Source organism: Leiobunum rupestre, chromosome 1 (genome assembly GCF_980474605.1).
Source record: "Leiobunum rupestre chromosome 1, qqLeiRupe1.1.hap1, whole genome shotgun sequence".
NCBI lineage: Eukaryota > Metazoa > Arthropoda > Arachnida > Opiliones > Sclerosomatidae > Leiobunum > Leiobunum rupestre.
Window position 1 is genome coordinate 84,043,169 of NC_143384.1, and position 72,089 is coordinate 84,115,257.

The 72,089-nt window shown below is 35.9% G+C and overlaps 4 protein-coding genes across 6 annotated transcripts in view; 2 read left to right on the forward strand and 2 right to left on the reverse strand.

Moving 5' to 3' along the window:
• The first annotated feature begins 33,570 nt into the window (after window positions 1-33,570).
• Window positions 33,571-37,928, forward strand: LOC149968611 (uncharacterized). Its single transcript, XM_090167959.1, has 6 exons — window positions 33,571-33,600; window positions 34,933-35,095; window positions 35,598-35,818; window positions 36,229-36,548; window positions 37,319-37,505; window positions 37,851-37,928. The coding sequence occupies exons 1-6, from the start codon at window positions 33,571-33,573 to the stop codon at window positions 37,881-37,883; spliced, it is 954 nt and encodes a 317-aa protein (XP_090024085.1). The 3' UTR covers window positions 37,884-37,928.
• A 15,221-nt stretch (window positions 37,929-53,149) lies between these two features.
• Window positions 53,150-67,725, forward strand: LOC149968612 (steroid 17-alpha-hydroxylase/17,20 lyase-like). 2 transcript variants are annotated; one of them, XM_090154757.1, is made up of 8 exons: window positions 53,150-53,460; window positions 54,349-54,531; window positions 58,001-58,094; window positions 59,408-59,560; window positions 60,003-60,211; window positions 63,562-63,687; window positions 66,385-66,489; window positions 66,562-67,725. In XM_090154757.1, exons 1-8 carry the CDS (start codon window positions 53,277-53,279, stop codon window positions 67,053-67,055), a joined length of 1,548 nt encoding a protein of 515 aa, XP_090010883.1. In that variant the 5' UTR covers window positions 53,150-53,276; the 3' UTR covers window positions 67,056-67,725. The 2 variants fall into 2 exon arrangements, with proteins under 2 accessions (XP_090010883.1, XP_090010892.1); XM_090154766.1 differs by lacking the exon at window positions 53,150-53,460 and adding an exon at window positions 55,513-55,579 and having other exon boundaries at window positions 54,443-54,531.
• Window positions 67,726-68,607: 882 nt separating this feature from the next.
• On the reverse strand, window positions 68,608-70,388 carry LOC149968613 (E3 ubiquitin-protein ligase RNF14-like). Its single transcript, XM_090167971.1, has 3 exons — window positions 70,247-70,388; window positions 69,669-69,841; window positions 68,608-68,757 (listed from the first exon to the last, which is right to left on the reverse strand). The coding sequence occupies exons 1-3, from the start codon at window positions 70,386-70,388 to the stop codon at window positions 68,608-68,610; spliced, it is 465 nt and encodes a 154-aa protein (XP_090024097.1).
• Window positions 70,189-72,089, reverse strand: part of LOC149968614 (E3 ubiquitin-protein ligase RNF14-like) — an 8,106-nt gene continuing 6,205 nt past the window's right edge. For both annotated transcript variants that reach the window (XM_090154792.1, XM_090154800.1), the window contains exons 5-6: window positions 70,450-70,676; window positions 70,189-70,382 (exon numbers count right to left, since the gene is read on the reverse strand). In XM_090154792.1, the coding sequence (XP_090010918.1) occupies window positions 70,549-70,676 (128 nt within the window). In that variant the 3' untranslated portion in view covers window positions 70,189-70,382; window positions 70,450-70,548. The remainder of the gene's footprint in view (window positions 70,383-70,449; window positions 70,677-72,089) is intronic.

A 72,089-nucleotide genomic window follows, 5' to 3' on the forward strand; every position in this document is an offset into this window, starting at 1 on the left:
CGCTCACCGTCGTGACGGTTTGGTGTATTACGTTTTTGTAATGTTTATGCGTGGGTTGTGAGTGTTGAATTTGTTGTGTTTGTGTTCTGATGGTTGTGCTTGTTGAGTCTGTTGTGTTTATATGGGCGTTTTCTCTCCAACTTCTTCTTAATGACTTTGGGACGGACCGAGTGCTGAGTGTAATGCTACCTCTCAACGTCCAATGGCAGGGTTTCCACCAGTTGTACACGGTATTCGTCTTAGTATCAATTTGCGATCGCATCGGGCGGGATTTGAACCCGAGACCTCCTGATTGACAGGCGGACGTTCTACCACAGAACCACCGACACTTGTTACGCCTTTTTGAAAATTAGACCTTCAGCTTTATCGGAAGCGTATTTAATAGAGTAGGAAATTTTGGTTTAATTGAAATAGAATTGAAATTGAAATTATTGGATCAAAGAAATTCTAATTTAGCGTTTCTCTATTGATTAAAAACAAATGCGCCACCCAGGTTTCGAACCCAGACCATTCGGCTTGGCAGTCGAGCGCTCTACCACAGAACCACCGATAGCTGCTTAGATTCACTGAAATTAAGACAGGCATCGTAAGCATAATAGGTAATAAAGTCTTTTTTTATTAATGAATTTATGAAGGCCTAATCTGGTATTTTTTAAAGGTTAAATCTTGTTTCAGCGCAGTCAGCCGAGATTAGAGGGTTAAAGGGTAGACCCTGTGGGTGGTCCACTTTCTTAACGACCTATATATAGTTCTGTTAATTCAAAGGAGATAATTTAACGTTAATTGCTTTAAGAGCTGGCGGTTAGTCAAGTGGCTCTCTGTGCTTTGTTGATGGTAAGGTTTTTGCTTCTTGTAAATACATTTGGTGTGGATATTTGGATATCTACGATTTCTAACGCAGTCAATGATTTCTTGGGTGTGCGAGTCATTATATGGTATTGGAAATTGGACGGCATTGGTCTTTTTCATGTGGTATGCGTCACAACGTCAACAGGAAGTGAACGAGTCGTCCACTACCAGATATCTACGGTATCTTCATCAAGGGCGAGTGTTGAAATAAAAAAAAATGAGCGTTAAAGATGCGGCAAGTATTTCGTAAGCGAGTAATTCCAAAAAGCCTCTGTAGATATTTCTTTCATTAAAATTTGCTTCGTATTATATTTAACTGATAAACTTGTTCTGTAAAAGGGTTTAATTCAATTGTGCATTGTTATAGTACGTCTAACTTACTGTTGTAACTACTTAACTTATGATATTCTGAATAAATTAAAATTGGTCGTTTCGTCTCAATTATTTTAATTATAATTAAAATTTTATACCGGGCGGGATAGAAATGGGTTAATATTTTTAACAAATAACTCTAAATTGCGGAGATATATCTTTAAGGGTTATCTCGAGAAATTAATACCACTAGGGACAATTCTTCCGAGGAGAGGTATATTTTGGCTTGCCAACTTGTTAATTTTTTTACTCAAAACAATCAAAATATTCCTTCTAGTGTAGAAACGCTCATTTGAAAATCCGTCGGACCCCTTCAAACGAAGGCAAATTTACTCTGAAGATCCCCAAGAGGTTTTCGCGGGTGAAGACGGAGCTTCCTTCACTGCCTGTTACATTTCCTTCGCACAGGGAAGGTTTTGGCAGATGGGGTTCTAGTCTTCTCTTCGGGTATGAAGGTTCGAAAGGGAGGTTTCTAAACTTCACAATGCGAAGGAAATTTTCGGATAGTAAAATAAAGGTCAAATGCCCATCTTTGTCCATAGGGCTTCTCGTCCGAGTGTCTTCTTTTGTGATTGAGCAAATTCTGCTTTCGTATAAAGGCGGGAGTGCACTTGTCACATGAATTATTTTTAGGCTGGATTGAGATCTTTCATGGCGAATCAAATTACCTTTACTTGCAGAAGCTTAGTTACAATGCTCACAGTGAAATAGTTTCTCGCCCGAGTGAGTTTTTCTATGACCAATCAAAGCAACCTTACGCACAGAAGCGTAGCTACAGTGGTCACACTGGTCACACTGAAAGGGTTTCTCACTCGAGTGAGTTCTTCTATGACTAATCAAATCACCCTTACGTGCAGTATTGTAGTTACACTGGTCACATCGAAAGGGTTTCTCACTCGAGTAAGTTCTTTGGTGGACGCACTTTGGACAGTTGAACTTCTTTTCTTCTCGGTTTGGTTCGATGTCTCTTGGCAAATGTGAAATTCGATCAGGAAGTCTTGTATTGTTCGTCATCGATAAAACCACTTCTAGAAAGGCCTGAAATACAGCAAGATGTAAACGTAAGGTAAAAAACATATTTCATTCAAAACCGATTCTGGCCGAGTGAAATATTACTTCTGGCCATACATGGCTTCTATAATTAAGGACCACACCTATTTATTACTTCTGGCCATACACGGCCTCGATAAGTAAGTGTTACACTTATAAATTACTTCTGGCCATACACGGCTTTGATAAGTAATTATCACACTTATTTACTAGTTCTGGCCATACACGGCTTCAACAGGTAAATTCCACACTTATTTATGACTTCTGGCAACACTAGGCTTCGATAAGTAAGTGTAACACTTATTTATTACTTCTAGCCATACATGGACGTTAATTTAGCTCTCAAACACTCCAAACACATTTCCGAACTACACAAGTTACCTTACGTGCTTTTAGTTCTCAAACCGCGAAATAATTTGAAGGACCCCGCACACTGAAAATTGGGAAACGGGCCCAAAATCGAGGCCAAACAAAAATTGTTCTGTCTTCGAAGACTTCGATACAGTCCAATTCCAGCCCAACGAAATCGCTGTTACCTGATGATTAAAGCAATATAGTAAGAAGGCACTTTAGCTTTTGGTAGTGATGTCAGGGAAGGTAAATAGCCTAATGAACGATAATTCGAAAAAAAGTGAAGAGCGTATTATGAAGCATTAAAAGTTTCCTGTTCATCGTCTCCGCAATAGCGTTCCCAAATAGCCCAATTTTGGCGGAAAACCGTAAATCTTGCAACGGCAACCCAACCCCACTTTCGATATTTCCTGCTCCCCCGCCAAAAGCTCTTGGTTATCAGATATGAGCAACGCACTTCTGCATTGCACTTCCTAAATGCGAACATGACGAACGTTAAATTTTTGTTTCACATAATACATTTAGAGCTATACAACGCAGAAAAAAGTTTAGACTTGGCCCTGCTATAGGTCGCAAAGCACTTCTATCATACGCGCAATCTCAAATTTAATGTTGTACCTGAAACGCGCCAGAGACACCGATTTCATTTTGGTCAACAAAGGCTCACAATGAAAGCGCATTCCAGGCCTAATTTTTACCTCTCCGAGGGGACAATCACCGTGTCTGTCTGTCTATCTGTGTGTGTGTCCGTTCAAAGGTTCATCATTGCGTACGCAGTTTCTCGCAATTTCTGCATTCGTAGTTTCTCGAAGGGTTGGCAAAACCACCGTGTGACGGTGAGCGTTAACGGATTGATTTGTGGTTGGGTTTGGTTTCGTTGGTCTTTTTTTCGTCAACGCTCAACGTCGCGACAGTTTTAATTCAGTTTGGATATTTCGTTATTGTAATGTTTATGTGTAGGTTGTGAATGTTGAGTTCGTGTAATGACGGTGGTGGGTGTTGAGTTTGTTGTGCTTGTGTTATGATGATTGTGGATGTTGAGTTCGTTTTATGACGGTTGTGGGTGTTGAGTTTGTTGTGTTTTTGTACGGGCGCTTTCTCTCCAACTTCTTCTTAATGACTTTGAGTGTTAAGCAACCTCACAACGTCCAATGGCAGGGTTTCTACCAATTGTACACGGTATTCGTCTTAGTATCAATTTTTGCGATTTATTGGCGCCGACCGGGAAGCGAACCCGGGTCTGCCTCGTGCAAGATATTTATTCTAACCACTCAGCCACGGTGTTTTTCTAAAAAACAGCTTTGGCGAATGTCCTTTACAAAGTTATAACGTTAGGTACTATAATTTATTCAACATCATTTTAAATATTTATAAATTATATTAATCTTATATATAATAAAATATTCATAAATTATATTAATCTTATATATAATAAAATATTCATAAATTATATTAATCTTATATTTAATGAAATATTTATAAATTATATTAATCTTATATTTAATGAAATATTTATAAATAATATTAATCTTATATTTAATAAAATATGTATAAACTATATTGATCTTATATTTAATTAAATAGTTATAGAGTATATTAATCTTATATTTAATTAAATATTTATTGATTATATTAATCTTATATTTAAATAAATATTTCAGTATCTTAATGTAAAATTTCATAGTGATCAGGAATTGAACTCGGGTCGCATTGTTAGTTCGCCGCCAAGCCATTGACTTCCTTAGGGAAAAAATTAAAGTAAAGGAGCCATTATGATAAGGCAGGTTTTTTTACTAAACGGATTAATACAATATCTGTATATATTGTTTATTGAACTTTGTTTTTTAATTTTTGTGAACCTGTTAAAGTCTAAATATTTTACGTATGAAAATCTAAAGGTCAAATCTAGTTTGAGGTTATTTTTTTCCACGAAAACGTCCAGTTTTGGAGGAACCTTTACAGTGTGTACGTCGTGTTATTTAGCTTATCCGGTTTCATAATAATAACGTCGAAAATTCCTGTTTGTTAATGGTAAGGTGTCGAACTTATTAAATTATCTATTGTTGGGTTTCTAAATTTTTGAAGGAATTTGTTGCTTGATTGCGTTATATTTTTCTTCCGGTTATTTTTCCTTTGAAGCCTGATCGATGGAGTTAATATTATATATTTTCTATTAAGTATTTTTGTTTTGAAGGCTGATCGATTGGGTTAATATTAAATATTTTTATGGGTTATTTTTGCACTGAAGACTGATCGATTGATTTATTTTCTATTTTTCTATTTGTTATTTTTGCTCTGAAGCTTGATTGATTGGGTTATTATTATACATTTTTCTATGAATTATTTTTGTTCTGAAGTCTGATTGGGTTATTATTATTTATTTTTCTATTAATTATTTTTGCTGTGAAGCCTGTTTGATTGGGTTGTTATTATATATTTTTCTATCGGTAATTTTGGCTCCGAAATTTGGTCGATTGGGCTTTTGTATTTTAATTTGTTGATTGTGTTGAGCTTTTGGGCGGTATTGTTAGCATTAAATTATGGTTCTTTGTGTGAAATGGTTTAAGTTTTTAATCTTCTTAATAACATTTTATTATTTTATAATTATAATTAAAAAATTAAATTAAAAACATTTTCGGTTGCCAATGAAAATCGAATGGGTAGTGCCACGTCTTCTTTTGGTAAATTTCATATCTCATATACGTCTACCTTAAGCCCGACTGGGAACAAAATCGGAAATAAACACCTCGGGTACTCTACTTGTTATTGGCACTCTTTGTTTTATAATAGCACATCGTCTATAGAAGACGAAAATCCAAAAGAAAGCTTAGATAGCGTTACTTTTCGAGATTTATATAAAGAGATGAATACTTATCGCTATTTTATATTATTTTTGTGTTATCCATCTGTATGTATAGCTATGATATTGTGAAGTGCGAGTTTACCTTAATAAGGCGAGGGAGCCTCTCAACCGATTTGATTAGTCATGAGATAATGTTTGATCGGCAATCATCTTATTTCTCATCGTTGCGCGCACTGACGACGGAGTCGGTCATTTTTAATGGCATAGTTTTCTTTTAGGTAAGAATATGTAAATCGAATTCGTATTAAGTCGTCTCTAAGCAGTGCCTGTACGTTACTCTTACAAAGAAGCATAATTTCTTGTAGTTGTTTATAATATTCGGTAAAACGTTGATAGAACGCTCAATATTTATTATAAGTAGTCCTTGGTTTAATAATTCCAGAAATAGACAGGGAAATACGATTTATTTGGCAGTCCTGGTACAAGAATGGTAACTAGGGCTCCTAATGTTTAGTTGGACTGAAATAAAGTGTTGTGCTAAATTATAAAACAAATCTAAGAAGAAAGAGCATTCACGGTTCCATGAGGTTCCTAAGGGTCCCGGGCCCTGGTCCGGTTGTACCATCTTCAGTGGCGTAAGTAATGCCCACGCCGACTCCGGCCTCAGGGGATGGGATTAAGTTACTTAGTTACGCCTCTGACCGCCCTAGGCCACAGTTCAAACCCTACTGCCAGGGCGCAGGTCTGAGGTCAATACAACCGCGTGCGAACACCCACCCGCAATATAGAAAACCAGAAAATATGTTTGGGGAGAGTTCATATTAAAAATGGGCCAATTAAAACGAGAGATGACTCTCGATTCGTTTTGTAGCTACAGAGCGCAATGCCGATCTAGTAGACGCGCCTAGTGGTCAAAATAATAAAATCGTCGGTTACAAGCCACTTGACGCAATATTTTGGAAACGCTTTCTGAGGACGTCTGACCAAGACTTAGAACCGAATTTTGTTTCGTAAAATTGTAATTGCCATCATTTCGATTCAACATTAATATTTTAAAATAATATAAAATACCTTAGTTGATGGAAATAAAGTGAAATTGTTTTTTTAAATACTTTTACTGGCCAATGTATAAATGAAGATAAAATAAAAACCAAATGTGCAAAACAAACCTCTGTTTTTGACAAGTAACCACAGTTTCTACCAACCTTGTACAAATTGGCATATAATAAAAAATACCAACACCACACATTCAGCGATTTGAAACTCAATACAAGATATAAGATAACAGATAATATAGTAAAAGAATCAATGATATCTAAAAATAGGAATCGAAAGGTACAGTCCCGACCAATAGTTTATGGCTATTTTCTCTTGGCAGCCATTTGGTTTCATTTTATGTAGATAACCGATTGGGGACTTTTAGCGAAGAAAACCTTCACGAAAATTACATGCAGGGAGAAATAACGCGCTAGCATCAATTGGGCGGCAGCAAAGCCGGAAATAGAAAACCCACTGCAAATGACTTCACGAAAAATGAATAAACTAAAATGAATAAACCCTAATTAAAATTTTAAGTGAAACAAGAGCAATTAAATGAATTTCATTTCCCTAATCCGTATAAAAATATCTAAACCGTCTTTATAATTTATCTGTCAATAAATATTTATATTTGTATTCGGAAATCAGGTACTATGTTGTTTACCTTCAACAAAAGTCACCTTTAAGAATGTACTCAGTTCATTTAAAGGGGAAAATATTCATAACTAGGTACGGATAAAGTGTAGATTATGATTCTGACACTGCATTAGAGCGTTATACCACCCGTTAAAGCTTTATTTCATATTATCAGAATGGAATAGCTCGTCATGCCTGTCGTGTGTGTACCGGAAGACAAACGCCAAAATATTTTAGATACTTAACAAAAAGACAAAAATAATTTAATTGGATCAGTCGTTCATATTAAACCCCTTCGAGAGAAGTATTCCACTTCGGTTTATTCATGACAGAGCCAGTGTTCCGAAGTGGTAAATGTCAGGTGTCAAATAATGTGGCAAAAAGTGGTAAATAATAAATTTTAATAAAAATAAAAAAACATACGAAAGGAAAAATATATTTGTGCTATTTTAGACAAATATACTGTATTAGTTGTCAGGTTTTGGGCTAGATACTCAATTATAGCCCAATCTAGTAATTTCTTTTGGCTATTTTTCAACGATTTTTCCTGAGTTTGAATTCGTCTGCTATATATCTTTAAGGTGTTTTTAATGGTTCTTTTGTGAAAAACTGAAACATTATCTCCCATGTAAGTGATGCTACATCTCTGAAAGATATTATTTACATAATTTAAATGCATTTATTGATTATTAGTCACTATTTGTCACTTTTGGCCATATTTGCCACTTTATGCCACTGACATGGACTTTATTCTAAAAATGTGACATTTAGGTAACACTGGACAGAGCATTCCGCGGCACTCACGGGCTCTTCCTAAACCGTTGCCTACGTTATTATAATAACGTAGGCAACGCTTAAACGCGTCCTACTCGCGGACGGTGATAATCCTACACCATACGCTTGTTCGCCTCCGTCGTCTGCGGTCGGCACACGTAATGATCTTTAAAATAGCGCGTTTAACATTGCCGATAAAATTATGATAGGTATAATAATTTCCAATATTTTAGGAAATTAAATATTCAAGATCTTTTAAAATAGGAAAGACTAAATTCAAACGCTGTTGTTGTCCTTTAACTTCATGTGGCACCATTACTTTTGGGATAGGAAACGTGAATTAACAAAAAAACAGTTACTTTAAATAAGGTTACGAAATGTCTAGAGCTGGTTTACTACCCGAAGTACACTCACCATTTAAAAAAAAAAACACCTGGCCCCTCTTTTAGTTTTTACTTAAATTAAGGTATTTCTTTCATGTGACCCGCATTTTAGTTTCCATCTAAATCAAGGGTGTTTTCTCGTTTCATTTATTTTCTACTTAGAAATTTGGGCTACCTAATATGGAATTTTATGGCAACTGAAAAAATTGGTGAAAACCAAGAAATTATTTGTGCCAGAAAATTTGCATAGATGTAGACTGTGCCCATATAAAATATAAATTTTCATTTTACAATTCCAAAAATGATCCTGATAAAGTTGTTTAGAAATCACAGCAATGACGAGGAGGCATCAAAAATTTTAATTTAAAGGAAAAGTCCAACTTGCTTAAATTATTATTTATAGTAAAAAAGCATCGTTTAAAACAGCGATAAAAATAATATATGATACAATTTAAATACAAAAATTAAAATTAAATTGTTTTATTATGCCGTTTGTGTGGACAGACATACTTCCGAACCTATTAGCCGTTTTTAATGTAGTATGACGTGTTTCCGAAATGACTACGCGATTGGCTATATTATAACAGCTGACCAATCAACCATAAACCTATACAGAACCACGGCCCAATGCACGCGCTCGCTCCGCGTGCGCTCTGCTCGCGATCGTTTTTTGAGAATGCCAGCTATTCCGAAAAACCAACAAATTTAGGCTCCTTTTCTTCTCAATTGGGGTGAAAAATTCTGATTCTTCTACGTCTTAATTGGTGAGCGCACATAATTCCAATGTTCTTTATAATAATTATTAAACGAGTTAATTGTAAATAGAACCATATAAAATTGTAACAAATACACTCACTCGTTAATTGAAAAGCCGTCTGCTGCAACTCTACCATTCAGAGGCTCAGAGCCAATGCAATTTAATTTTAAATTGACGTCAACTCTAACTTTCGGAGCCAAGAAGAAGCAATTTCAGGACTTTCGTCACGACCGGCTCTAAACGAAAATGGCGCCACCCTACTAGTTGTTTTTATATATTATAGAAGCGTAAATATATTTTATTTGAAAGTTTTTAAACAAAATGAAAATTATTTAAAAAAATTTAAAACTGGGCCTTTAATTTTAAATTAAGTTTATTTTATCCTGGACTTTTCCTTTAAAATAGCGATTTTGGATAATGCATAACTTCATTCCATAACTAAAAAACGTAGAACCACATTACTAGCTGTATTGTACTCACGCGAAAATGTGTTTGAAAAATATAATTTTGTACTATAGTGAGTTGCAGGCTAAGAAAGACAAAATATATAGTACAGTCAGCGCAAGGATACCTCAGACCATTTCCGGCCAGTCAACCGCGCGTAATTTAAATTTGACCCCTTTACAGCCAATTTCAAATTTCGTGAGTTTCATCGTTTTTTCGTGCCATCTAGGAACCGAAATTGGAATCTATTTTTTAATTTCGTGTTGTCATGAGTTTAATTACTGAATGCAGCTAAAGAAGGTTCGATAATTGAAGCTCCAAATATTTTAAATAGCCCAAGAGGTTACTATAAAAAGCATGATAAAGGTTTATTGTTCACAAGTAAAGAGAAAAATATAATTTTAAACGTCTATACATGTAGTTCATTAATACAACGTTACCCCCAAGAAAGCGTGGTAACTATTTTAAAAGAAACTGCCGATTTAACTGGTAAGACATAGAAATAAATTTACAAAAATAAATAATTATACATACTATTTTAAATTTAAGAATGATAGGAATGCCTTATCTTTTAAATTTGCTCGCCACCACAATTATGAAATTAAAAAATAAAGATTCCAATTTCGGTCTCTAGATGGCGCTAAAAGACGACAAAAAGAGCAAAATTCGAATTTGACCGTAAAATGGCCAAATTCAAATTTTGCGCGGTGGAATGACCGGAAACGATCTGAGGCATCCTTGCGCCGATTGTACTATATATTTTGTCTTTCTTAGCCTGCAACTCACTATACTTAAAAAATTATTGTAAAGAAGTATAATTGGAGAAATATGTCTACGACTTTCCTAAACAGTAAAACTAGTGGAAATAAATTTAAATTTTTTGTAATGTATTGTTAAATGTTCATTAATATAATTTCGTATGATAAGTGTCAATGTATGCATTAAACTATTTATTTTCATTGTATATTTCTATATGTTACAATGTGTAACAATAATTATAAATTCAAATTGGTAACAAATTCATATTTAGTGTTTCGTAATTTGAATTGAACTTACAACCCACGAAAATATAATTAATATATATTATATAATATATATCGGTTATATATATATATATATATATATATATATATATATATATATATATATATATATATATATATATATATTATAGAACTATATAATATATAACTATATAATTTATAAAATATAACAAATAAAACATTTCAAGAAATATATGCGTGTATAGTTCTTAAGAAGGGACATATATTATAGGAAAAAGCTCAGCTACGCTAAATAAAGAAGGTGATATATAGGTAGACCTGAGTCATCGTTGCGGTCAGTTCTCGATAATTCACTGTCCAAATACGGCCAAATATTCTTCTACTGTAGACCTGAGTCATCGTTGCGGCCAAGAAGGGACAGGTATTTGAGTGGATAATAAATAGTTTTAAATGTAAATTAATTCAAATAAATTTTTTTAGTGATATTTGCAATGACATAGCCAGAAACGCGTCCCAGGTCATGTCAGACTATGTAAAAGTTAAGAGGGGGTAAGGAAGGGGATGTCCACTATTTGAAGACTCAATTACCAATCTACTGATATATTTGGCAATATAGCCAGTATAGCAGGAGCACGTGTAAATTAGGCAGGTATATTGTTGGCGCCGTATATCAACGATTTTTAGATTTTGAAACTAGAATCAACGCGCATCTTGGTTCAATCGATCCAATAATATAAATGTGTTTCTCCTTTCTGAGTACGCGCTTTGATCACTCCAATTGTATAAATGGCTAATTCATGTTTAATATTGGTGCCGTTTTATTTGATACCAAATTTCTACCATTAGCTTTCACTCTAACAAAGTATTAAAACAAGTTCTTATTTCTTCCGTGTCCAAAAAGGTAATTAAATATGAAGCAGATTTAGAAATAAAATGAAAACAAACGCTGGAATGTGTACGACATAGGAGCAACAAACACAGCACCTCACAAAAGGAGAATGCTACCCCGTCAAAAGTCGTGCATTTTCTTGTGTGCCTTTTTCATTGGTTAGACGCTTTAGCGCCTGCTGCCGTCAGAAGGGGAAAATTCGGAAATTGTCTTCCTCCCTTTCCGTAAAACGTTCAGCATAAAGGTTCGTCCAGTGAAATTTGTACACAGCACTGCGTTAGCGTGTTTGAAGTTTAGCTGCGTTATCCTTGTGTTTGTTGCTCCTAGGTGCGACTGAATCGATAATTGTAATTATTTGAAAGCTCTGGCATGTTAACCTTAAAAAGCCCGAAAGCTCAATATATGAAAAGCCTTAAGTATCTGTTTAAGTATTATATCTAGTCCAAAGTTAACAGTCAAGATTAGTAGTGAACACTATCCTATAGATTAGCTATATATTTAGGAGTAATTCGACAGAAAAATTTAACAAAATTTGGAAGCGCCGAAAATGTTCGTATAAGATTGTTTGATTACTTAACGCCTTCTCTAATTTCTCAAATTTGTATTCTTTAAATGTAAGAGAAGTTTACAAGCGCGTTTAACGCGAGTGTTTTTATAAGAGATGTAACATGGTTCCAAACTGTTTACCACTGATCAGATTATTTGTAAATGTTCAGCTCATGTTTTGTAATTTAGCTCCAAACTGAGCGGTTAACTATGGTTTTTAAAAAGATCGAAAGAACAATGAGATTAGCACCTATTATACTCTCTAAAAAACAACGCAAGAGAGAACAGCCAATTTCACCTCTAACATGAACGCGAAAAGAGAGGTGCACCGATTTCTTATCTTATTTGGGAAAGCGAAAGAGAATTGCCCAATTAGTTTATCAAAGGAATGAAAATGTGAGTGGATAGCGTAACGTGTGCGCGAGCTTAGTGGCTCTATCAGCAAAATGCCCCGTCACTGCCTACCGAAATTCATAAAATCCTAATTATGTTTCTAACGAAATCTTTGATGGTCTTTAAATTAGAATAATGGAACCCTACGAATTAATGGAATTTGTTGGAGATTACAATCGTTACTATAAATTTCGGTAAGTTGTCTGTGATCGAAAGAATATTTATCGAGGAGTTTTATAAATTTTCGGAAAAATCAGCACTTCTAGCCCTATACATGTAAGTGTCAATAAATTGCTATTCTTAGCAGTCAACGTTGCCTTGTTGATAGTTAGCTTCGGCTTCATTCTGCAAATCAATGTTTACGATAATAAATAAATAAATAATCAGCTAGGCTAATACCCAAGGCACCACCTTAGGCCTAAGTCATCAAGCGACTTTTGAAGCCTTTAATTCAGGTGGCCGGGTTACAATGCGTAGGAGGGTGGTGGCAAGCCCTGCATGCCACACGATCGAGCCAACAGCTCCCTACACTAACTATTACCGTTAACCTCAACAAGTTTTTGTGGAAGGGGAAACCGAAGAGCTCGGGGGAAAACCGATTAAACCAGTGAGGAGAGAACTTGCAAACTCAACGCAGAAGGAGTTGTCATCATCAACACCTCCCACTGACGCCAAATGTTCAAATTGATATGGTACTACACCAAATTCAATTTCGATACTAAGGTCCATATTGTCGTCTTCGTCTACTTTTGAATCGCTATTTTATTCTTCGTCTATAACATCCGAATCGTTCGATTCGTTCCCAGATAAATCCAAATAAAATATGTCATCTTCACTATCACTTAAAACCATTTCTCTAAGCCTAGTTCTTCACACTGGTTCGCCTATGAGCGCTTTTTAAGAGAGGAGGAATTATCGGTGCGCCAAACGGAGAGAAACTACGGTAGTAGGATTCCGTTGTTCGATAGGGAATTTTCGTTTACGGCACCAAAAATTTTATTATCTTTAGTTTGTTGTAACCTAAAACCGAGCAATGAGAGAGTTTGTTTTGGTGACGTCACCAAATCCACCAAAAATTCCAGCCCAAAATTTATTTATTTTAATTATTCCAAACTAACTACAATACTAAAAGCAATTAAACTTTAAATTCGGATGTTTTAAACGTTTCTGCGACCTTTTTTAATAAAATTAAGGTTGCGGCGAATAACACTGCAACTATCTGTTTAAACTCAACAAATAGTTTCTCGTGCTTTGAATGCTTCCATAATTTAGTACGGTTTACTATGACTATAGATTTCAGACGAGTTGCTTTCCGCTTATTGCTGCTGAAAGGTGCCACCACTTACTTCACCATCCAGAAGCATTTTGTTTGTTTTATTATACTTGCAGCTAAAAATCACTTCGTACGCACTTTGGTGTCTCCATATTTATCGGCCTCTTTTTATTAGATATCCACACGAACATCCGGCGAACTTTGGAACTGTCACTGTAAGTATCACTAGCGCTCTAGCTTATATTAAACGAGCCGAGAAGCCCACCATACGGGCGGGCCCTCAGCTAGTTGTGTGTTTCGAGGCACTCCGCTCCAGTAAGGCCCCTTGCTCCTTTTCCCCAAGCCAGATTTACCGGGGTACCCTTTCCCCCCGCAAAAAGAAATAAAAACTAATCTTACTCTCTTGTCCCAATCCCCCCCCCCCCCAGTGCAGCACCCCCTTCCTCCTTTTTCCCATGCGAGAATTCCCGTGGTACCCTTTTCCCCATATTCCCATGCGATAATTTCCGTGATACCCATTTTCCCATAGTCGAACCACCTCCTTTTCCCCTCGCAAAAATAACATAAAAACTCATCTTTCTCTCTCGTCCCAAACCCCCCAGTAAGGCACACCTCCCCCTTTTCCCCATGCGATAATTACCGTGGTAGCCTTTTCCCCACAAAAATTACTCAAAAACTCGCCTTTCTCTCTATTCCAAACCCACAGTAAGGCATCCCTCCACCTTTTCCCCATGCCAGGATTACCAAGGTACACTTTCCCCCCCTCGCAAAAATAACAAAAACCACGCCTTTCTCTCTCGTCGCAAACCCCCTGTACCCAATGGCAGATTTACTTCCCTCTCAGGACGAACTGAAACAAATACTCCCTGATCCCCGATTCCCCTCTGTCCCGCGCTGTTTATAGTCGAACCACCTCAGTAACGAAGCGAAAGGCAGTCACGGTTTCCCTCTGTTCCGCGGACCGTTTTCTCTTCGCCGTCCCACCTTTGGCTCCATGACAGACTAAGCAAACATTCCAGAAAGCACTCCTTATAATATAAATGTTTCTTTTAGAATAACATATTTAATTTCTCGACGTTTTATTTTTTGGATAAATTTTATATTCACGATTTTTTAAATGTTGATTAAAAAAAACCCTTTTCAGGAATCGTGGTATATAGACAACCAAGCAAAAAAGTTCGTTTACGCCGGGGACTTTATAGAAAGAGTTATAAATATTAAGTAAGTATTTGAATGTAGACCGCAGCGATTTTAAGACGTATGAAGGAAACTTTACATTTTTAGTATTTTATTTTTTGAAACTAATCAATTGCGGTTAAATTTAACTTTTAGCATTTAACGTTCTTACCGTCTTACGATAAAATATTTCTCTGAACAAAAATAAAAATATTGTAGCTTAAGAAGTAGATCATGCCAATAGTAGGACTGTTCACGAGCCGAGCTGAGAGAGCTTTTTGATAGCTTGGCTCGACTCGACTAGCAAAAGCATCTCGACTCGAAAATAAACGAGCCGAGCCCAGCTGGCTCGCTTTAGATGCTTGTTTAAATAAAATCTCGAGTTACTAATATTTTAAGAATAAACAGTTATTTAAAGTAAGAGTATCACCTCTCTCGGTATTGGGGTGGGATAAGCTTTCTCCCACACCCGACAGAGGCGTTGGTTTACAGACTGACCTTTTTATTCACGCGGGGGTGTAAGTAACGTAATACCCACTTATAGCGTTGTCTACATTAATTAACGTACCCAACTCTTATAGGCAATAAGCTCGTGAGCCTATATGCTTCGATACCAATTAGTTCGGTTCGGCTCGGCCAAAAAAAGCTCGCCTATTTAATAATCGAGCCACCGTTGAGTCGGCTCGAACTCGGATCGAGCTCATGAACAGTCTTAGCCAATTGGCCTGGATGGTAGACGTTATTGACATTATAGCTTGGTTTGCTGTTTTAAATAATTTTAAGAAACCAGATTCCTGGTGCTACCAGTCTGTGTTAATAATAATAATAATCAGCTAGGCTAATATACCCAAGGCACGACCTTAGACCTTAGTGATCAAGCGACTTTTAAAGACATTAATTCAGGTGGCCGGGTTAAATTGCGTAGGAGGGGGTAGCTCAGAATTTAATGGCTGTTGATGGGTATTACATTATGACCGTACCAGAAACAGAAAATATTAGCTCACTGACTGTTATATTTCGGAAATAAGGCTTGAAAAAATTATCGGTTATCTAGAAACTTAACTCTAACTATTAAATCGTTAAAATCAAACGCAAATTATTAATTGAATGAATCATCAAAGTCGTGAAAAACGGAAAAATTTGGCGTCAGTGACAATTGAAGTCGCGAAGCGGTGAGAATGGCAGCCATGTCGTCACAAAAATCCCTCCTTTTCCTACCCCCCCCCTTCAAAAAATCGTGTGATGCTAGATTTGCCCTACAGGAAGTAAGCACTGATACAAGGAAAAAATAAAAATGTTATTTGCTGTATTGTTTTTCAAAAATTATAATGCTTAATTAACTCAATCGAACAAATCCAAGCTCAAACCCAGTATTGATTTCAGTGACCAAACTCAGCCTCATATTTCAAATAATGAAATTCCCCATTTATTTTACTTTGTTTATAGAATTAACTTTAAGGATCATCAAATTGAATTCGATGAATTTTTAAACATCGAAAACAAATCCGCAGCTATTTTGGCAAGTATCTTTTTCAACGCTATTGATTTTGATTTCTCCCTCAGCTAAAATGGATTGTGATTTTAGGTTTTCCCTACAATTATCACTTAAGCTTCTGCTCAGTGTTTCTACCTTTAGAATGTGAAAGATTTCGACAAATTTTGAATACGAGAGTGAAACCACATTTATCAAAAAAGTTTTTGAAACAGACCTTTGTATAAAGTGATCGAAATAACAACACCTCAAAGTTGCGTTAATTTTCCGTTTATAATATTGCTTTATTTTGGAAAAAAACTCTATTCACATACCTCATCTTTGTTTATGACAAAAAATTGAGCTTCTGGCTATTTAGAAAATACAAAAATAAATTATACTTTTCTTGCTGCTACCTTAGCTGCAACTAACGTCGTAAGTGCAAAAGAATTAAATGATACACTTTTTATTTATAAACAACCATAATAGCTAGGGTTTGTACATATTTTAGCACGAAACAAAGGGTGTTCACATCATAACTGTATAATTTTGATAAATTTAACCAGTAGAAGGAAAGTGAGGGTCTGGCTCCGATCCCGGGTTCGGGTTTGGGTTCGGGATCGAAATCCGGGATTTAAGGGATGAAATGGGGGTAAAATCATCGAAAAGTCAATGTATTTAGGGTATTTCTCGCGACGATTTTTTTTCCCGTATATCAACATATTGTGTCCAGGCCAACTTGTTCATTTATCTACGCTTATCTCGAAAGATACTTGAACGTATATCTTATCAAGTTTTATCGTACGGAATAAGTTGAAATGATGTAAAAATTGATAACCTAGGCGACGCGTGCGCAGATTCCCCGGGAGGCGCGGTTAATTTGAATTTAAGAGTGTTTTGACGTCATGGAATATTCGTTGTTAAAGTAGAATGGAAATATTTTTAAACTTCATTTTAATATCATTGTAGTACTTAAATATGCTTAACACTTTAACCAATCTCACGAGTATTTCTTAAAACGAATATCTCGATCGCGTTTTATCGTACGAAATAAGTGGAAATTATGTAAGTTGTATGATACTTGATAACCTAGGCAGGAAGATAGCGCGCGCGTGCGTAGATTACCTGGGAGGCGCGGTTTTACTGATAAACTCTAAAGGAATTTTGGAATTTTCTAGAATAGCAAAGTAAAACTAAAACGTAAACCAAGTTTAAAACGAAACTAATAACTGGGAGAAAGGTTGAAGTAAGTAATTTTTTTGATTTTTCGTTTTTTAATTTTTGAGTTCCCTATATTATTATAAACTAAATTAAATATAATTTTTGAAAATTTGTGATAAAAGATCTGCTCCTTCGTGTTTTACATATATTTAAAAACTCGAGATTTTAATGAATTGTTTTCAAAGCATGAAAAATATAGCAGATCCTTTGATTTTAATTGTAGTTAGTAGTTACTTAAAAAAAAAGTCGCTAGCTGACTTGGAGCTGGTGTAGTTAAATTTTAAAAATGTGTATTTTAAATTTTGTTTGTAAAAGTTTTTTTTTAAAAAGTTTAGTATTATAGTTTAAATTTATTAAATAAAATAAAATATTAATTATACATTTGGTTTAGTATTTTACTATTGCAAGTAAAATTAATAGTAATTTCAATTACTTTTTAGTTTTTTTTTTGACAAATATGCAAACTATTTAGTTATTTCAAAAACAAATACGTCGAATTATTTGGTATTCGAAATACTATTGGTTAGTTTTTATATATTTAATTTTATTTTTCAGAACAATTTCTCTTTGTCTAGCTTCTTCTAACTTTAATTTAGATGGCCTTAAAGCCAAGTATTTAACAAATTTTGTAACCAAGTAGATGGAGCTTTAAACAATTTTTCAGTCATGTAGTCAAGGAAATGTTCAAATATACGTGTATTTGGTCATTTTGATGGTCAAATAGCCCAGTATGGAACTGCGAGATGATAGTCAGACATTGAGACGCGGGTGGCGCCCGTGCCCCAGCGTCCGCGCCCTCGCCCTGATGGTGCCCCGAGCCTCCGTCGACGTCTGAAATGTGAAATGGGGCACCGACGGGGCTGGCGCGGACGCTGGGGCACGGGCGCCACCCGCGTCTCAATGTCTGACTATCATCTCGCAGTTCCATACTGGGCTATTTGACCATCAAAATGACCAAATACACGTATATTTGAACATTTCCTTGACTACATGACTGAAAAATTGTTTAAAGCTCCATCTACTTGGTTACAAAATTTGTTAAATACTTGGCTTTAAGGCCATCTAAATTAAAGTTAGAAGAAGCTAGACAAAGAGAAATTGTTCTGAAAAATAAAATTAAATATATAAAAACTAACCAATAGTATTTCGAATACCAAATAATTCGACGTATTTGTTTTTGAAATAACTAAATAGTTTGCATATTTGTCAAAAAAAAACTAAAAAAGTAATTGAAATTACTATTAATTTTACTTGTAATAGTAAAATACTAAACCAAATGTATAATTTATATTTTATTTTATTTAATAAATTTAAACTATAATACTAAACTTTTTAAAAAAAAACTTTTACAAACAAAATTTAAAATACACATTTTTAAAATTTAACTACACCAGCTCCAAGTCAGCTAGCGACTTTTTTTTTAAGTAACTACTAACTACAATTAAAATCAAAGGATCTGCTATATTTTTCATGCTTTGAAAACAATTCATTAAAATCTCGAGTTTTTAAATATATGTAAAACACGAAGGAGCAGATCTTTTATCACAAATTTTCAAAAATTATATTTAATTTAGTTTATAATAATATAGGGAACTCAAAAATTAAAAAACGAAAAATAAAAAAAATTACTTACTTCAACCTTTCTCCCAGTTATTAGTTTCGTTTTAAACTTGGTTTACGTTTTAGTTTTACTTTCCTATTCTAGAAAATTCCAAAATTCCTTTAGAGTTTATCAGTAAAACCACTTACTTTAAGTATTTTTTTTAATTAGTTCGGTCTAATAGTAGATTACGCACCTATAATCCATGATGTTTTCATTTAAATTCAAATTATAACGAATTGAAAGTTTGAAGAAAATATTAATTTAGTTTGTAAATGAAATCCTTTTATAGTACTCTGAAGGGCTCTTAATACGTTTTGAACTTCCAAAATAAATTAATGTACTAAGTTACGTTTAAAAGAACCTTTTGTAACAATTCCAATATATATATATATATATATATATATATATATATATAAAAAACCGTGATAAATAGTAAAACCCACTTATTTTTCAATTAATACATTTCAGATACACAAATTAATTAAATAAAAGTATTTAAATAAGAATTGCTTCACTAAATTATGCATTTGTACTTTAAATAATACCTGATTTTGAAATTATATTAGAATAATTATATTGTTAAACTTCTTTCATTTTTAAAAATGTAGTAGAAAATGAAAGATATTTTAATTAAAACATTTCTTAACTTCTTTATTACCTAAAAATATTTACAATATTTACAAATTTTTATATTGTTTAACTTCTTTCATTTTTAAAAATGTAATTGCTTGACTTAACTAAAGCGTGAAAATTATTAGTTTCAAATGATATTTACAAATCTTATCAACTCTAAAGTCTGTTTGTTTTATTTAAAAAATAGGCTTGTTCACTTTCGATTATTTAAACATTTAACAATTTTTATTTAACTATTGGTTATTTAAATAAATACCACTTTTATTCAAATAAATGCTTGGTTGGGTAAAAAACACAATTAAATAAGTTAAAATGATATTCTTTTTACCAACGTTTTTTAAAATTAATCGACTGCCGAACACTAGAAGCAATTCTAATTTAAATGCGTATATTTAAATAGGAAAAAATGAACCATTCGATCGGAGGCATATCATTAATTTAACGTATTGAACGTAGAGTAAGAGGCTTTTGTAGTAATTACTACCTATATTTGCATTTCAGAAATCTATTTTAACATATTGAACGCCAAGAAAAGAGGCTTTTGTAGTATTTACTACCTATATTTGCATTTCAGAAATCTATTTTAACATATTGAACGCCAAGAAAAGAGGCTTTTGTAGTATTTACTACCTATATTTACATATTGGAATGTAATTTAACGTATTGAAGGTAGAGTATAGAGATTTTGTAGTATTTACTACCTACATTTGCATTTCAGAAATCTATTTTAACATATTGAACGCCAAGAAAAGAGGCTTTTGTAGTATTTTTCCTCCTATATTTACATATTGGAATGTAATTTAACGTATTGAAGGTAAAGTATAGAGATTTTGTAGTATTTTACTACCTATATTGGCATTTCGGAAGTATATTTTAACGTGTTGAATGTAGAGTATAGAGAGTGTTGTAGTATTTTTCTTCCTACGTGACTACACCGGAAACGTCTCTGTGTTATTCGCTTTAGTAATCAAGCCGACTCTGAACATATGTTTTACTCTTTATTCTACGAGGTTTAAACATACACCATTTCAGTACATTCTTAACTTATTCCATACGCTATTTAAAACACATGCGATAAAGATAACGAGGAAACAAGTTAACTCTGAACATATATGTTATGCTCTATACGTGAAGGATGTTGTAAGCTTAAATTCATAATGGTTAATGTGTAGTATTTTTCTACCTTTTTACATTTTATAGTATTTCTTTATCTATATTTGTGTATCGGAAATGTATTTTAACGTATCGAACGTAGAGTAATTTTTTTTTTATATTTTCTTTATATATTTGCGTATCAGAGTTGTGTGTTGTCGTATTAAAAGAAGAAAAAGGAAGTTTTCATAGTGTTATTCTACCTATTTACATATCGGAAATGTATTTATATTTTACCGTATTTAAAATATAGGTAATTGTTTTTATTGGCTTGACTTAAATAAAGCGTGAAAGTTATTAGTTTCAAAATGATATTTACAAATCTTATCCACACAAATTTAATTTAATTTTAATTTTAGTGTTTTATAGTATCTTTCTGACTATATTTGTGTATAAGAATTATATTTTACCGTATTTAAATAGTAATAAAAGTGAATTGAAAGTTTGAAGAAAATATGAATTAAGTTCGTAAATAAAATCCTTTTATTGAAGGACTCTTAATACGTTTTCAACTTGAATAAAATTAAAAACAATAATCTAAGATACCCTTTAAAGTTAAATTCCTTTAGAGTTTGTCAGTAAAACCACTTTAAGTATTTTTTCAATCCTTTTACCTATATTTACATATTGGAATTGTTACAAAAGGTTCTTTTAAACGTAACTTAGTACACTAATTAAGTATTTTTAATTTACCGTAATTAAAATATAGGTAAGTGGTTTTTATCTTATTTTATACCTACGGAAGCGATAAATAAATTAAAGCAATAAATTTTTGGAGTTTGGAGATGGGTGGAAAAATAAGGCTCTTCGTTTTTCCAACTGCTTTTCTGATGTACCCAAAAATGGACCAAAATAGACCAAAAGTACCCTTAAAACGACCAAAGTCACCATTTTCGGCCCTATGTACCCCATTTCGGACCAAAAGTACCCCAAACTGGACCTATTAGCTTTATTGTAATGTTAAACTCCCATAGAGATTCCCCTAAAAAGAAAAAAAACTTGCGGTCCAATTTTGGAGAGGTAATCCATGTTTTAAATTCAAATTAACCGCGCGCCCGGCCAATCCGCGCCTCCCAGGTAATCCACGCACGCGCGCGCTATCTTCCTGCCTAGGTTATCAAGTATCATACAACTTACATAATTTCCACTTATTTCGTACGATAAAACGCGATCGAGATATTCGTTTTAAGAAATACTCGTGAGATTGGTTCCATTCTACTTTAACAACGAATATTCCATGACGTCAAAACACTCTTAAATTCAAATTAACCGCGCCTCCCGGGGAATCTGCGCACGCGTCGCCTAGGTTATCAATTTTTACATCATTTCAACTTATTCCGTACGATAAAACTTGATAAGATATACGTTCAAGTATCTTTCGAGATAAGCGTAGATAAATGAACAAGTTGGCCTGGACACAATATGTTGATATACGGGAAAACAAATCGTCGCGAGAAATACCCTAAATACATTGACTTTTCGATGATTTTACCTCCATTTCATCCCTTAAATCCCGGATTTCGACCCCGAACCCAAACCCAAACCCGGGTTCGGAGCCAGACCCTCACTTTCCTTCTACTTTAACCTTACGCATTTTATATTTTATTCAATTAAAAACTACAATTTATATTGAACCAAAAATAAATTAAATGAAGAAAAATTTTACTCAGAGTGTGATGAAGATGGTGCTACACAACATTAGGTAGATCTTTCCCGCTTTTGTAAACTGTAAATAATTGTTGTTTCTAATTTGTGAGGTTGTGCTCCCCTAAGTGGAGCCGCCCTGTTTCCATAGGGCACGTAATGTACACTCTGTTTAAAAAGTCTTCGACAGTTGAAATTTTTGCCCTCTCTTTAATTCTGCTAGAAAACTATAATAGATATAGATCGATAAAATCAGTTGCAACTATTATTTATTTTCCAATAAATTAATTAATATTTTGGCGGGTACCGTCAAAACTCATTTTTGACAACTTTTTAAATATTGGTTCTACGGCACTGACTCGCGCGTTTTTGCAATCATAATGGTCGGTTCAATAATAGAAAGTGGAAATATTATCCATCTACAACCAACGGTTGAGAAGTTATCGCGTTTACAAACTTTCGTCGAAACTAGGAAACATCTAAAATGCATCAAACGATTATTAATAACGCAATTTCAACAGCGGACGAAACCGATAAATAACGAAAGAAATTGGAAAATAAATAATAGTTGCAATTGGTTTTATCGATCTATCTATTATAGTTTTGTAGCAGAATTAAAAAGAGGGCAAAAATTTCACTTTTCGAAGACTTTTTAAATAGAGTGTACGCTAACCAAATAAACCTTTTCATTCATTCATTCATATCTGCTTTCATAGCACGGTACTAATGAATTCTTAGTTAGTATACAGTATTTAGAATAATGACAATGGGAAAATGATTTGTTCTGCGATAGGTCTCAGATAAAGGTTTCAATGAGAAAGTTGAAGAGCATATTGTCTAAAGTAATTATAACAGTTGGTTCGGTCTTATTTCGAAATGAAGTAACTGTTATGTTTACTATATACAAAGTGCTCTTCACTGGCATATTGTATTTTTTTATCTGTCAACTACTGGAAAATTTTACAAATTGAATTGATATTTATGCGTTGTAAATACCCGGAAAATTTCAAATGTAACTTTTTTTTAGTTTTTGAGAAAAAGCATGTATCGATAAATTTGAAAGACCATGTATAAATTCCTGCTAATACTCAATGAATTTTGTCGTCTTATAGGATAATCATTTCATTTTGTTTCCAATGGATCTTTCAACAATCCACTTGTTGTCCAAGTACTTCACCGCCTCCGGGATATTTGACGCCACCGACACCATTATCGTTTCTCATCAACCAGACAGATACGTATCAAATACTTTGTCCATTCTAGCGATAGATAACGAGGTATAATAATACACTCGGATCCTACTTTTCAATCTCTTATCTTTTTATAATTTCATATTTGAAAACCACAATTTAATTTTGGAACTATTATCAATATTGAATTTATGCATAATTAAGCATAATATCTATGTTCAGACGATCCATGAGCGTTATGGTCTAGTTCGTGAAAATTAAGATCATGACTTTTAAAATTTTAATCTTGAAATTTTGAGAAACAACTTTGAAACAGAGATCCTATATAGCTACGCTAAGAAAGATAAGAAAGTTTTTCGGGACGCCGTACAACCATATCGTTGCGCCACCTAGCGGTATGGAGTAAAACTAATAATCATGTGGTAGTATTTTGTCGCGGCTTTGTGGTGTAATAAAATCAAAATTCCAACAAATATGTGTGCTTCGTCAAACTGTTTCAACATTTATAGTCAGTCATTTTTTTAATTCCTAAAAGACGAAAAAGGTATTAATTATTTTTGTTATTACTTAAATCACTGTTTTCGAATAGCCTCGTCTTAATAATATCTTGTATTTTTCAGGTGTAAGCATTGGCCTGTAAATGCAAGATTCCCTTGCAACTTTACAACTCTTATAAAGTTTGTTTTAAGCATTTTGATGATAGTCAATTTCGTAATTCGAAAACGAAAAATAAGTTAATATAAAATTCAGTACCAACAATCTTTGGCGATAAAAAGGCCTCATCGATGCTGGTGTTGACCAATATGTCTAGCAAAACCTGAGAATGGTATTCACGCTGAAAATTATGAAAATGGGTAGCAATCTGGTTTGAATGAATGAAATTGTAATTTTAATTATTTTAAAGAGATCCAGTGTTAATGAAAGGAGAAAGGTATTTTCGAATAATTTTCGTAAGGTAATATTCTGCCAAAGTAATAATCATATTTATCCATCCTTTTAAAAACCTTTTTTTTTAAATACAATAATTTTGGAAAATAAAATTCATCTGCAATTTAATTACCTTGTTCAATTAGTAAAAAGAGCCTAGCATCAAGTAATACTTCACTGACATCCGTGCCAAGGTCATCTACAATTCTATCAGTTCGTTCAACTATTTGGACATCAGTGGACAATGCTACTGCAATGCGTTCACCTTCTTTTACTTCTGCGAAGCGCAGGCTTTCATTTATCCTAATGTTTTATCGTTGTATTTTTAGTTTAACTAACTCAAACTAACAAAAACGTTTTTATAGCTACTACACCTGGATTAAATTTGTTAGCATCCCTGTTATCTTGTACACCTAATGTGAAACGAAGACTTATAATATGAAAGATGCCGAAGACACTCCTCAAATATCCAAGAGTTTCTCTTTTGAAGAGAAACCAAAAGAAAACAAGATGAAAAACTAATTAATAGTCGAAGACAAACAGAATAAAAAAACTTCAAAGTAAAGTAGATGAGTTGAAAAAAAAACCAGTAAAATGAGCTGTCAATTGATTCAGAAATGAAGCTTCAAAATAGGAAGAAAATAGGAAGAAGATATTCCACGCTACTAAAAACCATGACCTGATCGCTTTGTTAAGTGGTCATCATTCTTTTGTCTGCCAACAAAATGCTCTTTGCAATCCTGGTTGTCAAATTGTCAGATAAGACCTAGCTTCGATGATAAAGTGTTTCAGTTGTTGAAAAACAAATTCGACGGAAAGTAAAAGACTGGCTGTTCTGGCACTGGACAAAGTTAGCCTATAACTAAGCAAAAAAGGGATGAAGTTAAAGGTTTGAAGAGTAAGGCTCTTTAGGAAGAACTGCTAAACATGCCAATCAAGCATTAGTTTTCATGGCAAAGGGACTGAAAACACAATAGAAACAACCAATCGGATTTATTTTCACAAATGATGGAGGATGTTCAGCGGAAAATAATACATCCGTGCTATACTTTAATGATAATAATCAGCTAGGCTAATACCCAATACACCATCTTAGGTCCAAGTCATCGAGCGACTTTTAAAAGCCTTTAATTCAGGTGGCCGGGTTACAATGCGTATAGAGGGTGGTGGGAAGCCCTATAAGCCACGCGAGCCAACAGCTCCCTAAATTAACTATTACCAAAGAGTATAAAAACTACGTAACCTAGAGATATAATGACGGTCGAAAGCAGTAAAGGAAGTTGTAGCAACCGGGGGGGAAGGCACTCAGTGAATTTGCACTTCAAATTTCGGTACCGCAGCGCCACTACGGCAGTATTTAGTACAATAAATAATAAAACCGGAGAAAAATGGCAGTTACGGTGTTGCGGAGATGCTAAATTTGGCATTTTGGATATTTAATTGTCTAATATCTGTCAATTCAAAAAAGTGACAGTAATTGGTTACTGTTTCGTGATTTTTTTAGTTAGAATTTGTGGATTCGTTGTTTCGGTGTTTATTTTCAAAAAGTGAAGAATAAGGCGTTTGTTCTCTAACGTTGCCAAGTCCTAAAGGTAACCAATTCCTTAAGGAATTTTCAAGAATGATGAACTAAATCAAAATGATTGCCACTTAAAACTGCCGTAGTGGCGCTGCGGTACCGAAATTTGAAGTGCAAATTCACTGAGTGACTTCCCCCCCGGTTGCTACAACTTCCTTTACTGCTTTCGACCGTCATTATATCTCTAGGTTACGTAGTTTTTATACTCTTTGCTATTACCATTAACCTCAACAAGTTTTTATGGAAAAGGGAAGCCGAAGAGCTCGGTGGAAAACCCCTTAAACCAATGGAGAGAGAACTTGCAAACTCAACGCAGAAGGAGTAGTTTCGAGTTTTCAACCAGTGCCACAAGCTGGGATCGAACCCGGCTCCTCTTGCTGTGAGGCGAAAGTGCTAACCATGGATTAAATAACCTTACAGGGATAGTTCTCTAACACATTTTATTATACTACGAGTTGAAGTTGTTTGTTTCAAACGAGGCTGCCAGATATTTTTGCCGTCCCCTCAATTTTACCCCCTTTACCGATACAAATACGGAATACGATTTCTTGACCCGTCACCATCTCGCGGCGGCTTTTGGCGAATTTAATATTTTTCCAACGGTTTGTTTTATTACATTTGAAATTGAAATATACAATCGTGGTCAGTACCTCAGTGGCTATGGGGCTTCCTGGTTAAATGTGGGAAATAATAAGTATTGTAAGCGACCTTTTTCATATTGTTTTTTAGCCATTTATGTATAAATAATAAATAATAATAATCAGCTAGACTTTCAAACTGTAAACAAGTTTTCAATAGATAGGCCTTGGCCTACAAAAATAATAATTTCATCAATCGCGATTGCACCCCCTTTGTAATTTTCCCCCGTGTGTCGGTAAAACCGAGATTTCCGGTTGTTGACAATTTTGGCCACCAGGGTACGTCTGGAGCAAATATTGTACCCCAGTGAACTATCTCTGTAAGGTTATTTAATCCATGTGCTAACCAAAGTCAATACTGTCCTAAACAAATCATAATATAATCGATAACTTAACTGCGTTAACGTTGTTGTATGCGTTTATTTACTTTTGTATTCACAACTTTATTTTATTTTTATAACCAAATACTACAAAGTGGTTTAAAGTTTAAATAGTTAAATTTTAAATTTATAATTCCGTAATACACCTATCTTCATATTACATACTGTACGGCTACAGCAAAAGGGCACATTTTCCAAACTTTTTTTAATGACAATATCCGATAATAGAAGGCAGAAAGCGCGCGAAAAAGTAAACTTCTAAAAATTCTATTTGATTCTTTGAAAATTCTTTGCATTTTAGGTATTTTATTTCGAGCTTTAATTTTTAAGTGATTGTTTGGTGTTATCAGCTTATAAATCACAGATACGATTTCATAAGGTATGTTTGATTTATTTAAACGATGTAAATCATGTAATGCGGTTTACTAATATTAATTATTTTTTATATATAGAACTTACAAGTTGTATCGAGTTTGAGCCTTTGCTATGGCCAGCAGATATTGCTGTGCTTTAAATTGCTCCCAGAAAGGAACAACAGACATATTTGGACACACAGTATGTATTATTAGCAAATTAATTGGCACATGTAACTTGATTAACAGAATAATATGTACACTCTGTTTGAAAAGTCTTCGACAGCTGAAATTTTTGCGCTCTTTTTAATTCTTCTAGAAAACTATAATAGATAGCTCGATGAAACCAATTGCAACTTTTATTTATTTTCCAATATCTTTCGTTATTTATCGGTTTTGTCCGCCAAAAATTAATAGTTTGACGGGAACCGTCAAAACTCATTTTTGACAACTTTTTAAATATTGGTTCTACCGCACTGACTCTCGCGTTTTTGAATTCACAATGGTCGGTTCATATTTAGAAAGTGGAAAAATTATCCCTCTACAACCTACGGTTGAGAAGTTATTGCGTTTCCGAACTTTCGTCGAAACTAGGAAACACCCAAGGTTCGTAAAAGAAAAGCACTATAAGGTTGGCTCTTGTAAGAGTGGCAGGAAGGTGGATTTCGGCAGCCGCTGGGAAAGGGGAAAGAGAGCGTTGTTTCCCCTAGTCGCTAGTGAAAAAAAATTAAACAAGACGTGGCTTGATGTTATATTTGTTATATCTACGGCGCAGGTGCAAAGGAATAAAAAACAACTTCCACCTGCAGAGCTTCCACTGAGTGGATGTATCAGCCAAATTTGATTATAAACAACAAAAATAGATATTTCTGATTTACTTTATAAAACGTTTCATATTGATATCTGTTTTTTAGAATTGATTGTATTTTTTAAAGCTCATACATTTAATACTATAAGCTTTAAATTAATATTGGAGGTCAGTAACATAAAGATGGTACATATTAATCTTATTTAATTGGGCGATATTTATAAGAATATGGGCGGGCTCAGTTAGGCCTAATGGTTACGATTTTCTACGGAGGCATTGTTATGATTTTCCAATTGATAATTAATTGGACGATATTTATAAGAATATGTGCTGGCTCAGTTAGGCCTAATGGTTACGATTTTCTACGGAGGCATTGTTATGATTTTCAAATTGATAATAAATTTTAAGGTAAAAAAGAATTTAACAATGAATTTAATTTTTTTATTATAATATCTACGTTTTAATTTATTTTCGTGTATTGAATTCCAGGATTCGGCTTAAGTTATTTTTATCTTTAAAAAAAAAACAACAAAGCAGCGGCTATCAAAATACAGTATTATAATCGAAGGAAAATTTATATCTTATTTTATAGGATTTGGTACAATAAATTAAGGTAAAAATAACAAGTGGCAAGTCATATATTATTAATATAGGCATATGGTAATGCATGTTGATTTGATTCTTAAAGTCACATGACTGTTGTTTTAAAGATTTTAATATTTTTATTTTGTTCCATACTCAAATTGTGGCATTGAAATAAAAGTTTTATTTCAGAAATTATTGCATTAAAAAGGTTGAGTTTCGTATAAGCACTAAAAGCACTATATAGCCATATACATAGGTGCGTATAAGCGCTATAAGCTTTAACAGGCAACTTTTGAAAGACAGACTTAGAAAGAGACAAACGCAGCCACCCCTAAAATCGCTCTCTTCAAAATCTGACCAGTGACGTCACTGGTCAGATCGCCCGCTTGCTCTCTCTCCGCATTTCGACTTTCTCTTCAAAAACGAGTTCCAGAGATGCGCCCCCGTTGGGAAACACCTAAAATGCATCAAGCGATTATAAATAACGCAACTTTGACAGCGATCCAACAACATTGCAAATATATTTAATTAAAGGCCAGTTTAAAAAAAAACAAATTCCTAGGACAACTTGGCAAGTGGTTTAAAGAATATCCTTTTTTATACGCTAAAGCTGTGAAAAGCTATTTGCGTTATAATTTGTTTATAATAAGTGTTACCACAATCTTAAACCAGCCTTTAATTAAATATATGTTGTTGGATCGCTGTCGAAGTTGCGTTATTCATAATCGCGTGATGCATTTTAGGTGTTTCCTAGTTTCGACGAAAATTTGGAAACGCGACAACTTCTCAACCGTTGGTTGTAGAGGGATAAATTTTCCCCTTTCTAAATATGAACTGACCATTGTGAATTCAAAAACGCAAGTCAGTGCCGTAGAACCAATATTTAAAAAGTTGTCCAAAATGAGTTTTGACGGTTCCCGCCAAACTATTAATTTTTGGCGTACGAAACCGATAAATAACGAAAGATATTGGAAAATAAATAAAAGTTGCAATTGGTTTCATCGAGCTATCTATTATAGTTTTCTAGCAGAATTAAAAAGAGGACAAAAATTGCAGCTGTCGAAGACTTTTCAAACCGAGTGTACTTAGGTCACATATCATCGGGTTCCAACGCTAGAACCATTGCGTAAAAATGGATTCAGCGAATAAGAAAAAGAGATTATTTGTACAACGCTGTAGCTCACATTTTTGTTTGCTCTTTGCATTTCAATCCTGAAGATTTCAATGTTTTCGTTGGAAGCAAAAGGACAAAACTCATCAATGGTGTGATCCCTTCTAAATTCTAATGGAAACCATACGAAAATTTAACGGCTTCAGAGGCAACTGTAGCACCTAAAATTGCTCGTGAACCAGAAATATCTGAAGATAAAAGTACGAATGGAAATTCCAATTCTATGGACGCTTCACTTGAACCACTCCAGTCAATGCTGCTACCGACGTTGCAACTGAAGCAGAACCTTCATCAGCTAAAATGAATTACGAAATTCAATTAGAGAAAGAAAATAGGTTGAATAGAAGCATTATTGTGAAGTTGAGTGCTAATCTTCGAAATAATAGAATTCGTTTCAATGAGGAAAAGGAACAAAGTCAAAACTTAATTCAAGAGCTGCAATTAAAACTGGAAATGCCAGTTGAAAAAAATAAGGTTTGGGCTCATGATTTAAAAAACATCAAAACCCTTCTTGACGAAGAAAAAGCAAAAACTAAATTTCTGGAAGAAGAACTGAAACGTAGAATTATTAGCTTCGATACCATCAAAAACTCTGACGAAGATATATTTTTTTACACCGGATTACCCAATTATGGAATATTTAAATTCAGGAGCTAATGGAGAAAATATTGTTTGGTGGAGGGGAAAAAATACGAAACTAGATTCTTCATCCTCAGCAGGAAGACCTCGGAAGCTCTCCGTGATGTACCAATTTTTAGTAGTGCTAATGCGGCTTAGACTTGGTCTATTTGTTAAAGATCTTGCGTTTCGCTTTTCCGTATCCGAAAGTGTCATTAGTGTCACCTGTATTTCGTGGATAAACTTCATGTTTTTGCAATTAGGAGAGATGGATATTTGGTCTACCAGAAAGCAAATTGATGATGCCAGACATATTTAAAGAGAAATATGCGTTATCTTGGATGCAAGCGAGGTAAAATGTGAAGTTTCCAAGTCACTAGTTATTCAGTCAGCAACTTATTCCAATTATAAATCGACCAATACATGGAAAGGTTTAATTGGAATTAACCCAAGAGGGTACGTAACTTTTGTGTCAGCGTTATTTACCGGTAATATATCGGATAAAAATCTGACAGCAAAGAGTGGGTTCTACGGAATGCAGTTTGACCCGCAAGACAGTGTCATGGCTGATAAAGGATTTTTAATCCAGGATGAACTTAAAAAATTAAACATCACCCTAAACATTCCACCATTTTTGAGGAATAAAGATCAATACTGCAACGAAGAAATAAAAGAATCTCAGAAAATAGCAAAACTTCGAATTCACGTTGAGAGACGTATTAATCGACTCAAAAGATTCCACATTCTGGATAGACCAATTCCAATTTCTTTGGCACCTGTAATTAACCAATTATGGACCACTGTGGTTCTTTTAACGAATTTCCAAAATCCTTTGATTAACTTCGACGCTACTACTACCGGTGATGAACTAAACGATATAGAACCACCTCTAGAAGATTTTGAAGACGAAATTGAATGTGATGAAAGTGAAAATTTAAGTGACCTTGAAGAATTTTGCATTTAAAAAATAGGAACTCTTTAATTTGTCATTTGATTTCAACAAATTAATTAAATTTTAAACTATATTTTAAATGGTTTTTGACTAAAATTCAACCCATTGACTATTATTTTGAGATTACGCAATTTAGCATGCAACAGAAATGAATAAGAAATCACTGACACTATGGATCAGCTAAACGTTTGAGCATATACGTAAAATACAATTCGTCTAATTTCACAACCATATTTTCCCATTTGGCTTTATCAAACTTAATCCTCTGGATAATTAAACCTTTTTCAAAGAATACTACAAAATCACACCATAGCAATCCGGAAAGTCCTAGCTGTCCCATTATTTGCTTATAATAACGGTGAGATTGACGTTAAAAAAGGATTTCCATCAACAAGTTTCATGTGAAATTTAGGTTGCGATAAAGCGAATGAAGATAATTCATTTTTTAACTCGTACGCACATTTCAATTCTAATAAACCTATTGCTGGCTCATCTCTGGGGACGAATACTACACCATCTGGGGAGGTACCAAGCCAGGGTTTTTGAGGATTTATAATAATTCCAGATTGGCAGACTTCCACTTTGTGGCCCAATTCGTGCATTTGCAAAATGTATGCATTGCGAGCTGTACTTTCCATTTTTCTGCCATATTGAATAGCTCTTAAATAACCAATATCAGATGGGAATACCACATTGTCTATTCCCTTTTTGGTCCAAGGGCTACGTTTGTCACAGCAAACAAGACCAAATGACGAGGAACATAACCTTTTTTTCTCATTTCATTCCAAACGTCATCTTCAGATTGTAAGATAGTTCTGCGTTCCGCTTTAGCACAACTTTCTAAACTCAGATCAACTTCCTTGAAATAAAGAAATATCAATATATTGCATGCATCAAGGATATTAATTTATTAAACAAAGTCTTGAAATACCTTAAATAATGAAAATTCTGTTTCCGTCAGTGGAAAGACGCAAGCGCTAGCTTCAGCAGGACCATATGAACCATTAAACGCTGGAAGTTTTGGCTGTATTAAATTTTCATTTCTTGAACTTTTAAATTCTGGGGGAAACACTGACATATTATGGATGACTTCCATATTTGAAGTAACATTCGCCAACTGATACGTGATGGGTGACCCTCTTGAAGCATTGCCTAGTTTGGTAGGTTCCCAAGTTTCTAACTTATCCGGAATGCATTGCATAAATGGAAGTTCGGGTTTAAGTTTTGTTACAATATCTTGCAATTCATCTTTGCTTCTGGTACTCTTCCTTGACTCGTAAAGTTTACAGGTCATTTCTTTGGAGCTTCCATTTTCTCTTGGGGCTTGAAAGCTTATGTCTATGACCTTAAATGGTGTTATTTTTTCACCGCGCCTCCTATTCCATTTCTGTGGCATACAAGAAATTGGTGAATTTTCATTGTTTATGGCTCTAGTTTCACTTTGCTTTAAATGTAGAAGCAACCTTAACCTGGCCATTAAACGATTGCAGGTACCTTGTACACCATAGGCACATTCGCAATAAGAATCAATCAATACTCCTTCTATTAGATGCATAGCGGCCAGTACTGTATAGGCGTGTTCCCTGTTTCTTTGGCTTCTCTGACACTTTACTTTTAAGTAGATTACTTGATTTTTTCTGAAATGTAAATGCATGTATTTAAATCCGTCTAACTCTAAAGACTGGATTATAAATTGACAAGGCTTACCAATCTGTAACAGACAACAGTGTCTTTTTGTCAATATACTCTTCCACAAAAAGTTTATAACTTTTTTTGTAGTGAGCGTCAGTGTCATTTTTACTTCGATAATATTCTACAATGTCATTTTCCGTAAAATTTGGTACATTAAAGCAAGTGTCGGCTCTATCATTGCCTACGTTATTTTTGATTGGGTCTATGTATCGAAGATGGCTATGGTTGCTCAGATCACCGGGAAGGTGCTTCCACCTAGTATCGACTTTCAAAAACGTTTGATCGTTTATTTTCAAGTCGACAATTACGTGTTTGCCGAAAAGCCAATCCAAACGAAGTCGACTGAGCACGTAATTACAAATAGTCTTTTCTGATACATGATTACGAATACCCAATGACCTAAAAACATGCTTTTGGGCCACGCCATATAGGTAAATTATGCTGGGTAATGTGCCTAATCAACTTGTTTAAATTTGCACGATGGCGACAACTGTCGAGCGAGAACGCAACTACACTAGAGCCGACACTTGCTTTAACAATGGTTGGACTGTAACCTGTAATTGGGAAAATAATTCCACCGATTCCCACGGGTGCCATTTTTAAAATAATTCCGTCCGAGACTCTGAGATCTAATTGGCTCTTTAAAGTTTTGATTCATGATTATGCATGTATATCGTTACTTTTTATAATATTTTACTTTTAATTTTTAAAAACTGTATATGCTTATATCATTTACAATTTAATAAAGAGGGGTAGGAAGGGGGAATCATAAGTTCCATAAATAATTTATCTTAATTTAAAGAAATTATACAAACAAAAGAATAATAACTTACCACACAGGCAGATTCTAGAGTATACCGATACCCTATCAATTTTATTTATTTTTGTTCTATCAAACTTAAGTGTCTTCAAGAGTCTAGAAGCGCCCATTATTTCTAAGCCTTATCATTAGCTTTGTAACAAAATCTATGATAATTTACTTTTCAACGTTTTGAGTTTGAACTCCATTACTGGAACTCTTAAATCACGACCCCTAATTTTACCTAACTACTAGAATATTCCAACAACGCTAACCATAACGCAACGCTACATTTATATGTACTAATAAAGGAACTTTTTATCCTTAATAGTTTAACTTTGAAGTATAGCCTAGTAATCTATAATAGATTAAAATATATATAAAATAAGAGCTTAACTAACCTAATAAGAAAAATTCTTGTTAAACAGACTGATAACAACACAATATTCCATAAAAATAATAAGAGCTCCATCCAGCGCCCATAAATGAATTAACTGGACAAAACCAAAAAGGAGATCAAACCATATGGGTAAAACCCTATTACACTAACCAGATTGGAAAACGATAAATAAGATATAGCTAAAAACAAACCAATTACAGGACTTCTATAAATGATAGTTTGAAGTTTAAGGGAGTGGCATATTGTTAAAACATCAAGTGAATTGGGAGACAGGCTTAGAAACATCTCGGCATGGACAGTTTCCCTAAGAATAAATATATCAAAATATTTTTAATAATTCTATTATTCAAGTCAATAACTCTACATACTTACATACAGGTGATGATTTTGATTGTACTCTCCGCTAAATTAATCTGTGATTTTTTGACGGCACACTGGTTTTACAAACGGTGGCTGTGTAATCCCCTGTTATCAGCCAATGACGCCTTTCGCTACTTTTGGAAAACGCTGTGGAGCACCATCAACATTTTTTTCTTAGAACGTAATGTATATTTTAACTTCCATACGAGAAAAGTTGACTTTCAATATTGCAATAGCTGATAATTAGATTTATAGCCTTAAATTATATGGCACTCTTATATCAAATTGCATATATTTCCATGTGAATTGTTTTATTAATAACCTTTAATTGGACGTGAAATGACTGATATATTATAGAATTGTAATTTCAACTTTGTACATTTTAAAATATTATTATAAATTTTCGTTTAGCTTAGGGTTAATATTTTCGTAAATAATACTTTCACAACAAAAGCATAAAATACGTTCAGAGAAAAAACATAACATAAAATTGCTTAATTCAAAAGAAAATTAAATATAATAGCTTATTTTTAATAATTTCGAGAGCAATAGTTTTACATAATGAATAGAAACGATAATTAGTAACTAAGCTAACGTCCTGTAATCAGATATTTGAAATAAAATTTTGGCAACAACTTCCCATGAAAATATTAAAATAAACGTTTTAAAATTTCTACACTCAGCGTTTCCAAATTTGCCAACCTCATTAGCACCGAGAATAATAGTTGGAGTTTGGCTACTGAGTGTCACAATTATCTCGTCTTTCTTCAACTGTTACCTGAGCACCGAGTACACCTTGGAAACGTACCTTTACATCGAGACTCTGGAAGATCTGAAACTGCACCAAGAAGTAAAACCTCTTCTCCTAAAACACGCAATGGCTTACTGGTACCTCGAAGAAAAGGTTTGTGGATTCTATTGATAGTTAAATTATCGTAATTTCGTGTTTCATTCATTTATCTGAGCCTGATAAAGTTTGGATATTTCAACAAGCTAGTTATTTAAATTGAATTGATGGCCGAAGAAGTGAAGGTGTTTATTTTTACGAAGTGGTATAATGGGAAGGTGAAGGGGTTTAAAAGTTTAAATGTACAAAATTATATTCAAAACGTTAATATATAAATTTGGATTTTAATCCAAAAATGTTTTATAGATAATATACAGTGCCCAAAAATCCAGTGAATTATGATTTCATTTCAAGCGTCTTGTTTCCCGATAAATCCAAATTTGGACATTGGAGCGAGTCATCTTCTTTCAAGATTAATGTTAACTTTTATTAATTTTTAATAATATATTTTGTCATTGTTGTTTTAGGCTAAAAATGATGATACTATACTTGATTGGATACATTCAACAAATCAAAACAATTTTATTACGATAGACGAGGTCCTTCAAATCGAAAATGTGGGCGATATTTTCTCAGGAAAAAGAGCTCTTATTATGAACAAGATGTATTTCACTTGGCTACTTGGTTACGCACTTGCAAACGGACGGGAAACTAGAGATATTCTGATGAAAATGAATGGAAGACTCTACTTCTCCAAAACAGCGTTAAAAATGGACTATTTGATATTTCCAATACACAAAGATTTCGTGGCTCACGACCCGAATCTGAAGGAGTTCTCAATAACCGGGTAATAAAAATATTACAAAACACACCCTTTCATCGTTGATATATTCATTTTTAGAAGTGAGATTTGTGTGGTACAAATACATTGATTGCGCCTCCATTTGGCGGAGTAGTTAGCACTTTCACCTCGCAGCAAGAGGAGCCAGGTTCGATCCCAGCTTGTGGCACTGGGTGTAAACTCGAAACAGCTCTTTAATTCTGCGTTGAGTTTGCCAGTTCTCTCCCCACGGGTTTTAGGGGTTTTCCCTCGAGCTCTTCGGTTTCCACTTCCATAAAAACTTGTCGTGGTTAACGGTAATAGTAAATGTAGGGAGCGATTTTTGCCTCATGTAAAGTTAATGTAACGTTTATCTTCTGATTTGAAATCTCGGGTGATAACAAGATGATACATTTGGTTAAATAAAACGGATGGATTTTTACTTTATCTCTGCATCAAATAAATGCAGGACACCTACCTGTGATCTTAATATTGTTAGAAAGATGGGTTCAACTGATTGCGATGCAGTAAAACAAAATGTTATTTTGTCTTTTGATACCAAGATTAAAAGCACTAACAAATTATATTTTTAAGGCCTATTATTTACAATTCAAGGTTTAAGACAACGGATAGCGAATATAATTCATTATACTTAAATAATATAATGTTTGAAAAAACGAACCATATTAGTGTGCTTTTGTGAGAGATATTGAGATAATAAAATTAGGTGATTATTCGTCAATAGTTTAATTGTTTAAACTATCCCTCGATGAAGGTAAAATTGAATTGTGTTCTAGGGTATTGCCATTCTTCGAATGCAAACCTTTCAAGTATCTGGACAACATGGACAACTACAACATCGACTTTGTATCTTGGACGAAACCCGAAAAAGAATTCGAAACCAAGATCTTATCGGACCTAATGGCTCCATTCGTTGTCTTAGTTTTGGGCTGCACTTTTGCCTCGCTCCTTTTGATACTAGAGGTAAATATATTTAACACATGTTCAGTGACTTACACAAGATTTCGAAATAATACCCGAAGTAAAACCCGAGGCCTCTGGTGAACGGGATTTGGGATTTGTAGGATTTGTTAATGTGGATTTGTCATATAAACTCTAAGGGAGGGAAATTCTTGGATTTGGGATTTGAGGATATTTAACAGAATTTTGTACTTGTTTTAGCCAAAAGCTCTCGCTAAAGCCATATTTGGGAATTTAATAAGTTGATTGAAATCCAGTTAGTTCAAGTAGTTTATCGAAAAGAAATATCTGCGTTTACATTTACTTAGAAGATTTACTTTATTTAATAATATATTTATTTATACGTAGAAACGTTTGACCTATGGAACGGGGCTTATTTGATTTTTTCGAGGGAAGGATCTTTGTGCTAATTACGAATTAGTTTGGGAGCCACGCAAGAAAAGCTTACCACCAAAATAACTCTCTGTAATAAGAAATAAATACATTTTTACTTTATGCAAATAGTATAAAAACTAAATTAACCAAACCATTAATTTTAAATGGTTTATAAACAACAATATTTAAAAGCCAAGATACTTCATGGTTAAAATTTTTATTTATTTATATTGGCGAGCTTTCGGACCAAAATAAACATCAGTTACTGGAGTTGCCAGACGTACGATAATTTCGACAAATTAGTAGCATATTTTCGATAATTCGATCAGAGCGTATAATAATGTAGGATAATATGTTAATTTAGCCGAAAACGAGTTAAAATTGAAACGAAGTAGCGGGTTCAAATGAATTAAAGGTAATTTTGCGCCTGAAAAGCAGTCAGCGCATCAACTGTTTTCTCTCACATTTCTTCTTAAAAAAATAATTATATTAAAAGAAAAAACCAAGTATATTTTGCTGCGTTGGAAGTCCAACATACAGGGGGGATTTTCTCGGAGAAGAGACTTGTTTCAAAAACTATATTCGCTAAAATATTGAAATTTTTATGGCTAGTTAACTATACCAAGGGACTTACAATCGTTAGTTTAGTGAAATTTCACAAAATCAAAAAAATTACCACAGGTACTAAATCAAAGGACCCCGCACAGCGCCTATGGAAAATCTCCTTCGGCCAATTTTGCTACAATTTGGGTATGTTGTACTTGCCGGGCACAACTTCCAAAAATCAAAATCTTGGCCACTAGGGCCCGGCAAAGGTCGGCGATATTCAGCTGTAACATGTTTAAAATCCTATTTCTTCTTCGACGTAATCCCACTACACCCATCTTTTGATTTTTTTTAATCCGTCTGATAAACATCAGCACTAACATCGTATTCCCATTACACCCAACTGTTGTACGATTTCGTCGCTCTGATAAAGATCAGGGCTCACATCGTATTCCCTCCAAGGAGTATTAGTGAAAGGAGGCATACGGGAATTCACATCCTTTCATTAATCGTCCTTGTTCCCTCTATACGCAACTTGGGAAGTTTTGGTTAAAATATTTATTCATAAAAAAATACCATTGTTTACGTCAGCCTTAACCTCGCCTGGAGAACGCTCTGCAATACATAGTGATTTTCGCGAAAGCACTAGCTGCCATACATAAAGAGTAAGTTGCAAATTATTCGTTACCGCCTTAGTATTACTTTTAAACGAAGAAATTACTATTAAAATACCCGAATATAAAGTTTCGTTGATTCACGTTTCGTAGATAATTAGAAATAATTAAATGAACCGGAAATGTTTTTGAATTTTGCCGTGGTCATTGACGTCATTGACAACGAGTTATCCCATTGGTCGCTTTACCCAACATAGAGTTTAGGCTTGCATACAAATTCTTGATGCCACTATACGATGCTACTAATTCCGTGGACGAAAACAAAAAAAAACCCCCATTGAACCATATGGGATTCTACTAACAGAATTTTTATACGGTGCTCGTGCGCGGCGCACGAGCACCGTAGAGTCTAGCAATAGGTGTTTCTACAAAATGCGTTAGGTCACGTGTAAATGTATTTTCTACGTCACAAGTTATTGAAGTTAGAGAGCGCACGCTCGAGTCGATAAAGATTTTGGTATTTGAAGTCGACGTGCGAAACGCGCATGCCAATAAAGCACTAAAAGGCTTAAGCTCGTGACGCGGGAAAAAACATTTTAAACATTTAATTTTTTTGTTGATTTATTTTATAGAAACACCTATTTGATTCATCGTGCAGTTAAAGTTAGAGAGCACGCGCATATTTTTGTTTTTGTTGAGCTCGCGCGGAAACGCACGAGATCCTCTACACGGAAATATTAGGAAGCGCGCGCTCCAAAAAATAACACTTTTTATACATGGATCCGTATATATTATTTATAGAAAAAGCTAAATAATAATCGCTACCTGAGAGCAAAAACAAGTAAGTCGAGATACGTGACTATTGAAAGAAAGTCAAAATAAGAATCCTTGAGTGAGAGTGATTTCAAAATAAGGTGACTTAGTACAAAATTTTCAATATAATATATTTTCACTTGATTTTGATCAATTTTCATTATTAGATTCTCATTGTTATTATTCTAGATTTCGAACTTAAAACTGGTTTTTCTCAAATAGGGGTTTTCAGACTTGCTTGACTCTTACTCTAAGGTAGTGCATTAAAAAAGGCTTGCACAAGCCTACGTAGTAGAAAAACGATATGAAACCGAAGACTCCTCGCGCCGCGCCGCGTGATTTGAAAAGATAATTTCTAGGCTTTATTTTTTATTTCGATAATAAGCCTAATATTACGATTAAAAATTTCTGGTTTGAAAACTTCTACATGTAAACCGAATGTCTCCACTTCAGTTCCTTCTATTTTAGGAATAAAACTGCAGCTTTAATGTTCCCCAAATTGCTCGTGCTACGGAGGAGAAAAATTCGCGGAAAATTTCAGGATTTTGGGGAGCGAAAAAGGTCAGTTTCGGACTCAAAATCAGTACACTTAGGCTTAGAAATTTGTTTCGACAATAATATTTTTGGAAATAGAACATCCAAGGCTTCAAAACAAGCCCGCATTCATTCGTTTTTATTGCTATCGATTTTTCGCGCAACCAACAATAGGTGTTTCTATAAAATAAATCAACAAAAAAATAAAATGTATGAAATGTTTTTCCCCGCGTCACGAGCTTAAGCTTTTTAGTGCTTTATTGGCACGCGCGTTTCGCACGTGGAGTTCAAATTCCAAAATCTTTATCAACTCGAGCGCACGCTCTCTATCTTCAATAACTATTGCTAGTGACGTAGAAAAACATTTATACTTGACCTCCCGTATTTTATAGTAACACCTATTTAATGCATTCAACTAGGTGGCGAAGAATGGATGACGTCGTATTTCTTTGGGTACACGAAGTTTATCTACGTGCTTTTTAAATATGAAACTAAAACGAGACATGGCAAATAATTCGGATATGAAATGAACAGCAAACTGAGGGACGCGACCGTATGACGTTTCATAAGGACGGCTATTTATGCGCGATGTATTCTGAGTAATTATTAAGATTGGCGCTCACGTTTGTTTTTATGTAAACAATCTGTTTTTTTTTGCTCATACTTATAGTAGCCTAACGATAATTTACCATTATGTCGGTTTTGGTACTAAAGGTGACCGGTTATGGTTCGCATTTGCCGCATGGGACTAGAATAAATCTGGTACAAGTCTGCTTGCTACTCGTAACCCACAAACAGGTCGACCCTTTTAAAGGGATCCGAAACCTACGGTTGACTTTTTTCAATTTATCTGTACGATTATTTTTTCCGCCTCGTACGTACCTTTGGTGCCTACTTCTTATTCCCACTATACCCAACTTATCACAAATCAGTGCATTACAGGCTGCGGATCCCGTTACAGCAATCCGCAAAACCGAAACTTAAATTGCAGAAAAGTGATAAAAGTTCGGTGTAGTGGGAATACGTCGGAGAAGAAATAGGATTGTAAACATGTTACAACTGTTAATCGCCGATCTTTGCCGGGCCCTAGCGGGCCTTAGCGGCCAAGATTTTGATATTTGGAAGTTGTGCCCGGCAAGACTTTTGTTCACCATGGTCAGAAGTACAACATACCCAAATTACAGCAAAATTGGCCAAAGGACATTTTTCCATAGGCGCTGTACGAGAACCATTGTCAATGATAAATTTGTGTCATGAGATTTTAAATATTTTATTATTTAATTTATTATATAATTAACTTCTTGTGTTCCTTTTAAGAACAAAAAAATGTCTTTCAAAAACCTTTTGAAAATCTCATATTAAAGCTTGAAAGTATAACATTTTTCTGTTTTTGAAAGTATAATTTTTTTTAATAATACTAATTTTTCGTTTGGAGAGAAATGTACAAAATACTTTGAATTGTGCTGGCCAAGTCGTGGAACTTTTGGTATTCATATTGCACTTAATAAGACAACACGGTGTTAATACGTTTTAGAATAATTCGAGAATACACCGTTTGTACATAATCAATTATTATATGTCATTATATTATTTTACTGGGTTGCATAATATGGAACATAATTTTAATTGATTTCGAGCAAAAGCAACATTAAGTATTTATGGCTTTCGAGTAAAGTACTTTGCTAATTTGCTAAAATTAAATGAATTACGAATTTGAATTAAGAAGAAAAAGTTATAAAAATTATATAAATTAAGAATATTGAGAGCTTTGAAAATAGGGGATGTTTATTATTCTAAAGACACGTTTACTAGACGTGTTCAAAGCCTTGAGTCGGTTATTAAGCGAAATATAGCTTGTGTTTGAATCCAATCATTAGAGTTCGGTTGTGTGCCATTATGTGCGATCGTGTTTCTCGTTTTTCTTCAGTAATTTTGAGACTCGCAGACCAAAGTCACCCTGAAAACCATTTCCTGTTAAATTAAAATACTAAGTCTTTAAATTGTTAAAGATCAGAAACTTTTAGGTGCCGGTAAATATCTGGGAATAGCTGGGAGCAAAATTGTGAAAAGGGGTTTCAGGTGCAGTATGACATAAAGATCAGGTTAAAGGATTTTCACCCGAGGAATGAAATTGGAGACTCATTTGCCGTGACTCTCGGTGGATTTTGAAGCAATTAAACGCCCCTAAATATTAAAATACGACTTTATTTCGTAAGCAAGTCCCACTTCAGCTGGTTTCATTGAGAAATTGGTAATCTATGTTGGAGATGTGGATTTCTGATATATGTTTAAAATGCCTACCTTAAATTTTAACAACAAGTTTGTTCTAGATGGTATCAGCTCGGCTTTCAATTTCTGGAAATACAAGAAAGAAAAGTAGAAAAATAAAAAGAAGACAGCATGTAACGAAAATATTTCTGTAGAAACTATTTAAAACATTTGTGTTGATTGTTTTGGAATTAACCACCACAAATTAATCTAATATCTTATAAATAAGAATATTTTTGTTAAATATCATTGATATAATTTGTCAAAGATAATTAGATTTTTGTAGCGCGGATTTCCCATTTGCGAGGATTTTCATGACTGAAATATTCATTATTTGACAAAAGGGCTGTTTCTGGTAGGCAATTTTTAACATTACCTTGTTTACCATCCAGCTGCACTGCTGGTCTATGTTTAATGTCCGGTCGCGCTGTAAATACCAAAAATGTTTTGCTTAGTTGAAATATCATTGGTTTAATTAGTCGTTTGAAACTATATCGCCAGTCAAACCGCCACTCGTAGCTTCTCAGCCTTTAGGTTAAGATCGTTGTGTTGTAACTGTATACTGACTAGGGCCAGAACTATAGTTTGTACTCTAGCCTATACTATAGCCTGTACTATGTTGTTAGTTTCAAGTTGACGTACTCTAAGTATTGGCGCCTGATGGCGCCACGCGGCCCTCAAGGGGTCGGAGGGTGCAATCACTGGTGGCTTTACCGGGCAGTCGAGGTCCAGCTCTTGTAACCCATAAGGGCAGTGGCGCACTGGGAGATGTTATCTCCGTCCAAATGGTCCTATCTCCACCTCCGATTTCGGTCAGGTGTGGGCTGGATACTGAGCTTCAAAACTTGTCAAGGTTAACGGTAATAGTTAGTGTAGGGAGCTGTTGGCTCGATCGTGTGGCATGCAGGGCTTGCCACCACCCTCCTACGCATTGTAACCCGGCCACCTGAATTAAAGGCTTCAAAAGTCGCTTGATGACTTAGGCCTAAGGTGGTGCCTTGGGTATTAGCCTAGCTGATAAAAAAAAACCCAGGCTAACGAAGAGGATCCAGGCAAACTGGCCACCTCGGCGGATTGGGTAGCCTGCTATGGGGTGGCGGGCCTCCATATGCGGGCACGGCGGCCCTGTTTCCCAGCCTTTTGGGGTCCACCACGATCTCCGGTGCCAGCTGTGTGCTCGTCGTTCCCCTTTAGGAGCTCTTTCCAAAGGGTTTGGCTCTCTACCTTCCTAGGTAGGGTGTCAGCCGGAGTTGCCAGAGCATCCGCTCTCATTCCCACTGCTGTGTGCGCAGTGGCGAGCTGGTCGAACCATTGCTGCACCTTCTGCTGGGTTGAGCGGCTTGCGTCGACGGTGCGACCATCAGTAGTAGGGTTCTGCTACCCATGCTGGTTTTGTCACCTGTCCGGGCTGATGATAGACCTCCGGTGCTGTGGTTCAAATCTTACCGGGTTATAAATCTGACACATGATGGCGCCTTGCACTCTCTTCGCTCGAGCGCGGCGGGCGTGCGGCGCCACCCCAACCCCATTCTAAAAAAAGCGATGGGCCGTCTATAACGCCACCTTGGGGACAGATCCATGCGTTACGCATCAAGAATTGTCCAACCCGATTTTATGCCAACCAAAATTATTCTTACCTAACCTAACCAAGCACTTTTACCACTTAAATAACCTTTTTGACCCCTAAGAAACACGGAATGCCATTAAAAGGTGAATGTTTTGTGGCAGGCACTAAAATGAAATGCAGTATTTTGGAAAAGATGACATTTTTTGTGGCAGGCACTAAGCAATATTGTGTGGCAGGCATTCGCTTAGATTGTTAAATTTTAAAACGAAAATTTCTTAATAGGCTGAACCTACGCCAAAGTAAGCTTTGACTAGTAAAAAATAGTCTTGCCTAAGCCTGTGCTCTTTAACAAACAAAGAACACGTTTTCATAGTGAAAGCCAGAATAATTCCGTCAGCGTTGACAGATATAGTATGGTCATCTTAGCCGAAATTCTGAGAAGCTATTGTTCGCCTTTGACTGAAGATTTATTCCCAACAGAAAAATTCAAAAAACTATATTTCAACTAAGAAAAACTTTAAAATTATTGGTATTTACAGCGCGACCGGTAATTAAAAATACACCAGCAGCGCAGTTGGATGGTACACAAAGTTATGTTTAAAATAATCTGCTAGGAAAAAAAACGTCTTTCAAGGTAAAAAGGCTTGACATAGAATAATTACGTCGTGAGAAGCCGCGGAATTGAAAAATCTGCGCAAATAGAAAACCGTGCCATTGAGAAACCGCGCAAATAGAACACCGTGCCATTGAGAAACCGCGCAAATAGAAAACCGTGCCATTGAGAAACCGCGCAAATAGAAAACCGTGCCATTGAGAAACCGCGCAAATGGAAAACCGTGCCATTGAGAAACCGCGCAAATGGAAAATATCTGCGCAAGTGGAAAACCGCACAAATGAAAACCCCGCGCAAATGATAAACCGCGCAAATTGAAAACTATCTGCGCAAGTGCAAAACTGAACATATGAAAAATGCGCAAATTTAAAAACGTGTTAATGAAAACTACGGAAATGGGATACTGCGCAAATGAAAACTGAGCAGTTGGCCCATTACCGTTGACATCATATTCACATTTATACATTAGTGAGTGATGGAAATATGATGAAAATGAATTGAATGAAGTAGCACTTTCTGTAGAAAAAAAAACTGTTACCCTTAATATCAATTTTATTTCTATATTATATATGAGAATTTTAATAATTAGTTTAATTTATTATAAATAAAAATATATACAACTATAGCTACATTGAAAAGGTGTGCTGAAATTGTTGAATTAAACTTTCAAACGTTTTGATGAAGGAACAGGCGACGGTGACGAGCAGAGAAGTGGCTCTTCACAAGATAGAAACGGATTTTGCTCTCAAGGACTTTCGGAATCCATTTATTGCCCTTTATTGTGAGATTCCGAAATGAATTCCTGGTTTCAGTGTTTCGAAGATTTTTCAAACTGTCAAATACATTATAAGCTAAAAGCGACTCGTCTGGGCTTTGGCTTGGCGTTTCCTGGTGGTTTAGTAAACTGGTGTGTGAACACACATTATAAAGGAGCCGAAGCCATAATGGACTTCACACTGATGGCCATATCTCCTCGTCATCTCATCTAGATTATAATGTTCAAAATGGGTACAAACATTGATCGACTGTCGCTTAAAGAAGAAAGACCAAGTGTATGAAAGCCTAAAAAGTATATAAATATTACATAAATCATAAACGCGTCAATCGAGCATTTAAGCTTATCCCAAAGTTGCTTTAATGCAGTGCCGTTTGAAGACCTTCGAAAGCCCTGGGCACTAAGACCTTTTAGGCCCCATATTTCTAAGAAGACATTTTATCTGTTGTATAAAACTAAACTATGTACAGTTCTTTTAGATCTAAAGTAAAAAAATGTGTATGGAAATAGCAATCACATTTCTGGAAGGTTAGGGATAATCATATCGTAGGGTACGTAGCAATAGGCACGTTTAGCTAAAGTATAGTGGTATTATTATGGCATTAAAATGGGCGCCCACAGATTTCCCACTTTCAGAGGGTACAAAGCAAAAATCTAGGGGAACAATCCCTGACCCGGGCTACCATGGGCATTGTTTCAAATAGTAGTAACAAACGGCACTTACAGTTAATTTTCAACGGAAAAATAATGAATTTAAATTCCAGTAAGGCTAAATTAAACTTTAGTTTATGGTATTTAATGCCCTTTGACGATGTCGAAAAATGAAAATTACATAAACCATTAAGCAAAAAAATAAATAAAATGTAAACAAATACATTATTCACAATTACAGTTTTTGAAAGATTTTTAATTTTATTTTAAATTTTTCAATCAAATTTTTTCATACTCAGAAACTTGCATAGCCCCCTTTGAACCTTTGATAATACGACCCTGCTTAAATGAAACCCCATTATAGATGTGAGCTAGTGGAAATAGACTCAGACAATCTCTTAAAGAATTTAATTTTAAAAACAATTGATTCTTTTGTGCGGAAAATATAAAAGAGAGACGGTGTCAGAAATCACCATATTGTAGATTTAATTAACACGATAAAAAAACGCTCAAATGAACGCGATGATAAATTGTGCCGGCTCGTGTAAATTCCGTGGTAGGCTTAGTAGCCACTAAAGCAAAGTAACACAGCCCTGCAAACTCAATTTTCTTCGGATCGAAAAGTCCTCGGATGATTTGGGACAACCGGAATATCAAGATCCAGCTGAAGCTTTTTCAAAATAATTTAACTATTCCTTGGATGCGTTAGAATAAAAGTGTAAAAATTATTTAAAACTTAAATATCTGTATACACTACGAAACGTTTTAGGCGAAAACACTTTGTGAACGGACGTACAGTGAAAACTTCGAGTGGTTTCCTTCAAAGATTATAAGGGCCAAATTCTCCATAAGAGAAGGTGGTATAGCAACAAGAAAGAAATCCAAAGAGAAGATCATCTGAAAATCGAAGCAATTAGGCAAGAAAAAATATAGAAATTCGATACAAATGTGTATTAAAATTGCGTCTTCAATTTCAGTATTGATCATATACTTATTCCGGAAAATTTGCAGATACTTATCGACCGACTAACTAGTTAACGCAATAATCGAAACAATAATATCGATATGTTGACATCGGTCTTCGTTCCAAAGATGTTAACAGCTGTTGGGATGTAAATTTCCGGAAATACGAACAATGGAATCTTATTGAATGTTGCGTAAATTAGGTGTTTCGGTAAGATTTTAAGATTACACGTCAATTTTTGACGACTCAAATTCTTTCGTCCAGTTCTAATTTGACAATGTTCAATCTTAGAACATTTCGCAGTTTGGGAGTTACAAGATCGGTCTTCAACGTAGAAAAGACCTAAGCAATGCGATCTCGTGGGGCAGTATCCATGAAATGTTACGAGCAGCCTAGTACTTAACTGTTTATAGAAGGAGGTGTTCGGGACTTAAGTTATCTAATGAATGACAGTGATTTCGTCATTCCCGAAACTTTTATGTTGATTTCCACATATCGCTTTACAGCTAATCTAAGTACCAGCTAAAATGGATACAAACAGCGATGAAAAGTTGAGCGAAACCAATCTTCTTGCTTAGTCACGTTCGATCAAATGTTATACTGAAAACCTAAAGAAATGATTTCGCATTGGTCGGAGATTTCCCTTCCAAAAATAATAATTTACAATTTGTCTTCAGTTGGAATGTTTTTGGGCTGCCGTTCTGTAATTTAGCTACAAATTAGCTGCACTGAACTGCAATGAATTTCAAAGAAATTTCAGTCTAAAACATGAATACAGCAATTTATTTCCATTTATTTTATTATTTTTATAAATAGTATAATAATATAATACATAACATTTTATTTATTAAAGTAGACGAAGTTTGAATGCTGTAGCAGCATGCTTATTTACAATTGTAGTTTACTGGCTACAAAATCTGTAAAATGAAGAGGAAAAAAACATCTCTTTGATAACGATATAACTATATCAAATATCTATAGTACATTTAGCGGAAACTTACTCGCACGAATTTCGGGTAAATCGTCGGCCGGAATTTCGAATTTGGCCGGTTTACGTTGAATTTCTGAATATGCCTGCGCGCGTTATATAATTTTGTAAAATACCGTCTATTGCGTTATAAAGCAAAGTGATAATTAATTAATTAACAAAGATAATATACAAAAGCAGTTGCAATAATTTATTTTAATACTACAAGAGAGGCATATACCTAAAAAATTCCGTTTGGCGAGTCCAAGTTAAGTATAGAACATTAGAACAGGTAATGCCGATATTTCCACGTTGACGTACCTAAATGTGCGAATTGATGAGGGATTAGGAGCATTTTACTAAAAATACGCTTTAATAAAGCCTAAAAACAATAATCTACGTTAAATATTTATTGTTCACTTTGAAATTTCGGCAATAGACATTTGTAAAATGGATTAATATAACAGGCGTAGGAAACGTTATGAATTCAACAGAAAATAGGCGAAATTCGAAAATCCCACCGCTGATTTATCGCAATTTCTTGCTAGTATATTTTCGCCAAATATACTCGATATTTTGCCTTTCTTAACGTGCAACTGAATATAGACTGCATCAAGTCTACAAATCGATAAGAGTGAAAGAGTTGACCTTGACTACCTTCACTCTTTTCGCGCGAGCTCACTCGGCGAGTAACAAAAAAGTGAAAAGTCCACTCGTAAGAGTGGATTTTTTTAATTAGGGAGTGGAGTGAGAAAAGTGAGGGGGAAAACCACTCTGACAAATTCACTCCGAGTTTTGCCCATGTCTGCATACGACTGCAACATAACTATAACGTTGCTGCAATGTGACTGCAGCTCTTTAAAGTTGCTGCCAGCTAGGAGCAACAAACACAACACCCCACACAAGGAGAACGCAACCCGTCAAAAGTCGTGGATTTTCTTGTGTACATTTTGCATTGGCTAGACGCTTCAGCGCCTGCTGCCGTCGGAAGGGGAAAATTCGGAAATTGTCGTCCCCCCGCCCGTAAAACGTTCAGCGTAAAGGCTCGTGACGCACGTCCAATTAAATTCGTACACAACCCTTCGTTAGCGTGTTTAAAGGCTAGCTGCCTTCTCCTTGTGTTTGTTGCTCCTAGCTGCCAGAGAATTGTTAAGCGGTTGCTGTTTAGCTGTAACTTGACTTCAAGGACCCTAATCGGACTGTTATCCAGCTGAAACTAGGCTGCAAAAATTCCAATGAGTCCTTTAAATGCGCTGCTTTAATGCGATAGTTCTGCGAAACCTTCGCAAATAGACTGTAAGTAATTGTTTTGTTTATGGCTACTGTTTTCGTTAGAAATAATATAACATTTATATCATATTATATTATATATTTTTTATTTTAATAGATTTGTTATTATAATAAAACAGCAAAATATAAATTTTAAATATTTTTTTATTTTAAGGGATTTGTTATTATAACAATAAAGCAAAATATAAATTTTAAATATATTTTATTACTTTAGTGGATTATTAAAAAATGTTTTTTATAATATAAAATTATATCATAATATTTATATCATTATTATAAGCACCCCTCCCCGAACAAAAAAGGGTCGCAATCCCAAATGATAATTCGAAATACTAAAATAGACGAAATATGATAATAGTTGCACTCCACCATGCACTACCTCCAGCTGTCAAAGCAGCTGCCTTAGAGAAACTATACAAAACATCTTATAAGCTGCAGGTTAACCGCTAAAGAGTAAAGGCTGAAAGCGTAAGGGCGTTCGGATACGAAGACAGAGGTGGACTTTTTATAAATAAAAGCTGATACTGGTGTTCTTGGGTTTGGAACACCAGCGCCATCTCTATTGCTTATCGCGTCCCAAGATTACAACCACTACTACTACTTTTCAATCAAACCAATAGTCCCACTCGATTTATATATCAATGTGTAACTAAAAAGAGTTGATCCATCTAAAAAAAACTACACCCTGGCTCATCATATGGCTAATAGTTTTTGTTATAAAGGTAATAAGTTTTACCTCTCCGAGGGGACAAAGTCCCCTAGGAGGGGTTATACAACGACCGTGTCTGTCTGTGGGTCTGTGGGTGGGTCTGTCTGTCTGTCAGGACTGCGAACGCGTTCGCATTTTCGGTGCAAAGTGTAATCACTGCGTACGCAGTTTCTCAAAGGGTTGGCAAAACCACCGTGTGACGGTGAGCGTTAACGGATGCATTTGCGGTTTGGTTTGGATGGTGTTTCTTCGCTCACCGTCGTGACGGTTTGGTGTATTACGTTTGTGTAATGTTTATGCGTAGGTTGTGAGTGTTGAATTTGTTGTGTTTGTGTTCTGATGGTTGTGCATGTTGAGTCTGTTGTGTTTATATGGGCGTTTTCTCTCCAACTTCTTCTTAATGACTCTGGGACGGACCGAGTGCTGAGTGTAATGCTACCTCTCAACGTCCAATGGCAGGGTTTCCACCAGTTGTACACGGTATTCGTCTTAGTATCAATTTGCGATCGCATCGGGCGGGATTTGAACCCGAGACCTCCTGAATGACAGGCGGACGTTCTACCACAGAACCACCGACACTTGTTACGCCTTATTGAAAATTAGACCTTCAGCTTTATCGGAAGCGTATTTAATAGAGTAGGAAATTTTGGTTTAATTGAAATAGAATTGAAATTGAAATTATTGCATCGAAGAAATTCTAATTTAGCGTTTCTCTATTGATTAAAAACAAATGCGCTCTACCACAGAACCACCGATAGCTGCTTAGATTCACTGAAATTAAGACAGGCATCGTAAGCATAATAGGTAATTAAGTCTTTTTTTATTAATGAATTTATGAAGGCCTAATCTGGTATTTTTTAAAGGTTAAATCTTGTTTTAGCGCAGTCAGCCGAGATTAGAGGGTTAAAGGGTAGACCCTGTGGGTGGTCCACTTTCTTAACGACCTATATATAGTTCTGTTAATTCAAAGGAGATAATTTAACGTTAATTGCTTTAAGAGCTGGCGGTTAGTCAAGTGGCTCTCTGTGCTTTGTTGATGGTAAGGTTTTTGCTTCTTGTAAATACATTTGGTGTGGATATTTGGATATCTACGATTTCTAACGCAGTCAATGATTTCTTGGGTGTGCGAGTCATTATATGATATTGGAAATTGGACGGCATTGGTCTTTTTCATGTGGTATGCGTCACAACGTCAACAGGAAGTGAACGAGTCGTCCACTACCAGATATCTACGGTATCTTCATCAAGGGCGAGTGTTGAAATAAAATGAGCGTTAAAGATGCGGCAAGTATTTCGTAAGCGAGTAATTCCAAAAAGCCTCTGTAGATATTTCTTTCATTAAAATTTGCTTCGTATTATATTTAACTGATAAACTTGTTCTGTAAAAGGGTTTAATTCAATTGTGCATTGTTATAGTACGTCTAACTTACTGTTGTAACTACTTAACTTATGATATTCTGAATAAATTAAAATTGGTCGTGTCGTCTCAATTATTTTAATTATAATTAAAATTTTATACCGGGCGGGATAGAAATGGGTTAATATTTTTAACAAATAACTCTAAATTGCGGAGATATATCTTTAAGGGTTATCTCGAGAAATTAATACCACTAGGGACAATTCTTCCGAGGAGAGGTATATTTTGGCTTGCCAACTTGTTTTCCAATGCTATCAACTTAAAGAATTCAAAACTTTAAAACTGCTCTTCAATTTTCAAGTTGCGTTGTTTTTAATAGACGAAAAAGGTAATCGTGATCATTTTATAAATTTTAGATAAGGGTCTGGTGGCCTAATTGACAATTTTTTTTCAATATGCTTATTTCTTAACCAAATTTCATAAATTATGGTTAACGGTTCAAACGAAAGAAGAGAGCCGTAACGACTAAATAGACGGATAGAAATGATAATTGTGGCGTCGATGGCCGGCGGACAAAATGAACGTTTCATGACCTTCGATTAGTAATATGAAGATAAATATTGAGAGATAGTGAGATATATGGGATGGGAGGGGGGAGGTGATCGCCTTGAAAATGAAAATAAGTATGGGAGCACTGAAAACCCGTACATTTATACGCCAGACTCGATAAAATGAAGACCAATTCACAGACGGTCTCTAATAATATTCGCTGTTAATCATGTAGTCTGGAAAACCTTTGAGCGCTTTCAAACCCATTGAGACAGAAATAAATGCTACTACCCATTTTATGGGAAAGGAAAATAGTTCGACAGAAATCAAGTGTTTATTAAATGTGTGTTTTCTTTAACAATTGAAAACTTTTAAACATCTTTTTAAAACATTTAAAAATATCCCATTCATTATTCGCGTAATGTATCAGTCCATTCCAACGAGGATAATATTATTCACTTTGTACCCTAGATTGCAAATCACTGACTAGCGTTTTCCCACTTCCTGCAGGAACTTTATAAAATTAGCTCCATTGTTACCATAGTAACCAACCTTAGATAGCGCCCCACAACAACCGCTGGAGGCCGATTATTCGGAGGTCACGTGCCGAAAAAGGGTAAACGCTTCGTTACCAAAACTCCAAACTGAAAGCTCTCCGATTTTTAAAAAATGTCGATACAAAATGTGTTTATAACATTTGTTTGGTACGTAATTGACTTTAATTAGTAGAATAAACATTACATGATCCCAAATGCTTGTTAATTAGCAAGCTAAATAGTATATACCATTTTCGTGTTGACGGGCGCTAACCGCGTTTTTTAAATATTGGCAAGATTTATATTTTTTGCACGAGATACGCCCATTGAATGTTTCTGTTTTATAACCTGTCATTAAAAAAAACGACACAGGCCTTTAATTTACCGGTTTGCTGGCGGCACTGTTTTTCAATTACGCAAATGTTGGTGACCTTCGTTACTTAACTTTCGTATAAGAAAACATATGGGCTCCGTTAATCGTCTAGCCACTTATAGATAAAAAACATTATTTGGCAGCAAATCGTCTATGCGTATTACCTCTGTAATAAATATCTCCAGCGTTATTACAAATATCTCGCAAACTAGCGCGGTTTCGCCCGAAGAAAGCGACGAATGCTTCGAAGTTAAACAAAATTGAGTGAAAAATATGAGGGACGCGTTTGTGATGAGCTGGCCATTGAGATTCATCTACGAGGACTTCTCCGCTCTGACGTCATGGATAGTGGCTCTCTTAGTTGGCCTAGTGACGTTCCATTTGGTTAGCCAGTGGATGAGAGTCCGAGATCTTCCGCCAGGACCATTTCCGCTGCCACTCTTGGGAAATCTCTTGGGTAATGTATGCCTTTAACCACATTTAAGAGGGTAGTACACGTTTCTGAACTACAGGAGTTGGCGGCAACAGGGGTAGACAAGGTAGGCCTTAGTCTATTTAAAATGTTTACGGGAGCCTCAACTCCCACGGATGGCCCCAAAACAATAAATAAAGCGGAGTGTTTTTAGTTTTTAATTTAATTGGCTTTAAAATGGCTTTCCTACAGAACGTTTTTTTGCTTATTTCAACACATTCAATCAGCAATTCTTATCAGCTCGGGGTTCCTATAACAAAATAAAGTTACAGAAATTCTCTAAATTATGTTACACTATTTAAAAGGGCAAAAACTTTATTTATATCTTGATTTTAGTAGATGATACATATAAAATCCAACTAAAAACACCGAGAATTATTCTTGAGAAGTATTTTTATGTGCACCTAAAAGACATTAAACCAAAGATCATGTTTGTACATATTAAAATTTCATACTTTTTAACTATGTATAACCATTTTGATATTAAACGAAAATTTTAAAATTCTAAAGAAACTCATTTTGAAGGTCCAGATCATCATTTTCCGATGTTGGAATCGCCTTGTTCATAGTAGATACGTTTAATTATAAGGGTTTTGTATATTTTAAAGTGAGACATTTTGACTGGACCAACAGATCACATTATTCAGGTGCTAATTGTCAGATACCTGAAGATAATGTTAATCATTTAGATTCTTCTCACCTAGCAATCAGATTCCAAATCGTTTCTGATACAATGTAACATTCTATCTGATTTTTCTTAACAACTTATATTGAACACTTGTGAATAACTCGAATAATCAAAGCGCAGATTAAATAAATGGACCCATCAAATATTTCCCCCAATTTTGAAAGCATTGTTTACTTCGTTTAAAGCGTTTAGAGCGAAGAGACATATAATCGATGTTGTGTTGGACATGGCGAAAGACTACGGGGGGATTTTCACTCTTTGGATGTGCGGAAAGCCGTTCGTGATGGTGACCGACTGGAACATCCTTAAAGAAGGGCTCATCACCAAAAGAAACGACTTCATTTCCCGACCCAGCGACTTAAGATCAAGTAAGTTCTTCTTCTACTGTCACTACAGTTTAATTAAATTTACGAGCACTAAATCGATTGGTTCGAGAGAGAATGTCTCTCGCTGCTGGTTTAAGGGGTTTTCCCTTCCATAAAAACTTATGGAAGTTAACGATAATAGTTAGTGTACGGAGCTGTTGGCTCGCGTGGCTTGAAGGGCTTGCCACCACCCTCCTACTCAATGTAACCCTGCCACCTGAATTAAAGACTTTACGACTTAGGCCTAACGTGGTGCCTTGGGTGATTAGCCTAGCTGTTTTTATTATTATGTTTCAATCAAAGAAAAAGAGCTAGTGAAACATTGCTTAAAGCTAGTGTCGGCTCTATCATTGCCTACGTTATTTTTGATTGGGTCTATGTATCAAAGATGGCTATGGTTGCTCAGATCGCCGGGAAGGTGCTTCCACCTAGTATCGCCTTTCAAAAATGTTTTATCGTTTATTTTCAAGTCGACAATTACGTGTTTGCCGAAAGACCAATCCAAGCGAGGTCGAATGAGCACGTGATTACAATTAATCCTTCTGATTCGTTATTACGATTACCAATGAGCTAAAAGCATGCTTTTTGGCCCCGCCATATGGGTAAATTATGCTGGGTAATGTGCCTAATCAACTTGTTTAAATTTGCACGGTGGCGACAAATGTGTATAAAGAACGCAATTATACTAGAGCCGACACTTGCTTTAAATCTTCAATTATTTGCTTTTTCAGTGTACGGCGAGAGACAAGCGTTTGCTTTTTAAGTTGATAAGCTATGAAAATGACATAACTTTCCAATTTGTTTTTATCGAGAAAAGGATCCACCTATAAGTGATTATAAAAATGAATATTCATAATGTGAAATTAGCTCATCAGAGATTCTATATTATGGAATTTTGATCAATTATTTGTTGGAATTTCTCACATTGAAATTACATAAACACAAACGCAGTCTATGCATATGTTAGACATGTATTCTGTATAGGGTTCCATGAAGAAACGGAAACGAACCGAGGACCGACAAAGTGGAACCGGAACCGAACCGAAAATTAGTAGGTACTCAATCTCAGACTTGGAATTAGCGGGAGTCTTTTGGGCCAATGGCTCTAAATAAAATCAGTGGGCTCTTAAAATAAATCACTCGAACGGGTGTTTCCGGGCCACCAGGGCTCTCAATTTAATTAAAAAATATGTATTAAACATTTTGCGGAAATTTCTGGAACATGATTTGTACGCCGTTTTTGAAACTCTGTTTTCCTGCTTTATACGAGAGCGAGATCTAGCCTTAGGGCCAAAGATAATTTAAACTCGTACCCTAGATTCGAAATCACTCTCTCGCGCGTTGCCGATAGCGTTTACCCACTTCCCGCCGGAACTCAGTAAAAATTCGCTCCGTGGTTTGCGCCTTACCGCAACCGATGGAGCCCGATTTTTCTGAGGTCACATGCCGGAAAAAGGTAAATGCTTCGTAACAAAACCGTCAATGGGAAAGCTCTCAGTATTCGAATCTAGGGTACGAGTTTAAATTATCTTTGTTGGGGCTAACCACTCTTAGAAAGTCTGTACACTGATTTCGCCGGATTACGCTTAGATTAGCAGGAACTTCAAAGACTACGCGTAATCCCATTAGTACAGTCAAAGGTACGGCTCTGTACACCGATTACGTGGAATGATCAGCCCCTCGGATCTAGCGTTACAAATGATTGTGTGATATTATTATATACTTGCTTGTTTTAAAGTTAATAAATGTTATGTAAGTAACGTAACCAATTTTTATTTTCCTATTTTCCCTACCTAATTTTAAATTGTTCCCCCAATTCCCCACCCCCCTGGGCCAGTGGCTCTCAATAAAAATAAACTTAAGGGGGTCGGGGGCCCCGTAAAAAATATCACTATTTCCAAGTCTGCTCAATCTAATCGAACCGCGAACCAAAATAAAAATAGGAAACAAAACTGTATACTCGTACGTTTTTCGCTAAATTAGTCTTAATTGTACAAGGCCTAGGCGTAAATCAATTCATAGTAGTATTTTCGCTTCATAACAAGTTGTCGTAACTCTGTCTCGATTTCTTTAGTTGGAAAATTATTATTACCGGTATTTTGGTTGGAGCACTATAAATATATTACAACATGTCACGTAAATATGGCGTCGTCTTGAAGTTATTAAATTTTCGACTCCCTATAGTACGAACTAGAAAGTAAAAGGTGTTAAATGGTCACGTGACTCCCGACGTTCCCGAACTAGTACTTGATAAATTATGGAAGCTCATTTTTGGAACAGAGCAGTATGTCTAAACCTAAACGTACTACCGATTCGCTCAGCTATTTTAGAAGAAACGTAGAACACGCGATGAAATAGAAATACAAAAATTAGACAAAGTGAAATTGAGTCATTTCTACATTGAACGGATTTTCCCATCGATTAAGCCGCTATAGTCTGTAGTTTAATGACAATCAACTCGCTACCGTTGCCGTTCGAGCTGAGTATGCCTTGTAGATTTCCCCCTTTCGTTGGCCTTGGATTCATTAAAGTATGAAAACGCATGTTATACAGATAATTCGAAAGTATTCTGTTTTTTTGGTTCGGTTCTCCTTCGGTTCTAAACGGCAACCTGAATTCGGTTTATTGGTATTTCGGAATTTCGTAAGGATTCTGTTTGAACAAGAATGCATTTATTGCTCCCGATACCCTTTATGCTCACAGATTTAGCTCCTTCCCCGAGAACCAATCCAATCAGAACAGGATGGTTCCCTACAGCATTCGTCTCCAGACGGAATTAAAGCACACAACTATGACGCAATTGGTCTCCATATTCACTGCTTCCACAATTACTTCCCCCAATTTCTAAAAACCAAACTCTATTCATTCGCTACGATGGTGACGGCGTTTGTCTAAAGGGTGTTTTATCAGGCCTATGCTTCTCATTTAATTTTGGCATTCATAATCGAAATTGGTTTAGGGTGCCTTACACTTTAGAGAATAATAAACTACCGGACAAAGTTAAGTAGCACAACGCTGATTTTAAAACTTTAAAGCGCAGTTGGGATAAAACCTGGTTTAATAAACCAAATAACAGTTATTGTTTAAAACAGGTTTAAATTCAAGTGTTGGTTTAATTAATTTAATCTAGTTGTCGCGTGTGTGAATTCTGTTAAACTGTACATATTTAATCATAACCTAATACAAAATTAAAAATTAAAAAAGTAACAAACGTCTAGGCGCAGTTGCTCTTTTGGAAAATATTCTGCTTTTATTTTTTTTTAAGTTAGGACAAATTATTTATTTTTCTAACAAATGAAAATCCAATGGTTTTTAATTTAAAAAACCAAGCCACTATTGGTTTTATTTTAAGACTTAGTGGTTTAAGCTTGGATTTAGGCCTTGGTATGAACTAAAGTGTCTTAAACGAGCTAGCACGACTTTAAATGTAATTCAGGTGAGCTTGTTCTTATAATAATTTCCTTGTAAATAGTGAATCATATGCGGAAAGAAATCTTCGGAATCGCCTTGGAGCCAAATGGCCGAAACTGGGAAGTCAGTCGCAAAGTTGGATCGTTCGCTATCAGGTAAGCAAATGTATGTCAACTTTTCTTGTTCTTCACAAATCAGGAACGCTATTACCTTTTGGCAATGTCCTCGACAGACTTACTTTGGCACGAAACATTTTGTCCTAGTTAATTTTAGTAAATCCTTTTTTTGGGACTATTTATGGTCGTATGCCGAACAATATCCGACTTAAAATAGACCTTACATTAATTATTACTCCTATAGCACAAAGAGTCGATTTAGGGTCGCGCTTTGCCAATTAATCGCTCAAAACTGTGAAACTTTGGCGAATTAATAAAACAAATTGAAATATTTTTAAATAACTTCCTTTCTGTATTATATTTTTTCGAAAAAGATTATATATTCAATCTGAGAATGTTTCCTTATTAAAAATCTCTTAGCTCAAGTAGGTTACATTCGTATAGCTAAATATGTTAGGCTAAGATATTATTAATGAAGATTTATTCGTTACTTTTACTAAGCTCTAATAAACTCTAGAACTGTGTACTCTAGATTCAAGAGCTTCCCGATTGACGGAAATAAACTCCTTGTTTCACTCCCGTTCATGGGACTTGACTAACTACATACATGTATATAGCTATTTATATAGCTATATTTACGGTTTTATTTGGTCATTTTCAGCCAAGTAAGTCGTTTCGACATAATTATACAGTACATTCTAAGTCGGGATGACGTCATTTTGGAGTCGGGTCTTAGGGCTATTAAAAGGCGGTAAAGAGTCGACGTTTTGTAGGGCGACTTTTCGACCCAAAATCCAAAGGTCGGCCGACCTTCGGCCGACTTTAGTGTTTAGTACCTTTTGCCGACGTCAGCCCGACTCTAATTTGCTACAGGGGCCATAGTAGAAATTTAGCAGCTAAAGGCAAAAAAAAGTGCTGTCTCAGCGTCATCACTTACGCTAAATTGCAAAGATTGGGGTGACCAAGTTTTCAATCCTAAGAATCACCATTTTGAAGGTCAAGATGGCCATTTTCAAAGGCGAGATCCTTCTGTTTTATTACTTCTATTATCATAAGGTGTTAGTACAATTTTGAGACGAACATGTTGAAGGCCAAGCATCACATTTTGAAGATTCAGATCACAAATTTTAAGGTCGAAATACTTTTTTTTTAAATTTGTGATTTGGGCACCCATCGGCATAAGTGATTTTTAAGAGACCCGTTGGCCCGTTCCTCAAAGGAGTCTTCCAAAAGTTTTTTTCAGAATAATCATTTTGCTTCCTTCCATTTCTAGTAACCGTATATTTGTGAGCGGCGAATGTGTCATATCATGAAACTATCTAGCATTTTTATCATATTGTTTTGCTATGTAGAAAGTTCGCAGAGGCGGAAAAATTGGCTGCAATTGTGAGAAACGGAGCCGAAGAAATTATACTCAAGATGCTGAAGCACGACGGAAAATCATTTGATCCAACCTTTGACCTGCAGGTCTTGACGATCAACGTCATGTCGGACACCGCTTTTGGGTTCGTCTATTTTCGTTAGTCCATTTGTGTCTGTGGGGAGCTAGCCAATACGCATTTTTCCGTACACCGATTACGATAATGGTAACGACCACAGCTTTTAACATATTTAAAATATTTAATTAGTGATAAAGGTGAAAACGGTGATAACCGAATGCTAACGGAACAATTACGGAGGTATTAGGAAGTGGTTAAAGGGTTTTAACGTTGGGTTACAGAATGAATACAGAGCGGTAACGGAGTAATTATTAAATGAATACAGAGTGATTATGGAGTAATTACTAAATTACAACATAAAGATCATGAAAATATTAAGACGTAATTACTAAGTGATTAAGGAATGATAACCGGAATCTGATCAGTTAGAGCATACAGCGAATACGGCAAGTGGTTAGCTCCTCGAGCAAAAATGAAAATTAAAAACTAACAAAAGTCGTTTTCAAAGAACCGGTTGCTTAAACGACCAGGAATACAACCAAATTCAAGCGTGTTTAAGAGAACTTCAAAAACTTACTGGAAACACACCGGGAGATTTGTCGGTTTTACTACTTTTAATATACTACGCGAGAGATCAGAGGGTCAAAAACACGGCCAAGGAATTGGCCGACATTTTGGGATTAAAATACCGTGTAAACAAGGAGACATTTCAGAAAGGTAAGAGTCAAGATTTATAAATAAAGTCTTAAAGGAAATGGCGACTCTAGAGAAACCCCTTTATTTAAATACGTTTACCCAAATTATCAGAAAGCAACACCCTAAATTATCTCCATGTTTACTCATGGTTATGGGTTCACTTCAAATAACAGGAGATAAGTACATTAATAAACTACTGTAAGTGTTTTTAAATCCATTATGAAGTTACACTTCAAAAGAAAACAAGGAAACAAAATTGGTGCTGCCCTGCGTGAAGTCAAATGTTCCATTAATCTCGTTGATAAAGATAATTCTTCTAGCAGATTCGGGTTCTTTGTTTTACCAAATATATATTTGTTTATTTTTATAAAGGTACATTGACTACGTTGAAGCGAATTTTAGAGTTAGTCCCAGTCGGCCTCACACTCTAACTGTAAGATTCTTACCCACTCCCATATAAAATCAAATCAGCATGTGGTTCTGTAGCCAAATAAATCTGTAGTGGCGCCTCCCAATGGTCATAAAACGAACTAGTGACTACTCGCCGACAAACGCCGAGAGAGACTCGAGAGTCGATAAGTGATGCCAGATTGAGGGCAATTTCCCACATCTATGAAAATTTTGACCCCTCAAAACGGTATAAAGGAAAAAGGGAACATAAAAATGCCACACCTTGATTAAATAGTCTTAACCGCGCGGCGGATGGTATTTACCCCCGAATTTGCCGGATGGGGTGCATTTGGCCGACTCCTCTTTTGGCCAAATGAACGCCTCATTTGACCGACTGTTATACTAGAGCCTGTCCTAGACTATGTCTTAAGTGTTAGGTTGACCTATAGAACGGCAATGTATCTATATAATGAAAAGCTGTTGGTTGGGTGGTATGTACGTTCGTCAACCGATTTTGGCGATTTATTTCTCGCTTTTCTGACGGTTTTGCGTGCGCCCGTTACGGGCGCGAGGGTCGCGTGGCATTTTTTTACGTACGCTACGATTCGCGTTTTCACAACGAGTCGGCTTTGATTTCCGATTTGGTTTTTAAATTGTTTATTACAAATGTCAGTTTCTAAAAATGCTCAAAATCTGTCACCCCTGAGAGTTGGGCCGTGTTTGTCCCAACCCACCCGAAATTATCTCTTTCCGCCGCCGTATTTCGGAGGGGTGGGGGTTCGGGTTCGTTCCGATTTGAAGTCCCGCTCGTCGTACGTTAGTCCCGTGGCCTTTATGCATCAGCCATTGGATACAGGGGGTTTAACGGGGTACAGGGGGGTTTGGTACGATTGCGAGTTTGAGTTACTTTTGCGGAGAAAAAGGTACCACGGAAATTATCGCATTGGAAAGGGGGACGGGAGTTCTACGGAAATTCTCGCATGGAGAAAAGGGGGAGAGGGTACCATGGTAATTATATCTATATCTATAATCAGCTAGGCTAATACCCAAGGCACCACCTTAGGCTTAAGTCATCAAGCGACTTTTGAAGCCTTTTAATTCAGGTGGCCGGGTTACAATGCGTAGGAGGGTGGTGGCAAGCCCTCATGCCACGCGAGCCAACAGCTCCCTACACTAACTATTGCCGTTAACCTCAACAAGTTTTTATGGAAGGGGAAACCGAAGAACTCGGGGAAAAACCCCTTCAACCAGTGGGCAGAGAACTTGCAAACTCAACGCAGAAGGAGTTGTTCCGAGTTTTCACCCAGTGCCACAAGTTGGGATCAAACCCGGCTCCTCTTGCTGCGAGGTGAAAGTGCTAACCACTCCGCCACCCCACTGTGTACTCCACCACCCCACTGTGTCACATGGGAAAAGCGGAAAGGGGGTACCCCGGTAATTATCACATGGGGAAAAGGGGGAGGAAGGGCCTTACTGGGGTGGTTCTACTTTTGGGGAAAAGGGTACCACGGTAATTATAACATGGGGAAAAGGGGGAGGAGGCCTTACTGGGGGAGTTCAACTATGGGGAAAAAGTACCCTGGAAATTATCCCCTGGGAAAAATGGGGAGGAGGCCTTACTGGGGGGGGGGGTTCTACTATTGGGAAAATAGTACCACGGTAGTTATCACATGGGCAGAAGGGGGATGAAGGGCCTTACTGTAAGGGTGGGCTTCTTGGCTAATTCTAAGTATTGCCACTGGGGGGCCGGAGCGCCGCCTCCCAGCCCCGTTCTTTATAACCAAACTGAATCTTCTAAAACGTTAAATAGAAGACAGTACCTAGCCAAATGCACCTAGTATCGTCGAACCGTCAAATGAGCAGTCGGTCAAAAGATCAAACGGCCGAATGAACAGTCGACAAAATGCACTGTCCATTTGGCCGACTTCTCAGTCGGACAAATGTGCAGTCGGCGTAACTTTTATTTTGTGGTCGGCCAAATGAGAAGTCGGAATAACGAAACTCTCCTAATTTGCCTAGCACCGAAAGTCGGGGGTAAATAGCATCCGCCGTGCAGTTGAGCATCGAGGGTAAATAGCCAAAACAAAAGTATTTGCTATTTACCCCCGAAAATCAGGGGTAATTGGACACAGGCTATTTACCACCAAAAATCGATGGTTAATAGACACGCCCTCTAAATTAAATTTTTAGAGATAAATTAAATTTTTCAATAACATTTTTAACAATACTCGAAAATCCGTAATCCTGAGAGAGGCAGCCAGGCATGTGAGAAACCGACGACACGAACTCTAGCCCACAAAATTGTTTTGCCATTTTACTAACGTCATTAAGCAGTTGGTGTAACCATCCACGGTTTCCCGCCTTAACCGCTCTCTACGAAATGGCGCGAAAAAATCGAGAAAGTGACGCCTCGCGAAATATCCTATGAAACGTACTTCCACCCTATTTTCTTCTGCTGAAACTAACGTCTTCCGACGTTATTGAAGGACAACCACCTTCAAAACCAGGGAGCCTTTGGGGTGAGAACTTCATACTTTCGTTCATTGCTCATTATAGGCTGGTAATTTTACCGTTTGCTGCTTCCTGCGGGCGCCCATGCACGAGAGATGTACAATACATGTAGAATATATTTTAATGTATAAACCACGGATTTTTCAAAACCGTGCGTTTTAGCTTTTTAAAAGTGCAGGATCTAGGTAAAAGGCTAAGTTGGCTAAAGCATACTTGTAATTTTATTTAGGGGGTTCCAAAGTGCTTTCTTAATATTGTCTACTTATAAACGTTTCTGAGAATAGAATGAGTTTGGGGGCCCATTAGCTCGAAACCAATCCGGGACCCGCCGCTGTTTCGAAATCTTATAATAATATTAATTAGTTATCCCAACAACGGCATCGCTCCAGAGCCGCCAGTTGCTTTAGGATATTCCAAAGAATTTTAGTAGCATGGTTCGTATTTTAAAGAATATTTTGAATTTTGAGCAGGAGTGATACGCAACTTTACGGATGCCTTAATAACGGCCAGTATTGAGGCGGAGCAAGAAGATTCAGACGCCAAGGCCTATTTAAACGACGAAAACATGATCAAGATTGTAGGAACGTTGTTTCTTGGTGAGCCTTTCGTTACTTGCATGACCAGAAATCTGTTGGGATAAAGATTTATTGCAGAACTTACCAAGCGCACTTCAGCGGAAGTAGTATTTATATATATTAAGGGGAATGACAACGTCGAGGAGATTTTTAACCTAACTGTGCATTTCCTCATGCTAGAAGAGTAAGTCCACTTCACCCTAAAAGAAGCAGAACAGTGTCTCATTGGTTCCCTAAATCAAATGCGAGGAAATCATACGCCAGCTAGTTAAAAATTATTCAAACTATCTGGGGATTACAGTGTTTCTTCTTATTTGATTTTTAATAATACCCCAAATTACATAACACATAGAGTGAAACTGATATAGTGAACAGATAATTTGATATTTTTATTTAGTAAATTTCAAACTAAACAGTTAATGTTTTAGCTTGTTTTCGTAGTCAACGACTCAACGTGGCTTATAGCTTATCAGAGCTTGTGTTCTAGCATCCGGTATACGTTTTCGGTGAACTTCTACTACTTGAATCAGTTTCTGCTTTTCGGATTTATTTTCGTGATTAAATTGTTAAAACGGAGCGTTCAGCAGCGTCGTTAAATATCCAGTAGTTAATACGCCCAAGGGCAAACTCTTCCGAGGAGAGGTATATTTCGGCAAGCTTGCCAACTGGTCTTTTATTTAGTGGCAATATAACAAATTTTCAATGGTAAAGCTGATTTTCGCATATAGATTTTATGTAGCTATTTATCATCACATAGAATTGATTTAAGGTGATAGAATGCTTTCCCCCTTTTGAAGAGGCGAATGTTTAGTCAGATTAAAGATATTTATGCATATCTCATTTATTTGTAAAATATTAAAACCAACTGTCGCGTCGGCTCTTATTTCACGTTCGCTTGTTATTAGAGTTGCAATGAATCTCTCCGGCTCTTCGAAAAAGCGACTTTACTGAAGAGCGTAGTGCCATCTATTATTGCCGAAAGAAACCGAACTTCAAAATAACGAAACAGTAACGTCGTCAGAGCAGCATTTATATTTATTATAATTAGACAACATATACACTACTTAAAAGACTTTAACCTAAATTATATAACACATATATAATATACTGTTAAAAATTACTATTATTAATTCCAAATTTAAAAACGAACCTAAAGTAATTGAATTGAATCATAAGTTTAAAATATACTAGCAGAAATACATGAACCGAAATTATCAATGACCTACTCCTATAACGCTAGACCCAAATTCTCTGTTTTCCCCTTCTTAAACGCGGTATGTCATCCCGCTCTCCTCAAGAAACGAGAATCTTCTTCTCCGGGATGAGCGTTCGAATACGCCACCTGGTGTTGCCTAGGGAAACTTTTGCTTTAACACAAACTAAAAAGGTGCTTCGCGTGCATCTTTTTTAGTCTGTGTAAAATTAAAACCACGAGCATTTTCCTTTTATAAGTTGTTTAAATTTGATACGCAAACCTTCAAAAAGTCGAGTATAGATGCTTTTATACAGTGCAATTTGTTTCTACAAAACAAGCCAAAGTTCAGAGATAAATCAGTACTTTAATTGCAATATAATTAAACGACTAGAAATGTTAACGGCACTGAGTATACTCAGAAGCTCTAACAGATATTTACATACATTTTCAGACTTTAACAATATTACAAATAACTCTCTTCCTTCCAAAATAAACAGACGCGTAAGGTTTTCCAAATAACGAAATAATTTCCGTACGTTTTCCATTAATATTAACTAACTCGTAATGTTTTCGGTAAAAAACGATACATTTTACCTCACTAGATGGCGAACTAGTTACCCATGGTGTACTGGTATATTTCCCCTCGGTCGGGCGGGACGAAATAAACAAAGGTAAATGTTATACCCCCGCCCTGGCGTACAAAGAAAACGTATCCCCCGAAAAAAGGGCTCGCTGATAATTTCGGTTCATGTATTTCTGATACTAGATTCTTATAAATTAGAATCGTGCATAGGCTGTGCGTTAACAGCGATTTATCTCAAGACATGCCACCATCTGATGTGAAAAATCGAAACATGTGCTTGCCTGTGAAATCACGATGGGATCGAAACTCCTTAAGCCTAACGCGATTTGAAGCGATGAAATAATCTTTAAACTACGAATATTTAACGACAATACCTGTTCATATTGAAATTAATAAAATATTCTTCGAAACTGTTGACACATAAGTTGTTTTCAAGGGTTTTGCCAGCCAACAAATCCATCGCCGGCCGTGTAAAATTTAAAACAAGCCTCGTTAGGGTTAACTAGGCGCGCTTCTGTTCGTCTCGTATCCATGGAGATAGACGTTTCCGCTATCGACGGAAGTTGAAGCTAAAAAGATAGGGCGAAAATTCGCCGCTTGCAGTTCTGATTTTTTTAATGGGAGAATTCGCTGTTAACGTTAGATCTATGGCGGATTCTAACTTATATGGAGCTAGGACATTATAAACTTGTGCTTGGTGGTTCTTAAAATTAATTTTGCGCGTGAAAATACGCCGCCGAGTAAGGGTATAAAAGCGAGTTAATGAGCCTGCTTTACCTCACAATGTAGAGGCACTGTCACGCGCAAAAACGTAATTTTGAAATCGGCCAATTGAATCGATTCGGCTTATAGGCTAAAGTGGTGCCTTGGGTATTAGTCTAGCTGATTATTATACTTCCAACTAAACCTTAGTTTAATTTGTGAAATAATCTATTCACAGCTGGAGTAGAGACAACAGCAACGACTTTGAGATGGATAGTTCTCTTTCTGGGCTATTTCCAAGATGTCCAACGCAAAATAAGGGACGAAATTGATCAGCATATCGGTCAGGAATACCCACCACAAGATATCTTAAAAAGTTACGCGAATTAAACTGTTTGAACCGTTCACATTTCAGGATCGAGAATGGTTCTACAGTCTGACAGACTGAAATGTCCGTACACCTGGGCGGTCATCTCCGAGACGCTACGATTTCGGACAACGGTTGGATTCGGGGTTCCACGCGTCACCAACGTTGACACGGAACTCGGGGGACACAAGATCCGGAAAGGAACCATCGTGGCCTTTGTCTCCGCAGCGGCGCACTCGGACAACGGCCTCTGGGAAAGAGCCGACCAGTTCCACCCGGAGAGATTCCTGCACACCGACGGCAGCTACAACCACGACACCCGGCGGGGGTTCTTGGCCTTCGGAGAAGGTCCCAGAATTTGCATCGGCGAGAAACTAGCCCGCAACGATTTGTTCCTGATGTTGGCGAATTTGATTCAACAAGTAGAAATTCATCTCGACTCTGCCGCGACCAATGATATTCTGGCTTCCGACATTTCACTTGGCTTTACTCAAGCGAAGCCGTATAAAGTAACCATCACGGAGAGGAAAATAAGTACTTAAAGGGAATACAACCTCAACGCCTCCTTTATGGAAGACCCTTAACAATTTGATCAAGAGTTCACTAACTTACGCCAAATACCCAATGTTCTACCCCCTTTAATTTTAAAACCTTAAATTAATAATGACCAATATAATATATTTAATATAACTAAAGGCTACTTAGTATTAAGTATAGTTTGCCAATTATCACAACGGGTTTCTGGTACCTTCGTTATGCACCGTATTTTAATATGATTTGCCGCCTATAGATGGCGGACAGTCGAAAATAGTTTCTTTTCGAGCAGAGTTGCTTCCATCTAGGAGCAACAAACACAGCACCTCACACAAGGAGAAAGTAACCCGTTAAAAGTCGTTAATTTTGTGTACAGTTTTCATTGGTTAAACGCTTAAGCGCCTGCTGCCGTCGGAAGGGGAAAATTCGTAAATTGTCTTCTCCCTTTCCGTAATATGTTCAGCGTAAAGGTTCGTCCAATGAAATTTGAACACAACACTGCGTTACAGTGTTTGAAGGCTCTTTGTGTTTGTTGCTCCTAGCTTCCACCTAGAAAAGTATTTCTAAAGATTTTTGTCATTTTTAAATTTGATTGATAAAGTCGATACTTGGTTCAAAATAATGCTCAAGATTAATCCAAACCTTGTGCAAGTCTCGAAATAAAGATTTCAAAGGTAAGAGTGTACTTTCTTTATTAATGTACTCTGGTTTTCTGTCTCTCGAGAATCAACGATGGCCGCGTAAAATTGTAGGGTAACAATGTCCGTTGATTTATGTCTATCGAATCGTTTTACGACACAACGATACCATTAGTAATAAACGTTATGACAGCTACCAGTTTTTGGCATCTGTTGCCAAATAACATTGATCATGTTGTTGGTAAAGGCCTTCTGTCTGTAGGTAAAAGGCTCCAGTGGCGTTCTCGGTGGAAAAGAGGAGACCCCGAAATAAATGGTTGTATGATACCACCCCGAACCAAATTTCCGTCAATGAGAATTAAAACATAACTAGAAAATTTTAATTTATTCAGATTATCACAAGAGGAATAAACCCTTAAAATAGACGACAAACTCTTGAATATTTGTCTACGTTTTGTAAAATATCCATTCCATCCTTTTTGATTTTACCAGAACTATAGAATATTTAAATCCGTAACGAGATGAGTAACAGTTTCCCTATACTTTTAAAGTAATCGGTGTTAATGTTAAATTTCTTATTTCTTTTAACTGTCGGCTTTCTCATTGCCACCTGTATTATGATTAGACCGTTTATATTAAAGATGGAAATAAATCTATCTGAATCTTCTAAGATACAACTTTAATAGAGGGCACCACGTTCGCCAGTTATGTGAAAGGAAACTAAAATTCAAATAAGCGAAACAAAAACGTCGTTAGAGACCATTATTAATTATTATAGTTAAAAACGTATACTCTACTAAGTGTATTTTAACCTTAATTATATATCCCATATAGTTGACTAGAAAAATTCTACTTTTGACCTTACATTGTGTTTGGAAAATCACAATAATAAACAAATAGGTAAATAGTTTCGAATCTTTGGTTAATTATGGTGGAGGTTGTTCATACATAAAGGAAACAAGGGATCGTTGAAGTGTCGGTAGGGCTTCACCTTGGGCAGTTTCGATCTGCAGAGCCAACAGAAGTAAGTGCCGCATCTCGAGCAGCTCATTTTGTTGCATCCATCAATTTTCTAATTAACGATAAAAAAGACGAAATTAACCGAATTATTGCATAATTATAATATTTTTTTCTCTAAGAATGACATTTAATATATTTCACACTGAAATATTTTATGACACTAACTCGATCGTGACAACTTTATTTTGCGTTTCACCAAGAGCTCATTAAGTAGGAAAATTCAACTGCCACTTCTTTGTATAAGACCGTCAGTTGAAGTTTATAAAAAAAAACTTGTTTCTAAACGCGCTAATAACCGTATAACGTTCGAACTAAATGAACGAGCTGTAGGAGCATTGTGTGCAATGAAAACTTATTATGCTAACAATAATAACCAGACATAATATGTTACCCACAAACTAACGGGGCAGAAACGAAGCAAGTTGATCACAACAGTTTGTCTGACACTTCAAGAGTCACTCGTATATTAACATTTATTTCCAGTTTTATAAAACTGTAAGCAGGCCCGTAGCCAGAAAAATTTCCTTAAAGGGGCAGTAGCTTTTTGTGAGGGGGCACATTTATTTCGTTACATCATTACGAAAATGTTGTTAGTGTTATAAAAAAAAACTTGCTTTTTGAAGCAGACCATTCTACAACTTTTATTTTATAAAGAAATAGTTACCTATAAATAACGATCTAAACCTTAGACAAAGACAAGTGGCTCAAAATGAAATTTTCAACGAATAGAAGATGAAGGGGCAGATAATATTCTCAGTAAACTATTTGATTAAAAGACAAACGGTATCATAAATTTATGATATCGCTATTCTTAGATATTTAAAAAATTTACGTTTTAGACTGTTGGGGCCATCTAGTTGGTAAGATTTTCGGAATATAAAAAAAGGTCACTAATGGCGTTAGCCCTGTGATAAAATTTTCTCCTTTCGGCAAATAAGTATCGATCTAACAGAAATGGTTTACCTGTATCGAAGCGAAGCAATCGGGGCACTTTTTACTGTTCCCAATGACCCACTCGCAAGACAGACGTTCATTTATCAAATATCTGATCTCTTTTCTGCCGTATTTCCTTTCGATCTCTTTCTTCTCGTCATCGTCAGCTTCCAGGTATTCCTCCGCCATGGCCTCCACTTCATCTGCCACATAAAGTTCATTAAAAACCTTCAGCTTGAATTAAGAACCAATAATTAGGAATGTTTCGAAACAGATCTGATAAGACTTGGAGATTTAACAAATTCTATCCTCGCCGAGTTTTGGATATATTATTATATAAACCTTTCCATCCGTGCAATACCTTTTTAAATTAGAATTCAATAATTACTACGTGGTTAGCGAATCACGCTAAAGCCCTGTAATCACGGTAGTTTATTTGTCTCACTAACTGGTGACAACTCGGTCTTAGCTAAACCTATATATAAAACTTGGAGACCTAACTTCCAGATACTAACCCTCATATAGGCGACAAGGCTCTATGCCGTGATACGTCATGCGGCATAAGACGCAGAAAGTGAATGCGCACGCTGGACACTAAGCCAATTTACTGTCCTGGTCGAAAATGATGGAACACTGGCAACTCTTCAAAGGGCAAATAGTGATATCAGTCATTTGCGACAGCGTTGAATCCAACAATATTTTGTCGTACTTGGAGAACAATTCGTTGCCTACCACCTCACGCACCTTCATACCAAAAGGATACCATGTCGTTAAATGTCATCTTTAACCGAATCCCAAATTAATTACTAACTTGATGCTGCAGTGCTTGGGACTTGCATTTATCTTCTGGACAGGTGAGACTATGAACAATTCCCTCTTGGATCTGGATGGTGAAGTAGGACTGGAGACATTATTTGCAGTAAATGTGGTTGCAAGGGTGAAACCGCATTCCGTCGCGCCCTTGTTTATCGACAAAGCACACGATACAAGTGAACCACTCCTTTTCAGATTCAATTTGTTTCCGGTAATCATTGAACTCTAAATGTACGATTAAAATAATTTTAAAATAGGATTTCTATTTTAAATATTGTGAAGGGTCGTTCCATAGGAAATCTTGGAATTCACGCACACTTCCTGGCGCAACACGCTTTCTTAAGATAATTTGTTTAAAAAACACGTGCCACACTTTAAATCGTTTGTCAAAACCCTTGACCTCAAGACAAAAGCTAGTTCTAGTTGTTCAGGCCCTTAAAAATTGTTGAGGAAAACCAGGCTACCTTAACTCTAACCTATTATTAAATTCCACGTGAGGTTAACAGAATCGTTTTAAATATGCAGGCCAAATTTCAAGTAGCTCTTTCCCACGCGCAATCTGAGGCAGGCATAGTTTAACACTTCCGAGGTCATTAAGTGTAATGAGCTGTTGGCTCGCGTGGCATGAGGGCTTGCCACCACCCTCCTACGCATTGTAACCCGGCCACCTGAATTAAAGGCTTCAAAAGTCGCTTGATGACTTAGGGCTAAGGTGGTGCCTTGGGTATTAGCCTAGCCGATTACTTTTTTTTAATTCAAACGATTCACTGGCCCTTTAATTATCTGAAGATGTAATTTTGAAATCTTAACTAACGTATAAGATGCGATTCAAGATCTAATCCGTTCGTTGGAAGGAAAACAGCTCTGGAGTCGCGGTTGGGATCCGCGTGGCTGTTTTCGACCTGAGGATAGTAGGTTTTGACGTGCCACCTATTTTCTAGCTTTTGTTTATTCGTTTCTGTACAGTGTGGGCTATTGATGTTTGTAGTGTCGTCAACATCGGAGGATTTTTCACACGGATAACGGCTCGCTTTGTAACAGGAAAAAGTGGTTGGTATTCTCGCACTTTGGCGATGAGGCTCGGCTAATTGGTTCAAATTTGATGCGACATCAACTTGGTCGTTCTTTTGTCTCAGTTTCTTGGGACGAACTGAATTTAAAAGAACGATCAGCTTTTAAAAAATGTAATAGCTTTTTATTAGTAATAGGCGAGACTGTTAAGTTCTTTTTTTTAACTCGTTGTTAGCGGTTGTGACGGTTGGGACAATTCAGGTCCGCTCATCCATCTGGTCTTACCCAACCGGGAAAAATGTGAAAGGAAAACCACGTGACGAAACTAACAAAATCCCAATTTTTTTGCCAACGCCCATTGGTCATGTGATTTTATAGTTTAGTCTTTTACCAATTTCCATAAAACATGAAAAGTATTAATATTTTTTTGGTTTTGAAACCAAATCCACTACAGGGGCGCCCAAACAGGAGATTTGTAGTAAATTGTGATTTCAACCATAAAATGGTTATTAAAATATATTTAAATTTTATTATTTAACAATCGCTTTAAACAGGGAGTTCTCGACCTTGTAAATGCTGATCTCGACTTTTCAATTTGGAAATTTGAACACCCCTCTGGTACTAACA

Bases quoted from the DNA above. Each gene is read 5' to 3' on its own strand.
- LOC149968611 (XM_090167959.1), top strand. From the start codon at position 33,571: ATGGCTATGGTTGCTCAGATCACCGGGAAG. The intron at 35,096-35,597 runs GTAATGTATATT...TTCTACACTCAG, and splicing joins CAACATTTTTTTCTTAGAAC to CGTTTCCAAATTTGCCAACC. The intron at 36,549-37,318 runs GTAATAAAAATA...ATTGTGTTCTAG, and splicing joins AAGGAGTTCTCAATAACCGG to GGTATTGCCATTCTTCGAAT.
- LOC149968612 (XM_090154757.1), top strand. From the start codon at position 53,277: ATGAGGGACGCGTTTGTGATGAGCTGGCCATTGAGATTCATCTACGAG. The intron at 54,532-58,000 runs GTAAGTTCTTCT...CCTTGTAAATAG, and splicing joins ACCCAGCGACTTAAGATCAA to TGAATCATATGCGGAAAGAA. The intron at 58,095-59,407 runs GTAAGCAAATGT...TTTGCTATGTAG, and splicing joins GTTGGATCGTTCGCTATCAG to AAAGTTCGCAGAGGCGGAAA.
- LOC149968613 (XM_090167971.1), bottom strand. From the start codon at position 70,388: ATGAAGGTGCGTGAGGTGGTAGGCAACGAATTGTTCTCCAAGTACGAC. The intron at 69,842-70,246 runs GTAAATTGGCTT...TTTATGTGGCAG, and splicing joins CATCATTTTCGACCAGGACA to ATGAAGTGGAGGCCATGGCG. The intron at 68,758-69,668 runs GTAAACCATTTC...ATCGTTAATTAG, and splicing joins ATTGCTTCGCTTCGATACAG to AAAATTGATGGATGCAACAA.